A 72,089-nucleotide genomic window follows, 5' to 3' on the forward strand; every position below is an offset into this window, starting at 1 on the left:
ATTGAGAGACAAACCGCCGCAATACGACGAGAGAGTAGATGAATGGATTTTACTGCATGACAATGATCGACTCCATGTTGCGAAAGTCAAGATATACTTGAAAAAGTTGAAATGGGAATTCCTACCCCACCCGACGTATTCTCCAGACGTTGCTTCCTCGGACTATCACTTGTTTCGATCAATAGCACACAGCCTGGCTGACCAGCACTTCCTATCTTATGAAGAATTAAAAACTTGGATCGATTCGTGGTTCGCTTCAAAAGATGACCAGTTTTTTCAATTCGTACGCTGCTCGAAAGAAGTGAGAAAGTAAAGTGACCAGCGATGGGCAATATTTCGAATCATAAATGTATAACCAAATGTATATTTACAATAAAGCCTCAAATTTCGGTAAAAAAATTTGTACGCTTATGTACTTGTTATATTGTAATATATTTATTTACTTATCACGGTTTTATCTATTCAGGTAGAAATTAAAAAAAAATAGTAAATCTATTGTTTCATATGAAAAAAAAAGAAGACAATTGGCAAGTATAACACAACATCAAATTTGGTCTGTGAACCCTTTGAAAACCTTGTAATCACAGCGTCCTCGTCAACATCAATGTCCCTGTATATGTTCAGGAGTACTAAACTGAATCCGATGCCAATATCGAAAAAACCAGAATAACACCATATGAACTACCATTTATTCATTTCGAAAATAAACTTGCCGAATTTTCTGCTGGAATAGCTGTGCGAAAATTATGAGTTTCCATACAGTTTATCTATTAATATGAATTTCCACCAAGTAAAAAACCGATCCCATCAAGAAGATCTGGCATACAGGCAACGTTGCAGATTATTAGATTATTAGACCTAATATTAGGTCTATGCATCTGACAGACGTTACGTATTAAACATGATGGCCGCCGCCATATATAAACAATCGATAAAATCATCGATTTTGACGAAAAAAAGGCATTTTTATTCCAGGGAAAGCTTGAAATGTGATTAATTAATCATTTCTAACGAGAATCAGTTAATAAAATACAAGAAAACTAGCTATTAATGTGGATAACCTCACCTTCATTAGGCCAATTTCACAATTAAAAAAAAAAACTAGCTGAATTAATGAATTTATGACAGCGGATTCGTGATCTAAGACCCAAAATATGTAAGTCTGCGAAATTTCATCACTTTTGAATCATTATTAAAATTAATTCTATATAGTAAACATTGTTTTTCTTTTCAGAAGATGGATTATTTTCGTTTGGATGAATAATTATACAGGATATTTATTTGTCAAATATCAATTTGAAGTATCTAGAGATGTTGGACCAATTCAAGTCTGAAAATTGAGATTAAAGCTTCAAATTATTAACTAATTTGTAAAGAAATACACAATATTTGATCAACAATTATATAGGGTGTATATATATTCGAAGTAGTAATTAGACATTTTGAAATCTGAAATTCTCATTTCTCTAGAAATGGCAATTCCTTTCTTCTTTGAAAAATTTGGGAAAAATGCATAATCAAAATGTGAGAGTTATTATCAGTCAATAGAAATAATACCTGAAAAAGAAACTGCATTCAATGTTTATTTTCAGTTTTGACAAATATTGAATTTACATAATCATTCGATAAGATCTATGAAAAGACCTACAGTGAAATTTTCACTAGATAATTCTGATTCAGTGGAGGACAGCTGAATTAAAGCTTAATCGTGATGGTTCGTTACGTTATAGAGCAAGCTTGTAGCTCTGGGTTTTACTCAGAAGTAAATTGAACAGGGAAATATATATAGTAAATGAAATTTTGACAGATATTAGTTAAAAAAGATCAACAATTGAGCATTGTATTTACATAAAATCAAAAAATAACTTGCTAACTGTTGTTGCATTGTACGTGGATGACTTTTTTGTTTTAACAAATGTTAATTCTGAATGAATATATCTGATAGAAAATTTAAGTGATAATTTCATCATAAAGAATTCAGGGAAAGCTAAAAATGTTTAGGGATGAATATCACTAGAAATTATGAAAAAGGTAGTATGGTAATTGTTTATATTCTTCAAGTATGTATTGCAATAATTCAGCATGTCTAATTGTAAACATATGAAAACTCCTTTGAAAACTTAATTGAAATTTGATTCAACAAAAGAGAGTTGTAATGATGAACCATATAAGAAATTAATAGGTTTATTAACGTCTTTAGCAGTATTAACTAATCCTGATAAAGCATACTCTGTTAATCTCTTGAGTCAATTTAATAATTATCTCATTATTGAACACTGAAAAAGTGCAAAATTCATTTCAAGATGCAAGTATAAAGTATTTTATACCTACATTGAATTGCTGGAAAATTTATACCAATTTCGAAAGTAACTGCCATGTCAAAATTCTTCATATACTGAATGATCCTTCAAATTTTATTTCTGTTGTAACATTTTGACTAGTAATTAAAGTGAAAAATTTGAACTGATTTTATATATAATTACATAATATGAACCCTTACTAAATAAATAGATCCTTTCCTTCAATCCCATAAGAACTACATATTACAATGTATCTAATTGCAGATTCAGCATTTCATCTTTATGAATAGCCCTTTGTTTCACTTGTTATTGAATTGTTATTCACCTAGGAATTTAGATAAGAAAATCTATAAAGGGGACTGAATCTGTGTACTCATTAAGAATTGATTGGTCATTCTTTAAGAATTGATTGTGAACTCACTAAGAACTGTTGTATTCGAAATAAATCGTTTTGTTTTTAAAAACGAGGTTTTCCACCACAAAAACATAATTGGCGACGAGTTGATGGGATTGTGCCGTTCCTATTAAAGAAGAAAATTTGGTGACATTGATTGTGCCATTCTTTCCTGCCAGAAGAAGAAGTTCCTGCAGTGATCCAAGAATCCAACTCAATCAACATCGATCTTCCCAGGACGTCGGTTTCAACCGTTCAGCACAACCGGACAGAGAGTAGAAAACCACCCAGAAGCCCTGATCACCTGAGTAGCGCCCCGTGACGACTTCACAGAATACAATTTGGTGAGCAAAATCCTTTCCAATCCTTTCTTCCCAGTTTACTTATTCTGGACAAAAAGAGTCATCCTTTTTAATAGTTTTGTGTGTAAAACTGTATCATAGTTTTTCCTAGGTTTCTTTAAAAAACCGACATAAGAGTTTTCCCTAGGTTACTCATTTAAAAAACCGATTACTATATTTTACTTTATTGCATTAATAATTAATCAAGATTACGTCAGTAAAGCATTTTAAAGGTAAAAAAGAGCGTAAAGAAAATAAAAATATGGCTCAAGAAAGAATAGATTTAACATTGCCAGAAAAATTTGGAATGTTATTACCTAGATTTTCAGGAAAAGAAAATGAGTTGCATTCGTTCTTACGTAGCGCAGAACAATTTTTATTCATGTTTACAAATGAAGCCCAAATAATTAAAGATTATTGTTTCGCAGTTGTAAAATCGAAACTTACTGATCGTGCATTAGCAGAGGTATCTACTTCTGATATACCTAACAATTGGGACGTTCTTAAACGATTCTTAAATACGAAATTCGGAGATCAAATAAATTTAGATGTATTAATTCATCAATTGCAATTTTTAGCCAAGAAGACATGTTAAATTTCATTGATAAAATAATATCGTTGAAAATTCGAATTAATTATAGAATAGATTCAGATCCTATGCCTGATCCAGAGAAATTAATCTATAAATCGAATATTTTAAAAATATGTAAAACAGTATTGATATCGAATTCCCCAATGGAATTACGAACTTATTTGATTACTAACAATGCATTTAACTTTGATAATACCGTAAACGCTGTAAAAGATTATTTATGTAATATGGCTCAGTATGAATTATTAGACAGAAGTCGAAATAAAAATCCTATACATAAAAATGTATCGAGAAATAATTATTCCGATCATCGCAATAATACAAACAAATACAATCATTTTTCAAATAATAATTACCGAACGCAGCATTATGAAACGCAGCATAGATTCCCTTCGAGACCGATACAATTTACGCAACGTCAAGTAAATACTCATTATCCTACGCAACGTGAAACGTTTGGTGTTCCAAGTACGTCGAGAAATCAAAACGTTTTTAAACCGAATCCAAATCAAAGAATAACTACCCCACCTGAAAGAATGTCAGTACAGACACGAGTTTATCCACAAAAAAGACCTAATTATTCAACCCAATATCAAAATAATCCCCAGAGAAAATTCTATAATAATAATGATAGAAGCCCTGATTTTCTCGTAGAAGAATAAACTAATATTGATATAAATCCTAATAAGAGAAATTCTTTCTCACAACCTTCTACATCGAAAAGTAACTTCTCAAATAAACAAAATTTTCAAGAAACAACCTTAGAAAACGAATTGACTTAAATTCTACTTTAGATAATACTAATCAGTTACCATTTATTGAATTTAAAAACCCTAGATGTAAGTTATTAATTGATAGTGGTTGCTCAGTTTGTTTGATTGATCCTAAATTTGCATACAATTATTTCCCTGAAAATATTTTCAATGAATCAACTACATTAACTGCTTGCATGAGACAAGAAACTTCGAATGAAAAAGTATCGTTACCATTGTTTTCTGAATTTAGACTAAACGATTTTCATCCTTTCATTCTTTATAAATTTCATAAGAATTATGACGGACTTATAGGAGCAGATTTCTTAAATAAGTATGGATTAATGTTAGATTTCAAAAATCAAATTTTAAAAAATGAATTTTGTCAAGTTCCTTTTGAATATCAACAAGTTTGTCAAAATCCTATCAAAATACCAGTGGACCTTAGCCATCTGGAATCCAAAATAAGTAATCAATTAATGAAAATTTTACAAACAAACAAAGATGCAATTCAATTCGGGGTCAACCCTTAAACTTTTCCAATAAAATTAAACATAAAATTCGAACGATAGATGAAGTTCCCGTTCATTGTAAGATTTATCGATACCCTGAAGTACATTGAGAGGAAATTAAGAAACAAATTGATGAGATGTTAGAAAAGAAAATTATTAGACCAAGTATTTCACCATGGTCCTTTCCTGTTGTTGTAGTTCCAAAGAAACAAGATTTATCACAAAAACAAAAATGGCGTATAGCAATTGATTACAGAAAATTAAATGAAAAAACTATTGATGATAAATACCCTTTACCGCAAATCGATGCAATTTTAGATAAGTTAGGAAAAAAGAAATATTTTACAACGCTCGATTTAGCGTCCGGTTTCCATCAAATTGAATTAGATAGTGACTCTATAGAAAAGACCGCCTTTACAATTGAAAATGGTCATTATGAATTTTTACGAATGCCATTCGGATTAAAAAATGCCCCTGCTTCTTTTCAAAGATTAATGAATATAGTATTGAGAAATTATATTGGAAAAAACTGTTATGTTTATATGGATGATGTTGTTATTTTCTCAGATTCAATAGAACAACACTTAGCAGACATCCATAATATTCTTGAAGTATTTAAAGAAGATAATTTGAAAATACAATTGGACAAATGTCATTTTTTCAAAACTGAAATAGAATTTCTAGGTCATATTATAACTCCAGAAGGAATTAAACCTAACCCTAATAAATTAACTGTTGTGAATAAATTCCCAATTCCAAAAACTCAAAAAGAAATCAAATCATTTCTTGGTTTAGTCGGATATTATAGGAAATTTATACCTAACTTTGCAAAAATTACCAAACCCCTTACAAATTGCTTGAAGAAAAATTCTAAAATCAATATAAATGATCCAAAATATGTTGAAGCCTTTGAAGTATGTAAACAAAATTTATTAAACCATCCTATATTGCGATATCCTGATTTCAAAGAACCCTTTGTTTTAACTACAGATGCATCCGGATATGCAGTAGGTTCAGTATTATCTCAAGGTCAACCGCCCAATGATCTTCCGATTGCTTTCGCGAGTAGAACTTTAAATGAAGCGGAATCCCGATACAGTGTGATCGAAAAAGAATTATTATCGATTGTATGGTCGTGTAAACATTTTAGGCCCTATTTGTACGGAAAAAAATTTACAATTTATACAGATCATAAACCTTTAATTTGGCTATTTTCTTTAAAAGAACCTAATTCGAGACTAATGAGATGGCGAATAAAACTTGAAGAATTTGATTATGAAATAAAATATAGAAAAGGCTCACAGAACAATGCAGATGCATTAAGTAGAATTATTATTGATCCAACTAGTGAATTAACATACCAAAATGTTTTAACTTTTAATAAAAATGACAATATCAAAAATTACGTGAATATTAGAGAAAAAGAAGGTAACTTATTTGAATCCCCTGAAAATTGCGCCCTAGCACATTGTGTATCACAAGATTTTAAAATGAATAAAGGAATAGCGTTAGAATTTAAAAATAAATATGGTGGAATAGGAAAACTGAAGAATCAAAATAAATTAGTTGGCGAAGTTGCCACAATCCGAGAAGATAATAGGAATATTTATTATTTAATTACAAAAAAATGTCATTATGAAAAACCTGAATATGAAACAGTTTTTCAGTCACTTTTAAATCTTAGAAAAATATGCGATATTAATGACGATAGATTTTTAGCTTTACCACGAATTGCATGTGGATTAGATCGACTAGAATGGTCAATTATTTTAAAAATGTTAAAATATATCTTTGGTGAATCCAATATAAACGTGATTATTTACCATTTACCAACACATACAAATGAGAATTTAATTGAGTGTAATGGAATAGATGATGATCTTATTTCAATTGCAAATCAGATAACAGACGAAGAGTTAGATGAATGCTTAAATCTTTTAAACTCCGCAGACGAAAATAGTGAACAAGATGAAAATATAATTGACTTTGAAACTCAAAATGTTATTATTCATGACGATATAACTATTCATAGCAATATTGAAAATCCAATTTTCGAAATACCTTATACCGAAAGAAGTATTAACTCATCTAATTTACAAATAATATTCAAAACTGCATCTAATTATAATGTTACAAAAATTAAACTATTCGGAGAAAAACTCAGATTTATTGTTTCCATAAATTCAATCGAAAGCGATTTATACAAATTTATTAAAGAATATATTAAACCAAAAAGGTTCTTATACATTATTTTTTAAGTCACCAGAATTAGAAAAACCGCTTATACGAATTTTGCAAGAGAAATTCGACTATAAGAGTTTTGATTTAAAAATTTCAAGAATCTTGTTAGAAGACGTTGAAGACATAGATGAAAGACAACTTAGAATCACTCAGTATCATGAAACTAAAACGATACATCGAGGATTAAGAGAAAATCTTATTAGTTTGAAACGGAAATTTTATTGGCCGAATATGAATAAAGATGTTCAAAATTATATAAATTCCTGTGAATATTGCCAGAAAAGCAAATATGAAAGAACTCCAATTCAATTACAATATAAATCTAATCCTGTTGGTTCTAAACCCTTTTCTCATCTTTATTGTGATACAATACGATTTGGTCAAACATACTGTTTAAGTATAATAGATTCATTTTCTAGATTTGGACAATGTTATCCATTACTTCAAAAGAACGGATTAGAAATTGTAGACAAATTAATAATTTATTTCAGCCATTATGGTATACCTAATAGAATAACATGTGACAACGGAATTGAATTTAAAAATAATGTTGTACAAGATCTTTGTAAAGTGCATAAAATCGAAATTCATTACATTACAAATTACAACCCAAATTCGAATGCTTTAGTGGAACGATTTCATTCAACACTTATAGAACAATTACGAACTATTGAAGGTAAAAACAGTACTTTTCAAAATAAATTAGCTCAAGCTTTATTAAGCTATAATAATTCAAATCACTCAAGTTTAGAAATGACCCCCATGCAAATTATTAAGGCAGACTTAAATTACTCATTACCTATTGAACGTACGCATAACGAACAAGTTCAAAATTATGTAGAAAATTATATTGAAAATTTGAATGACATCACGAAACAAATAGAAAAACAACGTGATAAACAATTAAATCGATTAGAAAAAACGAATTATAAGAGACGTGCGAAAGAAGATCACCCTCTTAATAAAAACCCGACTTATATCAAAGCCCCAATCACACGAAAACTTGATCCTGCATTCAAAAAGATAGATGCGAAAGAAATTGATTCTCATCGTATTCAAGACGATAAAAATAAACATATTTATCATAAAAAAATATTGAAACAACGAAAAACATAAGTTTTAAATTTTATTTGCAGATTCAAAAATGGACCAAACAAATGGTATACTACTTACTCTAATAATGATAATCCTATGGACAAAAATAAGTATCATAATAAACGCACTCGAAATCATTCCCTTAGAAAATAATATATTACCCGTTTTATTAGGAAAAGCCTATGTTACGAATAAGAATCTACAATTGATTTATCATATTGATTTAAATAGGATAGAGGAAATAATTTTCAAATATCAAAAGGAAATTGAAAATTTGAAAGACCAAAAATTAGGTTTTGCTCAGACAGCAAATTATAAATATTTACAACATTCAAATGATATAAACTTTAAAGCCCTTGAAGAGATTCTTAATAAGAGTATTAAAACTGAAAGAGGATTAGTTAATCTTGGTGGTAAAATTTCAAAAATATTATTCGGAACGTTAGATTCAGACGATGAAGAATTATATCGAAACTATTTTAATAGCATACAGAAAAATGAGAAAACGCTCATGAAAAATCAGAAGCAAATAGCTACTGTTGTAAACGATCTGAAAAATAAGTATATCACTAAATTCAAAAATATGAATGAAAATCTGAAACTATTACAAATTGTTCCAGAGTTACGTGAGGTAGAGCAAATGCATCTCATGACATTTGAAATTAAAGATATTAAAAATACCCTTGATGAAATTCAAACAGCAATAAGTTTTGCAAGATTACACCTTTTACACGAATCTATTTTACCTTATGCTAAATTTGTCGAATTAATCAAGAATGTCACAATAATACCTGTTCATCACCTTAAAGACTATTATCAATTATGTCATACTAAGATTATTTTTCAAAACAAAATATTACTCTTTTTGATTTCAATTCCCACTGTTTATCAGAAAGGCTATGATCTATACAAGTTTTACTTCCTACCTCAGAATAATTTAACCATTTCCCATACCAATCCCTATATGCTCGCTCAAGAAGAATTATTGGAATGGTCAACTTCAACAAATAATTGTCATCCCGTGGAAGAAGATTTCTTATGTGATCAAGAATCATTAAATAAACCCCTAGAATGTCTCAGGAACATATTGAAAAATCATACAGAAAATTGTCCTAGAATTAAAACTACTTCACATTCAGACATCAGATTGTTAGAAGATGGAAGTATTCTATCGATAGACAACGTGAAAGTTCAAGAGAAATGCCCTCAACAAATTAAATATTATTTTACTCCCTCGATGGCACTCCTCCATTCAAAATGTGAAATAAGCAACCTACAGAAAGAGATTTTCCCTCTAACCACCATAAATGAAGAAAAATACATTATTCTACCCAAACAGACCCATTTTATGAAGAATAATTCCAAAGAAGAAAATATCGAGAATGAAGATATTCCAGACATCGTCTTAGAAGACTTAGACCAGTGGAATCTTCAACCCATAGGAATAACTTTTACATTTATTTTAATAATATTTATAATAATAATTATTATTGCTTTTGCTTTTAGATATTTCAAAAGAAATGTATTTTTAAAAGCTACACCTCAGCAAGGTGATACCTTTTTCCAAGAAGGGGAGGAATTACATAATATGAACCCTTACTAAATAAATAGATCCTTTCCTTCAATCCCATAAGAACTACATATTACAATGTATCTAATTGCAGATTCAGCATTTCATCTTTATGAATAGCCCTTTGTTTCACTTGTTATTGAATTGTTATTCACCTAGGAATTTAGATAAGAAAATCTATAAAGGGGACTGAATCTGTGTACTCATTAAGAATTGATTGGTCATTCTTTAAGAATTGATTGTGAACTCACTAAGAACTGTTGTATTCGAAATAAATCGTTTTGTTTTTAAAAACGAGGTTTTCCACCACAAAAACATAATTATATGTATATAGTATAGCTATAAATGAACAACCTGAAAAGAGACAGAATGAATAGACTTGCCTTTCGAATACCCATGGCTTATGTTACCTCATAAGCAAATTTAATATCTAGGTAGAACCTTTTTGAGAAATCAGGTTATAAGTTTGAGAGTCTCTTAATTTCCAAGGTTTCAGTTGAACGACAAATAATATTATGATAATATAACAGGGTATATATGGTTGAAATTATTCGTATGAAAGATTTCACAACGATTTGATTTCTTCATTATAAATTCAACAGCACTGCACTCAAATTCTTCAAAAACTGATAGGTCACTTATATTTTTGCACTCTTCAGTCGTAAAAGTGTATATTTTAGATATTCCAAAAACACATGGAAATTTTTGAATGTCATCTGACTAACTTGGCCCTTTTTCCAGTAATAAAGCCAATTGTGAATTATCTATAAGGAGTTTTTCTATCTGTTTAATACATGATCAGATGAAGCTTCTGTTCTCTTTTGTAGTTCCATCTTCTGTCGCAATAGATTCAAATTCTCACGAAAGAGAATGTAGTTTTATAGTTTGTGGAAAATAAACAAAAAATTCCTGAAATAAAGTAACATTCATATCCAATTGAATGATACAAACACTTAAAACAAACCTGAATTGAGGAAAATGCATTCGATGATATCAATGTTCATTTCCAAATTTTGACAAATATCTATCGAATTTTCGATTCGCCGAAAACTTTGCATTTTATCTGTCGGCATTTATTTAAATATTGAATAACAATTTTGGAAACTGCAAACTTTTTCAAGAACTTTCATATATCGAAATGGAATATTTATTATTAACATGACACTGACAGCCAAATTGTCCACAGATACCACAGAAATATGGGACTTGAAATGTCAAAATGATCCGAAACACCCCGTATACTCGAAAACCGCGGGGAGAATCGAAGGTTTGGGATTTTTCCCGGGATCTCCAGACGATTTTGAGGGGGGTCTTATTCTTGTCATTTTTGCTCTAGATGGTCCCGTTTGGGCTGTGATTTTACGTTTAAAGTTTGACGTATATGTGCAAGCGGTTTTATATATACTTAGATACCCGATGATGATTAAATTAGGAGGTTAGATTCAGAATATCAACGCGCAGTTTGCTCGCTAAATTTAGTTGGTATCGTTTGGTTAGTGACTTCTTAAAAAAATATTTTCAGAAATTTTTCCATATTTTTGTTGAAAAAAAATTGCCATTCTTCAGATTCCAATGAAATACTTTAGGGAACCTAAGCTCCGTATTCTTCAACAGTGAGCTGCATTTCAATTTGATTGGATTTTAAGTTCAGGAGATAAAGGGAAAAACATGTCAAATTTCGCGTTTTTGCGCGCATGTTCTAGGGAAACAGCGTGCTATCGTTTTGTCACGATGTCTGTCTTTTTGAAATTTTTTCGCTAAAATGGTCTCAAACCGCTAGGTTGGATTCACTGATGAAGAATCCGTCTTTAAAATGAATTCTGTCCGGTCAGCCGACCTTCCGTCCGTTGTCACGATTGCGGGAAAACGAAGACATCTATCTAGATTTTCGGAATAGTTTGCGCATCAGAATGCGACGGTTGAGTTCATTAACCAGCCACATGGGTCGAGCGGTTTCGGAGTTTTGAATCATTTGAAATTTTGAGGTTATGTTATTAATATATTAGGAACTAAATGTGCGATCGTATTCAAACGTAGTACGTGAATGGGGAGTACTGACACGCAACTTTTAAAATTTTTCAATGAGATCGTATGTTTGGTAAATTCAAAAAAATTTGTTTTTCGAGAATTTTCGCAATTTTTTTGAAAAAAATTTTTTTTTCAAAAAGGAGTCATCAGATTTCCAATTAGTGTTTGCACATGTTTTGATATCAATATTTTCAACAGTACTCATAATTTTAATTTTATCCGATTTTAATTTTGGGAGACATTGCAAAAAGAATAAGTCGAATTTTGTGATATTTTCCTTAATAAGGTTATTATTTCTGAAATTACTCCAGAAATATGAATCTGAAGGAATTACTAACGTGCATTAGCTCGCAGAAATTCGTCGATATCGTTGTGTTAGTACACCAAAAAAAAATTATGGAAAATTTTCCCAATTTTTGATGTAAAAAATTTTTTTTCGAGAATCTATTCATCAGATTCGAACAATATTCCACACAAACCTTGAGATTAATATTCTCCATCAGTGTGCCAAATTTCAGTCAGATTCGATTCCATTTTCCGGAGATTCACGGCAAAAGTATGTCGAATTTCTTGTTTATTTCTCGATTTCGTTGTTATTTCCGAAATAAATCAAATTATACCAATCCGATGATGACGAAACTTGGACTATAGTTAGCAAATGCTAATACACAATTCTGTTCAAATTTTCCTGATGATCGTGTCATCGAAACAATCACCAAGGAATTCTAACATGCGCGCAAAAGCTCCTGACTTCACGTCAGTTCTTTTATATATTTTTTTTTATATACTGAGAAAACGATACCAACTTGATTTTGTAGGCCATTGTGCGTTCGTATTCTGCAATTAATGAACATGTTGTCATGATTGGATCCGAATTATTCCGTAAATAACAAACAATACCGAGAAAAAAACATGAAATTTTCCCACTTTCTATTAAAACTGAAATCAGATCTAATTTAAATTTGCACCACTGTTGTTGAATATTAACTTCAATGTCCATGCAGATTTTCATCGAAATATGATGTACAGACACCGAAAAAAAATTTTTCAACAAAAGTCAGGAAAATAGTTTTTTCTGAATTTACAAACATTAAGATTCTAACAAATCGTTGCAACAGCAAGTGCGTCGGCATTCTACTAATTGCGCATTTTGGATATTATCGAATCAGTATTTCTTGACTTATTCTGGAAATAAGAACGAAACCTAAGAAAAACGCGACCTTTGACAATTTTGTTCTCAATATCTCCGATAGTTGAAAACGGAACAAACTGAAATTTTGTACACTATTGTGAAATATTGACAATAATGCGTGTGCAAAAATGCACTGAAATCTGATTGGTAGCTTCTGATGAAAAAAAATTATTAAAAATATTTTCGAAAAATATTCTTTTAAGATTTCAGTAACAATACGACCTCAACAAATTTTTGGGCGCCAGTATTCTACAAGTAAGTACAAGTTTAAATTCGATCACATGAGTAGTTTCTGCGATATTGAGGAGGAGCCTTCAAAGATTCAAACTCAAAATCCTATCATGAAAAAACTTAGTTACTAGTTGAAAATTGCTAGTACAGAATTTTGTGCAGAGTTGCGTGATGACCGCTTCTTCAGAACAATCCCACACGAATATTAACATGCGCGCGAAAGTTCCTGACTTCACGTCAATGCTTTTCTAGAATTCTTTACTATATTGACCAGCCTAAATTCAAATATAATATTATTACAACTGATACAGATCTGGATTCCAGAAACTAGATACAGATTGAGCACATTCACTAAATCAATATTTCATCCGAACAGATGTCTTTATGGAAGCGCGAACTATCCCTGAATTGAACAAAATCGCCGCTATCGAGAAAAGTGATGATTCATAACAATCAAAACAGGGGTAACGCTCTACTTGGGAAATATTATGATTAATCACGAGAAACCAGCGTTGCCAGTTTGCCTCGACATCGAGGACGCCCAGAAATCGGTAAGGTGAAAGCAGTATATACTGTGGAGGAATATACAGAAGTTGTAGTGAGCGCCCCAAGCGGCAGACACGCTGAACCATAATATACTAGTTGAATATTGAAATTTACGTCCCACTATCTTCTGAGCGTCCCCAAAAATTTTTGGTTTAAGCAGACTTCCAAGCGTCCATATATGGACGCTTGGTAGGCACCGGACGCTTGGTAGGCGGTAAATTGTCAATGTATGGACGCTCTGAAGATAGCAGGATAAATATATATATATATATATATATATTGTTATGGAATGGTATTATCAACTTATAAAATCAATGAGAATACATTACCAGACTCTATCTTTCGGAAACTACAGCAAATTCATCAGATAGATAATAAAATTTAACTTGATATGATCCAATAATTTTAAAGAAAAGTAGAGTAACTTTATTCATTTATTCCATTCATTTGCACATTATAAAAGTAGCATAAATCCAATATTTCTCAAGTACTATATCAATATTCATTCAAAACATCTCAGGATCTGAAACAAAATGAAAATATTAATAAAATTCAAGTTCAATTTGATAAAATCAACAAAAGATATTCAACTCAAGTATCAGGAACCATTTATATATCATGTAAATAATGTTAAAAGAGTCAAAAGACTGAATATTCAATTTTCATTCAAAATGATAAAAAATAATCATTTATTTTATATTTCCTATGTTAATTTTCATGAAATAGCTTGTGATCTAGTGAATTACATCTAGATACAATCTCAAAAATGTAATATTAGCTAAAATTCCTAATAAAATTGTAAAAAATGGATAGGGATAGGATATCGAATGATAAATCAGGGATTCTAAAGTAATTAATGTCTCAAACATACAAAAATGTATATATTTCTTTAGATTATAGTATAATTTAAAAATATGTAGTAGATTTTAGGAGTTATAGATAGAAATCTTTGAATATTAGGCCAAAGGAAGTGAATATTAGAAAAATTTCCAAATTGTATATAGAATATTTGAAAATTTTGTAACTTCGAATCGACCGAATGCAACATATGTGGTACCAAAAGATGCAGAAAAAAATGAAGAAATTAACTAGATCAAGATTGAAGAAGGAAAACTTACCTCAAAAGAGAAAATTGCGAAAGCATCATATTTGGAAAATTTTTTGACATCCAAGGCAATCTTGATTTCAAGAAAAAATTGAAAATCTATATAAAGCCCAGCCGAATGACAGCTAGTCAGTCAGTAAAAAACCATTGTTGAGAGCACGTCACCTGACTCAAGAAATTTACCTGAAATAATTGATAAACGAAAGAATTTATTTACGAAAATTTGCAAGATATTAAAATTGTTAAATACGTACCTGAAAATCATTGTGAGAAGAAGTGGAAAATTATTTAATCAATTTCAAGAAGAAATTTCCCTGGATTCAAGCAAGTTGAAGCAATATTAAATGGAAAATGGATTCAAAACAATGCAACTGAATTAATACGAATTAAGGTTATAATTCATTCGAGGTTAGGAGCATAGAAGACGATACCATACCATAACATAGAACACTGATGAGGTCGATGAAGATTTAAATACGTAAATATAAGATTAGATTAATATAAATTTATTTATTAGATAAGAATTTCTTTATAGTTAGTGAATTTTGAAAATATTAATTAAATTAAAAAAAAATATAATTGAATTTGAATGAACCCTCCTGAGATATATAGAGTCGGCGCAAAATCATAAAAATACAGTATCAAATTTAGTTATTGGATCGAATCAATTTAAATCAAATCAACAACAACATAATCTCAACTTGAAAATATATACGATCCATAACAATTGTCGCCCAACGCGTGGCTTATATTAATTCAATTACAGCACGATTATATTAATTCAATTACAGCATTATTTTAAAAAAATTCCAAATTAATACATAATTGTTGGAATCATATCATTGATTATATAAAAAAAAAAAAAAAAAAAATGGAAACAAGAAGTAAAATGAAAATTGGAGAAAAAGGGGATGACGAAGAAAATGCAAGAGGAAATATGGAAATAAATGAAGAAAATAGAAAAGAACTGAATTTATTGGATATAATGACTGCAATAAAAAATTTAGAAGAAAATATGAGTAAAAAATTTGAAGATCAGTCGAAAAAATTGGAAGATCAGTCGAAAATACTGAATAAAAATTTTAAAGAAATTAAGGAAGAAATGAAAATTCATTTGGCAGATAAGGTAATTGAAATGGAAAAGAATCTTGGGAATATATTAATGATTTGCAAGGAAAGGTTATATACCAAAAGGAATAAAGTACAAAAAGAATCTTCAGCTGAATTAGATACAGAAAGTAAAATATATGAAGAGAATTTGGAGATTTGTGAAACTGGAGTTCACAATCTAACAGAAGGAAATCTGAGTATTATATATAATGATATCGAAAAACAAAATGAGCAACTAGAAATCAATAAGATTGAGATGTATAAAATTGCAAGAATTCAAAATGAGAAGTCGAATGAAAAATTGAAAATTTTAGGAGAGATCAACATGAATTTCAATAAAAAATTAATAAATCAGTATACAGCACCTTCAATAGAATTTTCAGGAAATAAAAACAAGATTGACCAAAATATATATGAGCTAGGAAATCCACAAAATTCAATAGAAGACAAATATTATGAAAATAAAGAGATAATTCTGAATTATAACAGTATAAGGGATCCTCAAGTGAAACCATCAGAACGATACATTCAAGAAGTAGTGAAATATTCAAGAAAACTTGTCAATAGAGAACAAAACAAATGGGATATACAATTAAACAGAGTGGAATTTTTGTTGAAGACAATGCATAATGCAATTAATGAAGAAACAAATTTATATTCAATGAAACAAGAAAGAAATTGTTACAGAACAAGTCATATAAATAATGAAGACATCATGAAGAAGGTAAAAGTAAGATTGAAAAAGAATAGAAAAAGATACAGAAAGAAAATGGAGAGAATGAATAGAAGGAAATATGTTAAGTTTAAAAAAAAAAAAGAGAGATTTGGTTATTGTACGATTCCACAGGGTAACAGACAAGCGGAATAAGATTTGTGCGAAATTAAAAACTCCATTCGAGGGACCATATATAATAGATAATGAGAATGGTTTGAATAGTTATGTATTAAAAGAATTAGAAACAGAAAGAATAAGAGGAATTTTTCATATTAATGATTTATATGAATTCATCCAGACAACGAATGAAAGTTAATTTAAATTTCAATCAAATTTCAAAATTTTGGAGAAATTTTAATATTTTAAATTTTATATTGAAAATAAAAATTATCAAATATTAAATTTGGGGAATTGTTATGAAATGGTATTATCAACTTATAAAATCAATGAGAATACATTACCAGACTCTATCTTTCGGAAACTACAGCAAATTCATCAGATAGATAATAAAATTTAACTTGATATGATCCAATAATTTTAAAGAAAAGTAGAGTAACTTTATTCATTTATTCCATTCATTTGCACATTATAAAAGTAGCATAAATCCAATATTTCTCAAGTACTATATCAATATTCATTCAAAACATCTCAGGATCTGAAACAAAATGAAAATATTAATAAAATTCAAGTTCAATTTGATAAAATCAACAAAAGATATTCAACTCAAGTATCAGGAACCATTTATATATCATGTAAATAATGTTAAAAGAGTCAAAAGACTGAATATTCAATTTTCATTCAAAATGATAAAAAATAATCATTTATTTTATATTTCCTATGTTAATTTTCATGAAATAGCTTGTGATCTAGTGAATTACATCTAGATACAATCTCAAAAATGTAATATTAGCTAAAATTCCTAATAAAATTGTAAAAAATGGATAGGGATAGGATATCGAATGATAAATCAGGGATTCTAAAGTAATTAATGTCTCAAACATACAAAAATGTATATATTTCTTTAGATTATAGTATAATTTAAAAATATGTAGTAGATTTTAGGAGTTATAGATAGAAATCTTTGAATATTAGGCCAAAGGAAGTGAATATTAGAAAAATTTCCAAATTGTATATAGAATATTTGAAAATTTTGTAACTTCGAATCGACCGAATGCAACATATGTGGTACCAAAAGATGCAGAAAAAAATGAAGAAATTAACTAGATCAAGATTGAAGAAGGAAAACTTACCTCAAAAGAGAAAATTGCGAAAGCATCATATTTGGAAAATTTTTTGACATCCAAGGCAATCTTGATTTCAAGAAAAAATTGAAAATCTATATAAAGCCCAGCCGAATGACAGCTAGTCAGTCAGTAAAAAACCATTGTTGAGAGCACGTCACCTGACTCAAGAAATTTACCTGAAATAATTGATAAACGAAAGAATTTATTTACGAAAATTTGCAAGATATTAAAATTGTTAAATACGTACCTGAAAATCATTGTGAGAAGAAGTGGAAAATTATTTAATCAATTTCAAGAAGAAATTTCCCTGGATTCAAGCAAGTTGAAGCAATATTAAATGGAAAATGGATTCAAAACAATGCAACTGAATTAATACGAATTAAGGTTATAATTCATTCGAGGTTAGGAGCATAGAAGACGATACCATACCATAACATAGAACACTGATGAGGTCGATGAAGATTTAAATACGTAAATATAAGATTAGATTAATATAAATTTATTTATTAGATAAGAATTTCTTTATAGTTAGTGAATTTTGAAAATATTAATTAAATTAAAAAAAATATAATTGAATTTGAATGAACCCTCCTGAGATATATAGAGTCGGCGCAAAATCATAAAAATACAGTATCAAATTTAGTTATTGGATCGAATCAATTTAAATCAAATCAACAACAACATAATCTCAACTTGAAAATATATACGATCCATAACAATATATATATATATATATATATATATATATATATATATATATATATATATATATATATATATATATATATATATATTTTTTTTTTTTGATCATGTTATTTACCTGCTTTTTAATAGTCAATAGTATTTTCTTTATTTGGAAGTGTCAGGTTTTTAATGAAGTCGTTTAGTTCTTATAAAAAAATATAATTATACGTTTCGGAGAACACTCTCCTTCTTCAGTAAAAATAACTCATCTGATAGTTTACAATATGAAATATTAATTAAAATTGAGCCTGTAAAAAAACACAAACACTTAAAATAGTATACACAATAGTTTACTTCACAAGTAAACTATTGTGTATACTATTTTAAATGTTTGTGTTTTCCTTCTTCAGTAGAAATAACTCATCTGATAGTTTACAATATGAAATATTAATTAAAATTGAGCCTGTAAAAAAACACAAACATTTAAAATAGTATACACAATAGTTTACTTCACAAGTAAACTATTGTGTATACTATTTTAAATGTTTGTGTTTTTTTACAGGCTCAATTTTAATTAATATTTCATATTGTAAACTATCAGATGAGTTATTTTTACTGAAGAAGGAGAGTGTTCTCCGAAACGTATAATTATATTTTTTTATATGAACTAAACGACTTCATTAAAAACCTGACACTTCCAAATAAAGAAAATACTATTGACTACAGGCTCAATTTTAATTAATATTTCATATTGTAAACTATCAGATGAGTTATTTTTACTGAAGAAGGAGAGTGTTCTCCGAAACGTATAATTATATTTTTTTATATGAACTAAACGACTTCATTAAAAACCTGACACTTCCAAATAAAGAAAATACTATTGACTATATATATATATATAATAGTTATAAGTTAGATAAGGGGTGTGGGAAAATTGATAAGTGTTATAATGTCACTCTTCTTTATTTCATTTAGTCGACGTTTCGATCCCGATGGGGACCTTCTTCAGGACTCTACAATAGCAATAAAAAACAGTCAAAATAAGGCAATCACAAAACATGTAAAAATAGTACATACCGAAATACAGAGTTGTAAAGATCTTATTTGAACACAAATCAATAGCTCTCAAGAAAGCAACTAACAAGAACATCAACAACTTCAGCGAAAAAAAGATCTGATACTTCGTTAGTAAAGGAGTAGAAATCAATTATAATAAGTAAATAAGGTAAACAGAATAATCAACAAAATGAGAGGTTGTCAAAAATGTTGTCAACCAGACTTGCCACAGAATACACGCACATGACAGATGAAACATAGAGTAGCATTAAATCACATCGGTCGCAGTAATTCACTCTCACCGAACTCAGAACAAATGCGATTTTTTTTGAAAGATTCCATGAACCGAAACCAATCCCCTCTCACAGAAATGGCCTAGAACACAGAATTCATTTTCACGTTATCCCTACCACCATTGTTTAAACAATGCTACGACTGCTGAACTTGTTGAAATTCTTTCTGTATGTGATCCATCCAATTCTCTCCCACCGAACTGGTCATAATGAATCAAATAAGAATAGATGGAGCTGATATTATTTACATCCCTTCTGTAATTCATCGAACAGGTTTGGCGTTTAATATGATACATCTCTAAGAAACATCTTTTTCTTCCACTAACTTCAATTTCTAGGATTTTGGTGGAGTCATAATTCATTGGATGATCTTTGTCCCGGGTATGGTCTGCTAGGGCACAAATCTTACTTGAATTCTTGATGTCGCTTTTGTGTTGAGCAATCCTTCTCTTCAGAAGCTGAGACGTCTGACCAATGTACACCTCACTGCATATTGAACAAGGAATACAATATACCACACCACTCATGTTATCAACAGTCATCCTATCCTTCACTCGACTGTATAATCTGTCAATTTTAAAATAAGATTTCTGAATCAACATAATTTCTGTGGTCTTTAAGAGGTTAATTAATGCGTTTGTCATACCATTAATTAGGGGAATAGACAAGTAAAGAATTCTACCCGTGTTTTCAGTGTCCACAGTGGTGGATGCGCTCCTCTCTCCATTCATTTGCCGTGTCGAAGGAGTGGTATTGTAAATCAATCTGGACAATAACCTTTTTGGGTATCCATTCTCTAGCATCAACTGCATCAACAACCTCAGATTCTGCCGCCTTAGACTTGGATGGGCAACCTTTTCTATGCGATTCTTCAATCCTAAAATCATGTTCACCTTTTGTCCATGTGAATGATTAGAAAAATAGTGTATGTATCTCCCTGAACTTGTTGGTTTTCGGTACCAATCCAGAATCAGCCTATTTTTCAGTGTTCGAATCACCCTTGTATCCAGGAATGGGACTCCATTCGCTGTTTCTTCCTCCAAAGTAAACTGTATACTTTCATGTTCACTGTTAAACTTGTCTAGAACGAAAGCAACCTGGTCTTTAGGTACAGCACATATTAGATCATCAACATATTTCTTGATGAAAGGAATGTGAAAAGGAATACTAACAAGAATGCCGTCCAGAAGGAAATCCATTACTAATTCAGCAATGGATGGACTGAAGTTGGAACCCATAGGGGAACCGAGCACCTGCTTGAAGAACCTACCATTAAAAAGAAAATAGTTTGAAGAAAACAGGAACTTGATGGCATGGATGAATTCTTCTTTTGGTAGACTTGTGTGGTTTCTGATAGTATCCCACTTGTTCTCAACAGCTGAAACTGCCAACTCGACAGGAATGTTGGTGAAAAGAGATACAACGTCCAGGCTGATCAGGACATAATCAACAGGTAACTGGAAATCATTCACATACTGGGCAAAAGCAAAGGAATCTTCAATAAAATATCTACTTCTGGTAGAAGAAAGACATTTAGACAGGATGTCTGAAACAAAAACTGACAGTTTGGATGTGGGGGTGTTAACAGATGATATTATTGGTCTCAAGGCAAGAATGGGTTTGTGGATTTTTGGTAAACCGTAGAATCTAGCTGGAACTGAATTGTAAATGTACAGTGATTTACCTTGTATTTGTGTTATGTGGCCCTCACTGACCCATCGTTTAATCAATGCATTACATTTACCTTGTATTGTAACGGTTGGATCTCTGTTAGTAAGAAGTTGGTAATATTGTTCATTAAGTAAAATTTCGTTGGAGAGCTCTATGTACTGATCCTTATCCATCAAAACCGTAGCATTGCCTTTATCAGCCCGTAACACAAGCAATTCTTGATGTTCACTTAGGTATCTCTTACAGTGGTAAAATTCTCTCTGGAAAACATTATTAGTCCTTTTTCCAGGTTTGATGTAATTTGTGATAATATTAACAGCTTGGGAACGTTTGATGTTCTTTCCCTCATCTGACAGTCTATCGTTAAGATCAATAATGCCCTCCACATCTGACAACAGCCTCGACATGGACACCTCCCTTAAAAGAATATCAATGCCGAATTTGGGGCCCAGTGCTAGAAATTTCAATATTCTATCTGGTACAATAACAGTACTAACATTCTTAATCCACCTTTCCTGTGGTTCTACTCTCTTTAAAAGTTCATCCGATAGAGCTCTCACCTTCATCAGATTTCTCTCCCTAATAGCAGCAAATTCTCTTCTGTACCTTCTGGACTGGTAAGTTTCAAAACGACTTAGCATCTCTGGTGGAAGCAACCCCTCCAAGATCTGCCACAACCTGGAAGAATCACACTCCATTCTTCCTATCCTGCTCACAGTCACAGTGATCTCAAATTGAAGAACGAGACGTCTTGATTTCTCCAACATAGCCTGAACCTGTCGGGACGAACCTGAATCACTTGCTGAGCTGAACAAATAATTCATATTGTTGGAAATATGTTTGGGAAGTAAACCCTGTCTTTTGCATTCCAAAAGGAACACTCTTCGGTTTCTATAAGATGCCAGTTTCATATTATATGACGACCATGACTTCAACGCTTCATATGCTACTCTTCCATAGTTGTTTCTCACTTCTGCATAAAACCCCATGCTTAAATATCAACAATTTTAATTCCCAATATACAACAATAGTTATAAGTTAGATAAGGGGTGTGGGAAAATTGATAAGTGTTATAATGTCACTCTTCTTTATTTCATTTAGTCGACGTTTCGATCCCGATGGGGACCTTCTTCAGGACTCTACAATAGCAATAAAAAACAGTCAAAACAAGGCAATCACAAAACATGTAAAAATAGTACATACCGAAATACAGAGTTGTAAAGATCTTATTTGAACACAAATCAATAGCTCTCAAGAAAGCAACTAACAAGAACATCAACAACTTCAGCGCAAAAAAGATCTGATACTTCGTTAGTAAAGGAGTAGAAATCAATTATAATAAGTAAATAAGGTAAACAGAATAATCAACAAAATGAGAGGTTGTCAAAAATGTTGTCAACCAGACTTGCCACAGAATACACGCACATGACAGATGAAACATAGAGTAGCATTAAATCACATCGGTCGCAGTAATTCACTCTCACCGAACTCAGAACAAATGCGATTTTTTTTGAAAGATTCCATGAACCGAAACCAATCCCCTCTCACAGAAATGGCCTAGAAAACAGAATTCATTTTCACGTTATCCCTACGACTGCTGAACTTGTTGAAATTCTTTCTGTATGTGATCCATCCAATTCTCTCCCACCGAACTGGTCATAATGAATCAAATAAGAATAGATGGAGCTGATATTATTTACATCCCTTCTGTAATTCATCGAACAGGTTTGGCGTTTAATATGATACATCTCTAAGAAACATCTTTTTCTTCCACTAACTTCAATTTCTAGGATTTTGGTGGAGTCATAATTCATTGGATGATCTTTGTCCCGGGTATGGTCTGCTAGGGCACAAATCTTACTTGAATTCTTGATGTCGCTTTTGTGTTGAGCAATCCTTCTCTTCAGAAGCTGAGACGTCTGACCAATGTACACCTCACTGCATATTGAACAAGGAATACAATATACCACACCACTCATGTTATCAACAGTCATCCTATCCTTCACTCGACTGTATAATCTGTCAATTTTAAAATAAGATTTCTGAATCAACATAATTTCTGTGGTCTTTAAGAGGTTAATTAATGCGTTTGTCATACCATTAATTAGGGGAATAGACAAGTAAAGAATTCTACCCGTGTTTTCAGTGTCCACAGTGGTGGATGCGCTCCTCTCTCCATTCATTTGCCGTGTCGAAGGAGTGGTATTGTAAATCAATCTGGACAATAACCTTTTTGGGTATCCATTCTCTAGCATCAACTGCATCAACAACCTCAGATTCTGCCGCCTTAGACTTGGATGGGCATCCTTTTCTATGCGATTCTTCAATCATGGACCTTTTGTCCATGTGAATGATTAGAAAAATAGTGTATGTATCTCCCTGAACTTGTTGGTTTTCGGTACCAATCCAGAATCAGCCTATTTTTCAGTGTTCGAATCACCCTTGTATCCAGGAATGGGACTCCATTCGCTGTTTCTTCCTCCAAAGTAAACTGTATACTTTCATGTTCACTGTTAAACTTGTCTAGAACGAAAGCAACCTGGTCTTTAGGTACAGCACATATTAGATCATCAACATATTTCTTGATGAAAGGAATGTGAAAAGGAATACTAACAAGAATGCCGTCCAGAAGGAAATCCATTACTAATTCAGCAATGGATGGACTGAAGTTGGAAACCATAGGGGAACCGAGCACCTGCTTGAAGAACCTACCATTAAAAAGAAAATAGTTTGAAGAAAACAGGAACTTGATGACATGGATGAATTCTTCTTTTGGTAGACTTGTGTGGTTTCTGATAGTATCCCACTTGTTCTCAACAGCTGAAACTGCCAACTCGACAGGAATGTTGGTGAAAAGAGATACAACGTCCAGGCTGATCAGGACATAATCAACAGGTAACTGGAAATCATTCACATACTGGGCAAAAGCAAAGGACTCTTCAATAAAATATCTACTTCTGGTAGAAGAAAGACATTTAGACAGGATGTCTGAAACAAAAACTGACAGTTTGGATGTGGGGGTGTTAACAGATGATATTATTGGTCTCAAGGCAAGAATGGGTTTGTGGATTTTTGGTAAACCGTAGAATCTAGCTGGAACTGAATTGTAAATGTACAGTGATTTACCTTGTATTTGTGTTATGTGGCCCTCACTGACCCATCGTTTAATCAATGCATTACATTTACCTTGTATTGTAACGGTTGGATCTCTGTTAGTAAGAAGTTGGTAATATTGTTCATTAAGTAAAATTTCGTTGGAGAGCTCTATGTACTGATCCTTATCCATCAAAACCGTAACATTGCCTTTATCAGCCCGTAACACAAGCAATTCTTGATGTTCACTTAGGTATCTCTTACAGTGGTAAAATTCTCTCTGGAAAACATTATTAGTCCTTTTTCCAGGTTTGATGTAATTTGTGATAATATTAACAGCTTGGGAACGTTTGATGTTCTTTCCCTCATCTGACAGTCTATCGTTAAGATCAATAATGCCCTCCACATCTGACAACAGCCTCGACATGGACACCTCCCTTAAAGGAATATCAATGCCGAATTTGGGGCACAGTGCTAGAAATTTCAATATTCTATCTGGTACAATAACAGTACTAACATTCTTAATCCACCTTTCCTGTGGTTCTACTCTCTTTAGAAGTTCATCCGATAGAGCTCTCACCTTCATCAGATTTCTCTCCCTAATAGCAGCAAATTCTCTTCTGTACCTTCTGGACTGGTAAGTTTCAAAACGACTTAGCATCTCTGGTGGAAGCAACCCCTCCAAGATCTGCCACAACCTGGAAGAATCACACTCCATTCTTCCTATCCTGCTCACAGTCACAGTGATCTCAAATTGAAGAACGAGACGTCTTGATTTCTCCAACATAGCCTGAACCTGTATGGACGAACCTGAATCACTTGCTGAGCTGAACAAATAATTCATATTGTTGGAAATATGTTTGGGAAGTAAACCCTGTCTTTTGCATTCCAAAAGGAACACTCTTCGGTTTCTATAAGATGCCAGTTTCATATTATATGACGACCATGACTTCAACGCTTCATATGCTACTCTTCCATAGTTGTTTCTCACTTCTGCATAAAACCCCATGCTTAAATATCAACAATTTTAATTCCCAATATACAACAATAGTTATAAGTTAGATAAGGGGTGTGGGAAAATTGATAAGTGTTATAATGTCTTTCTTCTTTATTTCATTTAGTCGACGTTTCGATCCCGATGGGGACCTTCTTCAGGACTCTACAATAGCAATAAAAAACAGTCAAAATAAGGCAATCACAAAACATGTAAAAATAGTACATACCGAAATACAGAGTTGTAAAGATCTTATTTGAACACAAATCAATAACTCTCAAGAAAGCAACTAACAAAAACATCAACAACTTCAGCGAAAAAAAGATCTGATACTTCGTTAGTAAAGGAGTAGAAATCAATTATAATAAGTAAATAAGGTAAACAGAATAATCAACAAAATGAGAGGTTGTCAAAAATGTTGTCAACCAGACTTGCCACAGAATACACGCACATGACAGATGAAACATAGAGTAGCATTAAATCACATCGGTCGCAGTAATTCACTCTCACCGAACTCAGAACAAATGCGATTTTTTTTGAAAGAGTCCATGAACCGAAACCAATCCCCTCTCACAGAAATGGCCTAGAACACAGAATTCATTTTCACGTTATCCCTACGACTGCTGAACTTGTTGAAATTCTTTCTGTATGTGATCCATCCAATTCTCTCCCACCGAACTGGTCATAATGAATCAAATAAGAATAGATGGAGCTGATATTATTTACATCCCTTCTGTAATTCATCGAACAGGTTTGGCGTTTAATATGATACATCTCTAAGAAATATCTTTTTCTTCCACTAACTTCAATTTCTAGGATTTTGGTGGAGTCATAATTCATTGGATGATCTTTGTCCCGGGTATGGTCTGCTAGGGCACAAATCTTACTTGAATTCTTGATGTCGCTTTTGTGTTGAGCAATCCTTCTCTTCAGAAGCTGAGACGTCTGACCAATGTACACCTCACTGCATATTGAACAAGGAATACAATATACCACACCACTCATGTTATCAACAGTCATCCTATCCTTCACTCGACTGTATAATCTGTCAATTTTAAAATAAGATTTCTGAATCAACATAATTTCTGTGGTCTTTAAGAGGTTAATTAATGCGTTTGTCATACCATTAATTAGGGGAATAGACAAGTAAAGAATTCTACCCGTGTTCTCAGTGTCCACAGTGGTGGATGCGCTCCTCTCTCCATTCGTTGGCCGTGTCGAAGGAATGGTTTTGTAAATCAATCTGGACAATAACCTTTTTGGGTATCCATTCTCTAGCATCAACTGCATCAACAACCTCAGATTCTGCCGCCTTAGACTTGGATGGGCAACCTTTTCTATGCGATTCTTCAATCCTAAAATCATGTTTACCTTTTGTCCATGTGAATGATTAGAAAAATAGTGTGTGTATCTCCCTGAACTTGTTGGTTTTCGGTACCAATCCAGAATCAGCCTATTTTCCAGTGTTCGAATCACCCTTGTATCCAGGAATGGGACTCCATTCGCTGTTTCTTCCTCCAAAGTAAACTGTATACTTTCATGTTCACTGTTAAACTTGTCTAGAACGAAAGCAACCTGGTCTTTAGGTACAGCACATATTAGATCATCAACATATTTCTTGATGAAAGGAATGTGAAAAGGAATACTAACAAGAATGCCGTCCAGAAGGAAATCCATTACTAATTCAGCAATGGATGGACTGAAGTTGGAACCCATAGGGGAACCGAGCACCTGCTTGAAGAACCTACCATTAAAAAGAAAATAGTTTGAAGAAAACAGGAACTTGATGGCATGGATGAATTCTTCTTTTGGTAGACTTGTGTGGTTTCTGATAGTATCCCACTTGTTCTCAACAGCTGAAACTGCCAACTCGACAGGAATGTTGGTGAAAAGAGATACAACGTCCAGGCTGATCAGGACATCATCAACAGGTAACTGGAAATCATTCACATACTGGGCAAAAGCAAAGGAATCTTCAATAAAATATCTACTTCTGGTAGAAGAAAGACATTTAGACAGGATGTCTGAAACAAAAACTGACAGTTTGGATGTGGGGGTGTTAACAGATGATATTATTGGTCTCAAGGCAAGAATGGGTTTGTGGATTTTTGGTAAACCGTAGAATCTAGCTGGAACTGAATTGTAAATGTACAGTGATTTACCTTGTATTTGTGTTATGTGGCCCTCACTGACCCATCGTTTAATCAATGCATTACATTTACCTTGTATTGTAACGGTTGGATCTCTGTTAGTAAGAAGTTGGTAATATTGTTCATTAAGTAAAATTTCGTTGGAGAGCTCTATGTACTGATCCTTATCCATCAAAACCGTAACATTGCCTTTATCAGCCCGTAACACAAGCAATTCTTGATGTTCACTTAGGTATCTCTTACAGTGGTAAAATTCTCTCTGGAAAACATTATTAGTCCTTTTTCCAGGTTTGATGTAATTTGTGATAATATTAACAGCTTGGGAACGTTTGATGTTCTTTCCCTCATCTGACAGTCTATCGTTAAGATCAATAATGCCCTCCACATCTGACAACAGCCTCGACATGGACACCTCCCTTAAAGGAATATCAATGCCGAATTTGGGGCTCAGTGCTAGAAATTTCAATATTCTATCTGGTACAATAACAGTACTAACATTCTTAATCCACCTTTCCTGTGGTTCTACTCTCTTTAGAAGTTCATCCGATAGAGCTCTCACCTTCATCAGATTTCTCTCCCTAATAGCAGCAAATTCTCTTCTGTACCTTCTGGACTGATAAGTTTCAAAACGACTTAGCATCTCTGGTGGAAGCAACCCCTCCAAGATCTGCCACAACCTGGAAGAATCACACTCCATTCTTCCTATCCTGCTCACAGTCACAGTGATCTCAAATTGAAGAACGAGACGTCTTGATTTCTCCAACATAGCCTGAACCTGTCTGGACGAACCTGAATCACTTGCTGAGCTGAACAAATAATTCATATTGTTGGAAATATGTTTGGGAAGTAAACCCTGTCTTTTGCATTCCAAAAGGAACACTCTTCGTTTTCTATAAGATGCCAGTTTCATATTATATGACGACCATGACTTCAACGCTTCATATGCTACTCTTCCATAGTTGTTTCTCACTTCTGCATAAAACCCCATGCTTAAATATCAACAATTTTAATTCCCAATATACAACAATAGTTATAAGTTAGATAAGGGGTGTGGGAAAATTGATAAGTGTTATAATGTCACTCTTCTTTATTTCATTTAGTCGACGTTTCGTTCCCGATGGGGACCTTCTTCAGGACTCTACAATAGCAATAAAAAACAGTCAAAATAAGGCAATCACAAAACATGTAAAAATAGTACATACCGAAATACAGAGTTGTAAAGATCTTATTTGAACAAAAATCAATAGCTCTCAAGAAAGCAACTAACAAGAACATCAACAACTTCAGCGAAAAAAAAGATCTGATACTTCGTTAGTAAAGGAGTAGAAATCAATTATAATAAGTAAATAAGGTAAACAGAATAATAAAAAAAATGAGAGGTTGTCAAAAATGTTGTCAACCAGACTTGCCACAGAATACAAGCACATGACAGATGAAACATAGAGTAGCATTAAATCACATCGGTCGCAGTAATTCACTCTCACCGAACTCAGAACAAATGCGATTTTTTTTGAAAGATTCCATGAACCGAAACCAATCCCCTCTCACAGAAATGGCCTAGAACACAGAATTCATTTTCACGTTATCCCTACGACTGCTGAACTTGTTGAAATTCTTTCTGTATGTGATCCATCCAATTCTCTCCCACCCAACTTCCGTCCATCCATTGCTGAATTAGTAATGGATTTCCTTCTGGACGGCATTCTTGTTAGTATTCCTTTTCACATTCCTTTCATCAAGAAATATGTTGATGATCTAATATGTGATGTACCTAAAGACCAGGTTGCTTTCGTTCTAGACAAGTTTAACAGTGAACATGAAAGTATACAGTTTACTTTGGAGGAAGAAACAGCGAATGGAGTCCCATTCCTGGATACAAGGGTGATTCGAACACTGGAAAATAGGCTGATTCTGGATTGGTACCGAAAACCAACAAGTCCAGGGAGATACATACACTATTTTTCTAATCATTCACATGGACAAAAGGTAAACATGATTTTAGGATTGAAGAATCGCATAGAAAAGGTTGCCCATCCAAGTCTAAGGCGGCAGAATCTGAGGTTGTTGATGCAGTTGATGCTAGAGAATGGATACCCAAAAAGGTTATTGTCCAGATTGATTTACAATACCACTCCTTCGACACGGCCAACGAATGGAGAGAGGAGCGCATCCACCACTGTGGACACTGAGAACACGGGTAGAATTCTTTACTTGTCTATTCCCCTAATTAATGGTATGACAAACGCATTAATTAACCTCTTAAAGACCACAGAAATTATGTTGATTCAGAAATCTTATTTTAAAATTGACAGATTATACAGTCGAGTGAAGGATAGGATGACTGTTGATAACATGAGTGGTGTGGTATATTTTATTCCTTGTTCAATATGCAGTGAGGTGTACATTGGTCAGACGTCTCAGCTTCTGAAGAGAAGGATTGCTCAACACAAAAGCGACATCAAGAATTCAAGTAAGATTTGTGCCCTAGCAGACCATACCCGGGACAAAGATCATCCAATGAATTATGACTCCACCAAAATCCTAGAAATTGAAGTTAGTGGAAGAAAAAGATGTTTCTTAGAGATGTATCATATTAAACGCCAAACCTGTTCGATGAATTACAGAAGGGATGTAAATAATATCAGCTCCATCTATTCTTATTTGATTCATTATGACCAGTTCGGTGGGAGAGAATTGGATGGATCACATACAGAAAGAATTTCAACAAGTTCAGCAGTCGTAGGGATAACGTGAAAATGAATTCTGTGTTCTAGGCCATTTCTGTGAGAGGGGATTGGTTTCGGTTCATGGAATCTTTCAAAAAAAAATCGCATTTGTTCTGAGTTCGGTGAGAGTGAATTACTGCGACCGATGTGATTTAATGCTACTCTATGTTTCATCTGTCATGTGCGTGTATTCTGTGGCAAGTCTGGTTGACAACATTTTTGACAACCTCTCATTTTGTTGATTATTCTGTTTACCTTATTTACTTATTATAATTGATTTCTACTCCTTTACTAACGAAGTATCAGATCTTTTTTTCGCTGAAGTTGTTGATGTTCTTGTTAGTTGCTTTCGTGAGAGCTATTGATTTGTGTTCAAATAAGATCTTTACAACTCTGTATTTCGGTATGTACTATTTTTACATGTTTTGTGATTGCCTTATTTTGACTGTTTTTTATTGCTATTGTAGAGTCCTGAAGAAGGTCCCCATCGGGAACGAAACGTCGACTAAATGAAATAAAGAAGAGTGACATTATAACACTTATCAATTTTCCCACACCCCTTATCTAACTTATAACTATTGTTGTATATTGGGAATTAAAATTGTTGATATTTAAGCATGGGGTTTTATGCAGAAGTGAGAAACAACTATGGAAGAGTAGCATATGAAGCGTTGAAGTCATGGTCGTCATATAATATGAAACTGGCATCTTATAGAAACCGAAGAGTGTTCCTTTTGGAATGCAAAAGACAGGGTTTACTTCCCAAACATATTTCCAACAATATGAATTATTTGTTCAGCTCAGCAAGTGATTCAGGTTCGTCCAGACAGGTTCAGGCTATGTTGGAGAAATCAAGACGTCTCGTTCTTCAATTTGAGATCACTGTGACTGTGAGCAGGATAGGAAGAATGGAGTGTGATTCTTCCAGGTTGTGGCAGATCTTGGAGGGGTTGCTTCCACCAGAGATGCTAAGTCGTTTTGAAACTTATCAGTCCAGAAGGTACAGAAGAGAATTTGCTGCTATTAGGGAGAGAAATCTGATGAAGGTGAGAGCTCTATCGGATGAACTTCTAAAGAGAGTAGAACCACAGGAAAGGTGGATTAAGAATGTTAGTACTGTTATTGTACCAGATAGAATATTGAAATTTCTAGCACTGGGCCCCAAATTCGGCATTGATATTCCTTTAAGGGAGGTGTCCATGTCGAGGCTGTTGTCAGATGTGGAGGGCATTATTGATCTTAACGATAGACTGTCAGATGAGGGAAAGAACATCAAACGTTCCCAAGCTGTTAATATTATCACAAATTACATCAAACCTGGAAAAAGGACTAATAATGTTTTCCAGAGAGAATTTTACCACTGTAAGAGATACCTAAGTGAACATCAAGAATTGCTTGTGTTACGGGCTGATAAAGGCAATGTTACGGTTTTGATGGATAAGGATCAGTACATAGAGCTCTCCAACGAAATTTTACTTAATGAACAATATTACCAACTTCTTACTAACAGAGATCCAACCGTTACAATACAAGGTAAATGTAATGCATTGATTAAACGATGGGTCAGTGAGGGCCACATAACACAAATATAAGGTAAATCACTGTACATTTACAATTCAGTTCCAGCTAGATTCTACGGTTTACCAAAAATCCACAAACCCATTCTTGCCTTGAGACCAATAATATCATCTGTTAACACCCCCACATCCAAACTGTCAGTTTTTGTTTCAGACATCCTGTCTAAATGTCTTTCTTCTACCAGAAGTAGATATTTTATTGAAGATTCCTTTGCTTTTGCCCAGTATGTGAATGATTTCCAGTTACCTGTTGATGATGTCCTGATCAGCCTGGACGTTGTATCTCTTTTCACCAACATTCCTGTCGAGTTGGCAGTTTCAGCTGTTGAGAACAAGTGGGATACTATCAGAAACCACACAAGTCTACCAGAAGAAGAATTCATCCATGCCATCAAGTTCCTGTTTTCTTCAAACTATTTTCTTTTTAATGGTAGGTTCTTCAAGCAGGTGCTCGGTTCCCCTATGGGTTCCAACTTCAGTCCATCCATTGCTGAATTAGTAATGGATTTCCTTCTGGACGGCATTCTTGTTAGTATTCCTTTTCACATTCCTTTCATCAAGAAATATGTTGATGATCTAATATGTGCTGTACCTAAAGACCAGGTTGCTTTCGTTCTAGACAAGTTTAACAGTGAACATGAAAGTATACAGTTTACTTTGGAGGAAGAAACAGCGAATGGAGTCCCATTCCTGGATACAAGGGTGATTCGAACACTGAAAAATAGGCTGATTCTGGATTGGTACCGAAAACCAACAAGTTCAGGGAGATACATACACTATTTTTCTAATCATTCACATGGACAAAAGGTAAACATGATTTTAGGATTGAAGAATCGCATAGAAAAGGTTGCCCATCCAAGTCTAAGGCGGCAGAATCTGAGGTTGTTGATGCAGTTGATGCTAGAGAATGGATACCCGAAAAGGTTATTGTCCAGATTGATTTACAATACCACTCCTTCGACACGGTCAACGAATGGAGAGAGGAGCGCATCCACCACTGTGGACACTGAGAACACGGGTAGAATTCTTTACTTGTCTATTCCGCTAATTAATGGTATGACAAACGCATTAATTAACCTCTTAAAGACCACAGAAATTATGTTGATTCAGAAATCTTATTTTAAAATTGACAGATTATACAGTCGAGTGAAGGATAGGATGACTGTTGATAACATGAGTGGTGTGGTATATTGTATTCCTTGTTCAATATGCAGTGAGGTGTACATTGGTCAGACGTCTCAGCTTCTGAAGAGAAGGATTGCTCAACACAAAAGCGACATCAAGAATTCAAGTAAGATTTGTGCCCTAGCAGACCATACCCGGGACAAAGATCATCCAATGAATTATGACTCCACCAAAATCCTATAAATTGAAGTTAGTGGAAGAAAAAGATGTTTCTTAGAGATGTATCATATTAAACGCCAAACCTGTTCGATGAATTACAGAAGGGATGTAAATAATATCAGCTCCATCTATTCTTATTTGATTCATTATGACCAGTTCGGTGGGAGAGAATTGGATGGATCACATACAGAAAGAATTTCAACAAGTTCAGCAGTCGTAGGGATAACGTGAAAATGAATTCTGTGTTCTAGGCCATTTCTGTGAGAGGGGATTGGTTTCGGTTCATGGAATCTTTCAAAAAAAAATCGCATTTGTTCTGAGTTCGGTGAGAGTGAATTACTGCGACCGATGTGATTTAATGGTACTCTATGTTTCATCTGTCATGTGCGTGTATTCTGTGGCAAGTCTGGTTGACAACATTTTTGACAACCTCTCATTTTGTTGATTATTCTGTTTACCTTATTTACTTATTATAATTGATTTCTACTCCTTTACTAACGAAGTATCAGATCTTTTTTTCGCTGAAGTTGTTGATGTTCTTGTTAGTTGCTTTCTTGAGAGCTATTGATTTGTGTTCAAATAAGATCTTTACAACTCTGTATTTCGGTATGTACTATTTTTACATGTTTTGTGATTGCCTTATTTTGACTGTTTTTTATTGCTATTGTAGAGTCCTGAAGAAGGTCCCTATCGGGATCGAAACGTCGACTAAATGAAATAAAGAAGAGTGACATTATAACACTTATCATTTTTCCCACACCCCTTATCTAACTTATAACTATTGTTGTATATTGGGAATTAAAATTGTTGATATATATATATATATATATATATATATATATATATATATATATATATATATATATATAAGTCGGTTTAGAACGTCTTTCGACGTTGTCCGACGCCTAATCGCCACTTCTCTCTGTCTCTACAATCTTCGCTGTTCAAGTGTCTTTCACTCATGGACTTATCCACTGTCTTCTGCCATTCTTGTTTGGGACGTCCCCTTTTCCTTCTTGCAGTGGGTTGCATACATATATTTACTGGAATCCCAAAGGATAAAAGAGCGGCCAGAGGAGTATCTGTGCTGATATGCAAAAATCAATTATTATTATTATTACATTGGATACAGAGTTGAGTATAAAACTATAAAACTCTTAACAAAATAAAACCTAATGCGAAAAATTATCACCAAAATAATTCAGGCAAAACAACACATACTGAAACATCCGATATTTGAAAATATATTTGACTTTATTCAAGAAATCTTGTCCACCAGATGTCGAACCCATTCTCGAAAACGTTTACCGACGCATCTCCAAGAAAATCATGCGGTAATTGATTCCAACAGGCGATTCCGACACGATCACAAGCAAGGACAGATGACTCATCGAATTTGGAGTTCAGAGAAGCAAGATTCGTATAAATGAGTGGCAACGTAATCAAGTTAAACTTCAATTTTTGAGGACGGTATTTTGATTATCGAAGGGATTCCCTTTCTGTATTTAATAGTCAGGTCAGTCTCCCCAGAAGAACGTTTTCTTTCAAGCTCCTTGCGAAGGTCCTGAAGCTGCTCAACTTGAAGTGGCTATTTCTATTGAAATCCTCCTGTAGTTCTCAAAGGCAGCAAGGGCCTGTCTATGACGTAGGATATTGGCAGGTACCGCCGGGTTCGAAAACTCTAATTTAACGTTTTCGATTTGATCATGTGTGGGTGAATACACGAATAAATTCGGCTCGATAAATATTGCTGTAAATGGTGAAAAACTTCATATAATTAGATAAAAGTTATACTAAGGTGAAGTTCAAAAATAATCTTGCATCTTAAATAAAAATTTTTGTGCAATATCGGTGAAATTTCAATAATAAAGTGAAAGTACACAACTAAGAAACCGATAATTCTGTGGCAAGTTAAAAAACGGAGATAAATTGACATCATAGACCTAATATCAAATGGACAGGCCTTAGAGAGAAATTCTGGCATGCCGCATATGAAAGAGAGAGATGGAGCTAGATGAGTCAACGTCAAAATCATATGATCAAAACATTGAACTCACATTCAGAAGATCGCTAATTTTTCTCTCATTCTGAATTGAACACATAGTTAATCTGATTGATTCGATTTGTAAAAGTGTTGAACATTCTAATAAAAGGAATTAGCGGTAAGTATTCCGTGAAATCTTTATCGGATTTCAATAAGTTCATGAAACTTATTGAAAGGCCGATTTAATCTTGAAAATTAATCGAAAGCTCATGTTTTTCTAGAATCCATCTGCTGTTGCGAAATTCAAAGCACCAAAAGAACTATTTTTCAAATAAAATGCCTCACACTCGTGCAGCCTTCAATTGTACAGCGAGATTAGAAAAAAGCCAAAAGTTGAAATTTCATTCGTAAGTATTTATTTCTTTTAATACCCTCTGAATTCATACATAAAGGAAATATCAGTTCACAGTTTTCCAAAGGATGACAAATTAAGGGAACAGTGGATGAAAGCTGAAGAATAATTGATTTCAACCCATTTTCCTTGTTGGAAATATGCAGCAACCGTTTTCATCAACATGATTTATTAATATTCATGGTACAAAAATTCTGAAAAAAGATGTTATTCCTTCAGTTTTCAGTTTCTCCAATTATATTCCTGGGAGATTAAATTATGGAGATAAATGTCGTGAAGATAATATAGAAGGTACATTAATATTTTATTTTTTAAGGATGTGAAATATCTACTTATTTTCCGTCCCTTATTTTATTCATTCATATAAATAATTATTGCAAAAGAAATTGAACAGGACCAGACAGAGACAAAACAGCAAGAGATGGGGCAACCAGAGACGGTACAACTGTTTATAATATCAAAATCCTCTGCTGCTGCCATGGAAGATTTTTCCCCCAGATTGAATACTTATATTAGAAATACTAGAAATTAGAAACCTGGGAATGAGGATTTCAAAGAATGGAACACTAGACGAAGTAATATCTGAGAGAAACATCCAAAGAAAACCAATAATCTCAATGTTAAATAGGATATTATCGATTAAAAACATAAATGTGCATAATAAGAAAATAATTCACTCAATAGTTAGGACATAATAACATACAGCTCTGAAGTGAACAGCAGCTGGAAAATCTGAAAGAGACATGATACCAAATGATACAATAAGACATAGAATGGAAATAAGACATGATATTATTGATCTTAAGAACACAACAGTTGGTTTGGTACAGACAAGTCCATAAATACTTGTGATACTAGGTGTGATTTAAACAAGAATAATGTAAGTTTGAATTCAAGAAAAACCAAATTTAAAGCTCAAATAGTTTGAAATTTTCAGTTTTTTAGATTGCCATACTAAATGAGGAACATATTCTGTGCCGTGGCTTAAAAATTCATCTTTAGAGAAGCTCATTCACTGAAAGGCTGAAAATGGGTATCTTGAATTGTTATTTAGTTGAAAATTACTTTCAACGTATGAGAACAACAACTTATAACGTTATGATATGTATTTTTCAGGAAAAATGAATGTATCATAACTGATCCTTGGAGAGATAAGGAGAAGAAGATTAATTTCAAGATTTGGAGGAGTTTAGAACTAAAAATCCTGAAATTTTTCAATATCCTGGATATTAAATGATTGGAAGAGTGAATATCCTCCTTAGTGGAGAGTGAAAAATCCGACTCGAAGATGTTCTTCCACATGCGCTGATAGGCTAAGTCGGACCATTTTTTTAAATCATTTATTGTAATAATGTATTTTGAACAGCAATAAAAACTTAATGAATACAATTCTTCATAGACTTTCTTTTTTTCCATTGCCTGTATTATTTGGAAACAATTTTCTGAAAGATTTTACTATTATCAAATTGATAAGTGACTTGAACTAAACTAGTTGGAAGTAATACAAAATTGAAGAATGAAATGTAATACACATAACTGAATCTATTCAAACGATAAAATTGTTTGTAAAAATGATTTTTCATTCTACCATCAATAATATTTGTACTAAGAATTTTGGTTGTCGAAAGCCAAAGTAATAAAATAGAACAACACAAATAGGCGATTACTAAGCAGTATACTTTCATTTTGAATCTTTAAATGGTTAAATTTAAGAATTAGTCTATATTGAATTGATTATTTCAACCAAACATTTGAAAGAATGATCATCTTCACTCAATAATAACATAATATAACGATTTTCACTTGATAAAAATATATGAAAATTATTCTCATTTTAAGTTGCGATATAATAAAAATATATTTTTTCTACTATCTTAATAGAAAACTTCATTCTCGCACCTAAAGAAGGAAGGAAAAATGTTTTCCTCCCGGCAGGAGTAGAAGTACCATTTTCCTCCCTGACTGATAAAAATGACGACCTTAAAAGTAGTAGAAGAGACTATATACCTACCTAAGGAAAAAAAGCTTTTCTTTCTTGGTATATAAATAATGAAAATATTATTTATTAAAGCTTTTTCCATAAATTCTCAAACAAAAATTAAACTTTTGATAGTCGAAAATAGATTAATATAAGAAAGATTTCAAGCAATTCTAACCCTCGTTTACATTGCTAGAATTCCAATATATCAAAATAACAATGAGTTTCATTCAGAATAAAAGAAAAATTCAAGATTTTCCAAACGTAAGTCCAATGTTTTGGTCATATGATTTTGACATTGACTCATCTAGCTGTATCTCTCTCTTTCATATTCAGCCTGACGCGAACTCATCGTGAAAGTCTCGTTAGGGCCTGTCCATGTGATATTAGGTCTATGATTGACATACATCTGTGATAGTAAACAATCGATTGTGAGGCGAAGGACTGCGGCTTTTCGAATAAATAACACACCGAGGCGAATAATTGAAATGGCTGAAAGTCTTACGTGCATAATATGCAATAGAACTATAGGAAAAAGTGGCTATTAAATCCAATGTTGCGGAGTATGCAAGGGGTGGACCCATCTTAGGTGTACAGATATTACGAAAGAGGATATTGCCGGAAAAGAGAAAATAGACTGGACGTGTAAGAACTGCGAAATGCTAGAAGAGGAAGAGGAATAGGAAGAGGATACGGTGGATGAATCCCTAGAAGACCTAACTGAAAAATTGAAAAGAAAGAGGAAAAGTTTAAATAAAATGAAGAAAGAAGAAGGAGAAGGCAATATAGAAAGAATGCTCAAACAGATCCTGAAAAAGATTGAAACTCTCGAAGTCGGGGTTACCTTCAAAAGCAAGACAATGGATGAAATATTAAACGCTATGGAGGAAATGAAACGAGAAAATAAAGACCTCAGAAAAAAACAACAAAATATGGAAACCACTATAGAAGAAATGGGAAAAGAATTAAATAGCTTGAGAGAGCAGGTCTTACAAAACGCTGCTACATCAGATGCCCAAAATAGAAGAAAAAATATTATAGTTATAGGATTAAAGAAGAGGGAGGAAATAGCTACAGTCTTTAACAAGCTTGAGGTCAAAGTCCCAGAGAATGAAATGAAAATAAGACAGTTACCATCGAAGAATCCGATAAAACCAATTTTGATCTCTTTTGATCAAGAAAAGACCAAGAACATGGTAATACAACAGCGAAAGGTGATGGGAGTTGTGAGTACTAGGAGCATGGGATTGGAAGGAGAAGACAGAAGGATATACATAAATGAAGATTTGCCTAAAGGAATAGAAGACTTACTAAAAAAGGCGAAAGAGCTGAAAAATTCAGGATACAGGTACATTTGGTCGAAGGAAAACAAGGTTTTCTGTAGGAAGGGTGAGTACACGAAAATAATTCATATTCAAAATATCAACCAAGTTGAAGAAATAAAGAAAACAAATTTGAATTAAACATATTCATTAATACCGCATGGATGATTCTGTGAGGGACTATCAATTGAAGCAAACATAACAGAAATTTTCAAATCACGGAAGAACTCAATTTACATATTAATAAAGAAAACCATAGTAATTTTAGAATTTTACATAATAACATAAGGAGTATATGTTGAACATACCCACCTGCTAATTCTATGGTCAACATAGTATATGACATTTTCAATATAATGTCTGTGACTTAACCAAGTTGTATCAGTTGTACAAGTTGTCATAATACGTAATAAAAGAGTTTTATTTTCAAACCAAGTTCTTTACTGAAATTATAACAAAATATTCCGAATCCTAAATATAATTTAACAGGTTATGGGCCCAGACATGCAGATTGATATTTAGGTTTGGAGAAAAACAAGATTTTTTAAGAATAAAAAAATCTACCGGAAAATTGGAGGTTATAACGGAAGAGTAAAAGTAAGAAAAAGGCAAGAAAATGTCGTCAGTATCAATCAATTTTTAATGATTTGAAGTCATCCTTTATTTCTGTTCTGATGGATTTAATTTCTGTATGGTTATCCTGTATTTGCTTGGTCAGTTGCTCAAGAGCATTTTTGAAAAATTCGAAGCTTGTCTGCTCCATTTTCCTTGACTGCGATCTCGTAACTGGCATTCAAAAATATGGCCACAAAAAAAATATTCACACTACTGTCCACAGAAATTTCCACAAAAATGCCCACGAGAATGTCTACTAAAAAAAATGTCCACGATAATGTCCACAAAAAAAATATCCACAGAAATGTTCACGATTTAATTAACTCTCGGTTCGAAAACACACGCGAACCCCACACCTGACACTAATTGTAACGTTTTTCGGTTAATTAAATCAGTCAACTTCCTACTAATACTAATTTATTTATTGATTTACACAAATAGACTCAACTATTCACATATGATTCACTTCAACTACATTAATTTATTTTCACTATTTATCTCTACTGGAGTGTACGGCACTGGAGAGTCAATCCGTCGACTGTGTCCTCCTCTGCATTAGCATTGGTTTAAATACTACCGGCATCTCTCTCTAGAAGACACTCGATCGTTCTAGCTTTGCCTGGACGCTTCGGGTCTGTTCCAGAAGAACGCAGTGGCGTAGGGCTTGCGATCTCGTTACACTGCCTCCTTCCTAGGCTGTTCAGTCCCTGAACATGTTCGGTACGGTGACTGAATCGGCAGGATTCTCCATTTCTGCAGTTTCCTTGATGATGGAAATAGCACCCAACAGTCTTCTCAGGATTAGTGATTCAATTTAAGGTGCATACCAGAATTTGCAGCCCGGTTCCCTGAAAAATGAATTCAAGCATATTACGAACAATTCGCCAATTGAGTTGATCCAAACCACAACCCAACTTTGGAACGGCCAATTTCTTTACATTGTGCTTCATTATCTCTTCCCTTAAACTCAACAAAGTTCTCCATAATTCTTGATAGCTCGGTTTTTCGTGGGAGAGTTCTTTAGTTATTAGATAGAACAGGAACCGTTGACGGTCGAATAGCTTCAACGCCTTCCCAAGTTGAGGTTTCTGTCGGACCAACTCGCTCACACGGCCAAACTTCTTCCTGAAGACTACGGCTATTCCTCTGGACATACGCAGATCTTGTGCTACACAGTGGGCTAGTGAGTAGTCTCCTGGCACTAAAAAAAGATCTCGCTGCTCTTCGATGGTAACCCCAAATCTTGCCTTGCCGGTACCACAATAGTTAGCCATGAAGGTCTCAAAACTCATGTCTTCGTACTCCTCACTTATTGTTCGTCTAACTCGGTTGCCGTCTGGAATAAAGTAGTCAGCCTCGTATTTCGCCAAGCGGTTCACATGGACTACTCTCCTTTTACCCTTGGGTAAACTCTGGATACGATACACAACATCGTTTATCCTCTTGATCACTTTATATGAGCCTTCCCAATCTCTTTGCAACTTTGGTGATAGTCTTCGTTTCCTCTGAGGGTTGTACAACCACACCAAATCACCAATATTGAAACCTCCCTCGGATGCTTTAATGTCGTAGCGGGTCTTCATGCGATCACTTGCTATCTGTAAATTCTCTCTCACTCTTTCATGAATATAATGTAGTATTTTCTTCAGACGGTTGACAAAGGCTTCACCAACTACATCCTCACCAGGTTTGCATCCAAACTCGAGATCGCATGGCAACCGTATCTCTCGACCAAACATTACACATGCTGGAGTTTCTCCTGTTGATTCTTGTACTGATGATCGATAAGCCATTGTAAACAGATGCAGATATTTATCCCAGTCCTTTTGATGGTCAGAGACTACTTTAGTCAGATATTTTCCTACAGTCCTATTCATTCTTTCAACCATTCCATCGGACTGTGGGTGGAGAGCTGTTGTCCTTGTCTTGCGGATCCCTAATAACTCACAAACATTTTTAAATAGGTCGGATTCAAAGTTCCGTCCTTGGTCGGAGTGTAGTTCTAGTGGGACTCCAAACCGACTGAACATCTCTTTGATCAGAACTTCTGCAACTGTGGCGGCTTCTTGGTTTCGGATGGCATAGGCTTCGACCCATTTGGTGAAGTAATCCATCGCTACCAATATGTATTTGTTTCCTTCATCAGTTTCTGGGAATGGGCCCGCAATATCGATCGCCACGCGTTCTAAGGGACTACCTACATTATATTTCCTCATGGGTGCTCTACGTCTTCCCCTCGGTCCATTTGCGGAGGCGCATAACTGGCACTTGCGGCACCATTCCTTTACGTCATTTTTACAGTTTATCCAGTAAAAACGTTCTCTTACTTTTTCCAATGTCTTTTTGATGCCAAAATGGCCACCAGAAGTTCCGTCATGTAACTTCTTTAGTATTTCTGGTACTCGGCTTCTAGGGACTACCAGCTGATGTCTGGTTTCCGTACCATCGATATTCTGTACGGATCTTTTCAGCAGATCGTCATCTAAAACCAAGGAATCCCAGCCCAGTACGACTTGATTTTAGGGTTAAGATGGCACACTCTTTCCCAGCTTGGTCTTTCTCCTTCTCTTTTCCATCCTATAAGAAATTTCAATTCTGGATCAGTTTCTTGGTCTTCCTTCAGCCTTTCTGGTTCCCAGTAGCTATCCATTACCGTCGTCCTCAAGCACTGCACCTTTTCCTCCATCTTGCTGCAATGCTTGCACTCTAAAGGGCATGGTCTCCTTGACATTGCATCAGCATTCGAATGGATTTTTCCTGCACGATGTTCTACAGTGAAATCGTATTCTTGTAGTCTCTCTATCCATCTTGCGACCTGTCCTTCCGGATTCTTGAACTGCAGGAGCCATTTCAAGGCAGCATAGTCTGTCCTCAGTAAGAAGTTACGTCCATACAGATATTTATAAAAATGTTCCATGGACTTAATGGCCGCGAGAAGCTCTCTCCTGGTCACACAATAATTTCGTTCAGGCTTGGATAGCACTTTGCTGAAGTACCCTATGACCTTCTCCTGGCTATCTTGAATTTGCGAAAGCACACCACCTATGGCCATATTACTAGCGTCTGTATCCAGAATGAACATTCCATCTGCCTGAGGATAACTCAAAACGGGAGCTAATGTTAATGCCCGTTTTTAAACAATTGAAAGCAGTCCTACATTCCTCATCCCAGACAAAATCTTTTCCGTCTTCGGTCAACCTAGTTAATGGTTTAGCAATATTTGCAAAGCCTAGGATGAACTTTCGATAATAAGTACATAGTCCAAGAAAGCTTCGCACTTGATGTTTGTCTTGTGGTTCTGGCCACTCCTGCACTACCCGTATCTTATCTGGATCAGCACTGATACCTGTTTGGGACACGACATGTCCCAAGTACTTCACTTCTTTCTTGAAGATGTGACACTTTGCAGGGCTCAATTTGCGGTTGGCCGTTCGTAATCTTTCAAGTACGTCCCTCAAGTTCTTAAGATGTTCATCAAATGACTTCCGAATAATGATTATATCGTCCAAATAAACGAGACATGTTTTCCACGATAATCCTCTTAAAATGGTTTCCATTAGTCGCTCAAAAGTCGCAGGTGCATTACACAGTCCGAATGGCATTACGGTGAACTGCCATAACCCCGTACCGATAGTGAGGGCTGTCTTCTCTTTATCTTTGGGATCCAATTCCACCTGCCAGTATCCGCTTTTCAAGTCCAAAGTGGAAAACCATTTAGAGCCAGAAAGTGTGTCCAATGTGTCATCAATTCTTGGTATAGGGTAGCAGTCCTTCTTAGTGACTTCGTTCAGCTGCCGGTAGTCAACACAGAATCTGGTGCTTCCATCTTTTTTCTTCACTAAGACCACAGGTGAAGCCCAAGGACTATCAGATGGTTCTATTACCCCTTGTTGTTGCATATCTTCAATGATCTTCTCTGCTTCTTCTCGTTTAACAAGCGGAAGTCTTCTTGGATGTTGTCGTATAGGGCGCGCGTTTCCTGTATTGATAGGGTGTTTTACAACATTTGTTCTTCCCATTTGAGCTTTTTCAGTGGCGAACACATCACTAAACTTGTTTATCAGTTCCTTGACTTCCACCAACTGCTCTGATTTCAGATCCGCACATGAGGATGTCAACTTGTCCATCAGTTGCTGGGGACACCTGGCTTCCTTTGATACCTCTTCTTTCGTTTCACAAATAGATCTAGTTGCGTAAGATACCTCGCTGCATTTACCCAGAACTGTATTTCTTTTTAGCGTCACAGGATAACTATTTGCGTTCAGTATTCTTACAGGTAATTCATTTCTTGATTTCACTAGAATTTTTCCTACCAGAAGTCCTTTCCCGAGGCTATTTTCACAGTCAGCTTCGATGAGGCGAATACAACCATTTCGGAGGTCTCCATTCAGATACCCCTTCACTATACTCTCTGCTTGGGCAGGTAAGGTAATGTCTTGGGTTGAAAGGACCTGAATCGTGGCTTCTTCACACGTGCGGAATGGAATCTCTACTTTTCCGATTCTTATGACATCATTCGCCATATCTATCTGGAAACCATATTTCTTTATTACATCCATTCCCAAGATCATTTCTTCTGTAATATCTGCCACTAGCACTTGATGTCCGAATGACATTCCTCCGATTTCCATTATTATTTTACTCATTCCATGTGTTGGAATTACTTCACCTGTTGCTGTTCGTAACCTGACTGTCACAGGTAAGGTCTTCCCAACTCCTTTTAGTATATCAGGCCTCACAATTGTCCTAGTTGCACCTGTATCTATTAGCAATTTTACTGGACGTTCGCTGATTTTGCCGTCTACGTAAATACTGGAGGACTCCATGACAGCTTGGATCGTTACTTCTGGGGCATTGTTGTAATGGGTCGGTTTATGCCCCTTTTTACCAACCCATTTCAGTTTTCCTTATCGGATTTGACTTCTTTGAATGGCTTTTGACATCGTCGGCGAATATGTCCTAACTCACCACAATTCCAGCACCTAGGTCCATTGGGACGTCGTTCTTTGGACCGAAGTTCCTCAAACATTCGGCGAACCACTTCCTCGATACTTTCTGTTGTCTCTGGCTCTTCCACGGTTCGTCGGATCTTGCAGTAATTTTTTCGCGAGGCCTGTTTTGCTGCTTCAAACTCCAATGCATGGGCCAGAGCATCGTCCAAAGTCCTAGGTCGAGCCAAGCGGAGCGTTTGTTGGATATCGGTGTCTCTTAATCCATCAATGAAGGTCTGAACTGCAAGTTGTTCCAGGAAGCTATCCGGTGCTGTAGGATAAGCCAATCTTACCAAACGTGCTATATCGGCCTCGAACTCCTGGATGCTTTCATTTGTGTTTTGTACCCGGCTCTTAATCTGCGCGTGATATACTTGTTGGAGGTGTGCATCACCATACCTCATCTGGAGCCTTGTTGTAAAGGTTTCATAGTTAGCTTGCTGGTTTACCGGCATCGTTTGAAGGACATTCAGGGCTTCTCCTTTCAAGGAAACAATTAAGGCTGTAGCTTTATCTTCCTCATTCCATCTATTCGAATTAGCTGCTGCCTCAAATTGTTTATGATAGGTCGACCACGGTGTCTTTCCATCAAATATGGGTGGTTTAATTTTTATACGTGCCAATTCGCCATCATCATCCATTTTCAAGGGACGATAGGTATTATGTCTGTTCTCAACTTTCTTGTCCATTTCAGCTAGTCTTTCCTCCATAATTTTCCATTTCGCGTCCACTACATCTTCCACATTCTCTATCTTATCTTCTAGCCTCACTATGCTGTCATCCATTTCCTTTTTTATTTTCGTCATATCATCATTCAATTCAATTTTTAATGATTTGAAGTCATCCTTTATTTCTGTTCTGATGGATTTAATTTCTGTATGATTATCCTGTATTTGCTTGGTCAGTTGCTCAAGAGCATTTTTGAAAAATTCGAAGCTTGTCTGCTCCATTTTCCTTGACTGCGATCTCGTAACTGGCATTCAAAAATATGGCCACAAAAAAAATATTCACACTACTGTCCACAGAAATTTCCACAAAAATGCCCACGAGAATGTCTACTAAAAAAAATGTCCACGATAATGTCCACAAAAAAAATATCCACAGAAATGTTCACGATTTAATTAACTCTCGGTTCGAAAACACACGCGAACCTTACACCTGACACCAATTGTAACGTTTTTCGGTTAATTAAATCAGTCAACTTCCTACTAATACTAATTTATTTATTGATTTACACAAATAGACTCAACTATTCACATATGATTCACTTCAACTACATTAATTTATTTTCACTATTTATCTCTACTGGAGTGTACGGCACTGGAGAGTCAATCCGTCGACTGTGTCCTCCTCTGCATTAGCATTGGTTTAAATACTACCGGCATCTCTCTCTAGAAGACACTCGATCGTTCTAGCTTTGCCTGGACGCTTCGGGTCTGTTCCAGAAGAACGCAGTGGCGTAGGGCTTGCGATCTCGTTACAATAAGATAGGTTAATGGACTGCATAAAAGAAGCGTCGGACGACCCCCCAGAAGATGGATGGACGACATTAGAGAGACTGCGGGTCGTAACTGGTATAGAACAGCTAGGGATAGAGAAGAGTGGAAGAAAAGAGGGGAGGCCTATGTCCAGGAGTGGATTCTGAAAGGCTGTTAAAGAAGAAGAAGAATGGTTTTCCAATGTGAATAGATATGATTTTTAAGGTTTCTGCTTTGATGGTGTCCGGTCCGGGTGCTTTGTTGTTTTTTAATTCCTTAATTACTTTTTTCACTTCTGTTTCATCCGTGTCAAAATAAACGATGGAGTTGCAATATTTATGGGTTGTTTGCAGTACGTGATCTTGATGTGAAGTGAACGTTGCGACGAGGCTAGCAGAGAAATTCACTTCACATCAAGATCACGTACTGCAAACAACCCATAAATATTGCAACTCCATTGTTTATTTTGACACGGGTGAAACAGAAGTGAAAAAAGTAAATAAGGAATTAAAAAACAACAAAGCACCCGGACCGGACACCATCAAAGCAGAAACCTTAAAAATCATATCTACTCACATTGAAAAACCATTAACCTATCTTATCAACAATAGTATCAGAAAAGGAATATTCCCCCATATCCTAAAAACCACCGTGGTAATACCACTATATAAGTCGTCAGAACGGACAGAGCCAAAGAATTATAGACCTATATCCTTAATTTCATAAACTGCAAAAATATTCGAAGAAATCTTATACAAACGCACACTTTCTTTTATAGAAAAGTACAAGATGTTGGCCAAGAATCAATTTGGATTCCAAAAAAAAAGATCAACACAAGATGCCATCAATTCTCTAGTAGAGTTGATCACTGAAGCCATGGATAATAATGTACCAGCGATATGCATATTCGTTGATCTCTCGAAGGCCTTTGATACGGTTAATCACGAAATATTGTTGCAGACTTTAGAAAGTATGGGGTGGAGAGGATTATCATTTGATTTGATCAAGAGCTATCTAAAAGGAAGAAAACAGAAAGTCAAAATAGGAAAAGTCTTAAGTACAGAAGAAACATGCGGAGTGCCTCAGGGGACTATTTTGGGCCCAATCCTTTTTCTGCTTTATATAAATGAATTATTTGCCTTGAATCCAGATAATAAAATTGTGAGTTTTGCGGATGACACTGTAGTCTACTTTACCGCGCCGACGTGGAAACAATTGAAGCTAAAAACTGAAAAAAATTTTGCTGAGATAATTGAATTTTTTGAAAGAAGAAAGTTGACAGTTAACATGGATAAAACAAAATTTATGACATTTACGAGTCTTAGATCTGGAAAACCTTCATTTGATACGTTATGCATAAAAACTAAAGGATATTCTTTTCAAGTAAAAAGTACAGAATATATTAAATCTACGATGGAATGAACAAGCGAATCTTGTAATAAAGAAAATAAGATCACTATTAGGTAAATTCAAAAGTTTAAGAGAAATATGTGAGTAAGATGAACTGGCGAGGGTGTATCAAGCACTGGTTGAACCGCATTTGAATTATGCTATACTATCATGGGGAGGGATAGCAAACTCGTATTATAAAGGAATAGAAGTAGCTCAAAAATGGGTGTTGAAAATTATATATCGTAAACCTATTACTGACCCAACAGAAAGTCTATATGAGTTGTCAAACATGTTTACTGTGCGTCAACTATACGCCCGTGTCCTACTTATGAACCAACATCAGCTAAAGGTACCTACAAAAAATCGAAAAGATATGAGAATTCCAAACATCCCTTTACCTATGCCGAAGAAAGCTATTGGTTTAAAATCACATACCTACCTGGCACCTTGACTTTATAATACACTTCCAAAGAACATTAAGGATACTAGGGCAAAATCAGCGTTCAATAATAAAATAAAGAAATGGATTCGAAGCAAGCCTTCATCATTCTGGTATACGTTCACAAACAGAAACAATTTCATTTAATACTCACTGTTCCAAATGTGTAGAAATTGGTTGAGTTGACCATCGTAATTTTTGTTACTTTTTTTCCTCTTTTTGGATATTTGTGTACACGAAATTCTTGTTATAAATTTTTTCTATAGGTACTGCCCACGTACAAGTTTTGAACTTTTGTGGGAAATAAAATGTTTATTTTTAATAGGTTTATACTATATTTACTGATTGTATAGAACTTTTTTTGTTAATTTTGTTTTGGGACAATAAACATTATTCTAATTCTAACCAGTCTGGGCGCCCCCTGTCGCAAATTACCAAGTCTCGATCACATCTCAGGGTGAGCCGTCCCTGATCTTCGAAATAATATCAAGAATTAAAGGTTTATCTGTTGTAACATCTACTGACTCAGGAACATTTCGGACAATGAGATTGTTAGCTCGCTTAACACGATCCAGTAACTCGACTGGATTAAGGTACAATAAAGAGCCATCGGCTCCAGTTGCCGCTGCCGAGATGGAAGAACCAGCGATATCCTTCAAGGACAAACACTTCACTCTTCAATATAAGGCTAGCTTTCTCCAACGCCACAACATCAACCGATCCCAACTGATTCTTCAACCCCGAAACGTCCTGCCTCAAAACTGAATGGGAAGCTTTAAGGACACTGAGCTCACCACTGAATTGCTGCAATGATGATGCATGCTGCTTCAACATTTTGCCATGTGCCTCTACACTTCTTACACAGCTGCTCAGTTTATCTGAAAGCTCTTTCTGTGGCTGCTTAATTTCAGCAATATCTCTAGCGATACCGTCGAGGATAGACAATCTGGACAAAACCATATCCAACTGATTCGATGAACCAGTGGTTTGGGACTCCGCTACACCTGTCTTACTCCGAAGCGGACGGGGATTATTGCTTTGCGGGCTGGACATTATTAGGATGATCGAACTCCGAATAATAAAAAAAAAAGATAAAAACAGAGGATACACGCTTCACTCAGCCGAGGCCGATCGGTGAGACTTAAATAAACGTACAAGGTGGGCCTAGCCTAGGATGAGAATAGGATAAAAAAAAACAGAGGATCGAAAACACAGGTGAAAATAAACAATAAGTCAGATCGGGTATGGCTCCCTTTAGAATGTGCTCGAGATTATCTCAAGCAACATATGCAGAGCGACAGGCCTGAATCAATTAAAAACCGAGGTAACGAGGATTCAAAATAAACAATGTAATTCAAATCAAAGCAATATAAACAGATAATACCTAAAGGAATCAATATAAATTATGTACGATCAAAAATTGTGGAAGTTTGTAAATCACATAGAAGAGAAAATGAAATTATCTTACGATAAAATACTCTGATTAAATCGACTAATCTTAGAGCACCATCGAAACGTGTTATCTCTCACAGGTTTTCACAATAATGAAATTCAATTATTGCCTCCAATTCTGCATCTTCAAAAACCTTCTCTCTTCCACTGGTATTCGCCATTAAAATCACCATTCTTGAAGCATTGAAACCACTCTTGGTACGTTCTTTCACCAATATCGGTCTCACTATAGGTATTTGAAAGCATTCGATGAACCTCAGCCGCAGATTTCTTCATATTTTAGTAGAAAATTAAAACCTCCCGCAAATGACGAGAATTAGGTTCGTAAGCTAACATGGTTAATCGTGAATAACTTTATGAAGCAGACACAAATCGACTAACATGTCGATGGCGTTATGTTCACAAATACCTAAACTTATTGTATGACATCTACGATATATTTATTTCTACTATCACTTACCGTTACAGCCATCTCTTGCAAAACGGCGGAAGCAAAGTTGTACGCCTTATATAAATATTCATATGAATATCTAAATATAAATATTTTTGAGAGGTTAGGCTTGATATCGGTGTAATCTGGGATTTGGTCCCATAGAAAAACTCGAAGCCCATAACGGTGAACCCCCTCAAAATTTAAGGCTAGGACCGCCCTTGATTTGTCGTCATGGAAAGTTATTTGCATCAAATATTTTCATGTGAGCAAGGGCGAAATGGTATGTTCTAGGAAAAAAATCATATAGAATTCCACCCTAGAATCAGCATAGTATACCGAGTGAATCGTCTAAAATCAGCTAACGATACAAGGTTTCCGAAAAAAATCTTTTATTTTCTAGAGGGATACCCAGTGAAGGATCTACCGGCATAGTGACGGGGTCCAAGGGGCGGAGCCCCTTCGGCGAGCAGAGCGAGTTGGAATGACTATAAACCTTACGTAATCTAGTAACTAATACTATCCGACGAGAAAAGACTTACTTTTTCTCCTATACTATGCGCTCTGGTAACTCCTCAGATCTATGGAAACATCTTGATTATTTGAATATTAATAGGAAAAGCAGAACTGATATTCCTGATTCGCTGTCTGATGCTGAGAAATTTAACCATTATCTGAGGGATTGTATACCTGACCCTGATAAGCACTTAACAGAAAACCTTCGCAAGTTTTATTCCGGCTGAAGTTTTCGCCAGTTTCCTGTCAAGGATTCTTTTACATTTGATTGATACTGAAATTGTAGAAAAATACATCAGGGAAATAAAAACAAATTCTGCTGGGGTTGATGGTATGAATATAAAAATGATAAGGTTATGTTGTCCGTTCATTTTGAAATATTTAGTACATATAATAAATTCTTGCATTCTGAGGAGCTATTTTCCATTATCCTGGAAGGTATCATTGGTTCGAGCATTACCTAAAACCGAGCCTAAAACAAAGTGCGTCAGAGAATACAAGGAGTAGCGTCCAATAAGTTTACTGCCTGTGTTGTCTAAAATTTTTGAAAAAATAATCAATGCTCAGATGCTGAAACATTTGGAAAAATTCAATATAATACCAGAATTACAATCTGGTTTTCGCGCAGGTTTCAGTTGCACTACCTCTTTATTGAAAGTTACTGACGACATATTGACTGCAACTGATTACGGATTTGTTACAATGCTAATTCTGCTTGATTATACAAAGGCTTTCGATATGGTGGTACATGATATTTTGATCGAAATTTTGAGATATATTGGTTTTTCAGAAAGTGCGGTTATATTATTGAAAAGTTACCTATCAGACAGAAAACAACATGTAAGAATTGGCAGCAATATGTGTAGTCCTGTAGATATTTCCATTGGTGTACCGCAGGGCTCAATTTTGGGCCCCCTTCTTTTTATTTTATATACACACAATTTCAAAAACTCTTTGGAAAATTGTAAAGTTCATTTCTATGCGGACGATACGCAATTATATTATAGTTTTCATCCTGAAAACATTGACGAGGGTATTGCGAAGATAAATGCAGATCTTGAAAATATTGCAAGGATATCACTCAGCCATAACTTAAAAATCAATGCGAGTAAATCCCAAGCTATATTCTTCGGCGGTGATAAGATCTGTGAATTTCTGCGACAAACGGCTAAGGTGTCCATTGGAGCGGAGGATATACCTATTGTAGAATCTGTTCGCAATCTGGGTCTGAATATGGACAATTCGTTTCGCTTCCGTACATATATATCGAACTGTACTCAGAAAGCCATCTGTGGTCTTCGCATGCTATACCCCCATAGAGGGTGTCTCCCACAGGAACTTAAGATTACACTTTGCAACAGCTTGGTTTTGTCATCGTTTAACTACTGTTCTCAAATATTTTATCCATGTTTGGATCAAATTACTCTTAACAAGATTCAAAAAGTTCAAGACAGTTGCTTGCGTTTCATTTATGGTTTGAGGAAATATGACAGAATAAGTCACAAGTTGAGGGAAGCCGAAGTGGCTAAATATGCAGAATAGATTTAAGTTTGCAGCTTTGATTTTGTACCATAATATTATAAGAAACAAACAGCCTCCATATCTGTTGTGACGGCGACTTTCTTCGGATTGTTGATTGTTTACTATTTCTCTCCTATATTACCTTTTGGAACGAGGTAATGGGCCTATTAGATCCGTGTAGACCGTATGCCATGGTTCGGTGATGTGGTACGGTTGCATTTTCCCTGGGGGTTTCTGTTGGCAAACCTTGTACCTCTGGCATTGCTTGCACCTTCGAACGTATTGGGCTGCTTCACGGAACATCCCAGGCCAATAGTAGCTTTGGGCCACTCGAGATATGGTCTTTGCGATTCCCAAGTGACCAGCTACCGGCTCATCATGGTTCTCCCGCAGTATCAACTGCCGATCCTCTTTCGGGATGCACAGTTTCCACGGTGTTCCCATCTCCGTTTCCGTGAAGTCGTCGGCGCTCCAAAAATGTCGGTATAACCTTCCCTCCTGTATCCGGTAATCTGGAAAATCCGCAGGCTTCTTCGAGACCTCCTGGTATTTCCTAGTATACCACGGGCATCGGGTCGTGTTCTTGACCACACAGACCTGTTCCTCTGACGGCAACGGATCCCTGGACAAGGCATCTGCCACTCGGTTCAGGGCGCCCTTTCTATATTTGATCTCAAAATCATATTGTTGTAGAAAGACACACCACCTTGCAATCCGGCCTGAGGGAGATTTTATCGATCGTAACCAGCGCAAACTCATGTGATCAGTGATCACGGTAAAATGATACCCTTCCAGATACGGCCTCATTTTGTCTATGGCCCATACGATTGCCAAGCATTCCTTTTCGGTCACCGAATAGTTCTTTTCGGCACCATTTAGAGTACGGCTGGCGTAGGCGATAACTCGTTCGCGTCCTTCCTGGATCTGCGTTAAGGCAGCCCCGAGCCCGCTCTCGGATGCATCAGTCTGCAACGTAAACGGCTGGGAGAAATCCGGACAGGCTAACACTGGTGATTCAGTGAGTTTCTCCTTCAGCGTATCGAACGCTCGCTGTTGCTCCATTTCCCACTTCCATCTTTGCTTTTTCTTCAGCAATAACGTGAGTGGCGTAACTATTTTTGTGAAGTCATCCACAAATCTTCGGTACCAGCTCGCCACTCCCAGAAATCGGCGAAGTTCTCGTACGGTCTTCGGCGGCTTCATCGAATTTATGGCAGCAATCTTGTCCGGATCCGTCGCAATCCCTTCTTCGGTTATCACATGACCCAAATATTTCAGAGAACTCCTGACGAACTCACATTTATCTGGATTGATCTTGAGGTTTGCTTCTCTGAGACGGCGAAACACTAACTATAAGTTAGCCAGGTGCTCCTCAAACGTTTCTCCCAAGACCACTATGTCGTCCAGATATGCGAAGGCAATTGGGTCCAACTCAGGACCTATGACACGGTCCAAGAGTCTCTGGAACGTCGCACCGGCGGAATGAAGACCAAACGGCATCACTTTGAACTGAAACAGACCTCTTCCAGACACAGCAAAAGCAGTGATGGGCTTACTCTCCTCCGTGAGAGGAATCTGCCAATATCCTTGTTTCAAATCCAACGTAGAGATGTACTTTGCTCGCCTCAGTTTGTCCAATATCCCAGCAATGTATGGCAAAGGGTATGCGTCCTTGACCGAGACCTCGTTTACTGCTCTGAAGTCGATGCAGAATCTGGGGTTCCCATTAGCCTTCTTTACGATAACGACACAGGAGCTCCACGGTGATTTTGAAGGTTCTATAATGTCCTCTTCCAACATTCGGTCCACTTCCTGGTCTATTATCTCCTGCATTTTGGGGTTACATGGGCGGTATCTCTGCTTGATAGGCTCGGTCCCGGGCTTCACCTTGATCTCGTGTTGGGCCATTTTCGTCGGTCCTCGTATCTGTTCGAAGACTGTAAGTTCTTTCTCCAGGAACTTCTGAAGGACGCTTTCTTCCCGATGGTCTAAAGAACTAATCGACGTGTTGTGTGGCGTAGAGATCGGCGAAACGGCTCTCTTCAGCAACTTGCCCTTGAGGAAGCACTGCGAGGTACGGAAATCAATCTTGAAATCGTGCGAAGCCAGCAGGTCCATTCCCAGAACCAGATCCATCGGTAGATGGGGCACCAAATGAAGTCGAGATTTGATCTCCTCCTCCCCAAACCGTATTATGGGCTCGTACATCTTTTTCACGGTGATTGAACTTCCGTCGGCCACTGTGGCCACCATATCTGCGATCTCCGACGGAAAAACTCTCATCCTCCTGCATGCCTCTGCTGCCTTTTTGCTCAAAAAGGACTTAGACGCACCAGTGTCTAGCAGGGCTGCCACGGACTGTTTTCCGATGTGGACAGCGACTATTGGCCGGTTATCCTGCGTGCACGCTGACTGCTTGATTGGGGATGCCACGGAACGGAACTGTCTCTTCCCCGCGGGGCAGCTCCGCTCTAGTTTTCCGAACATCGGCAATCCCTGGACATCACGCCTTGCTTCCCACATCGGGAACAAGACAGCCTCGGCGTTGATTGACACCCCCTTCTCAAGTGTCCGACCTTACCACAACGCCAGCATTGAAGTTCTCGGAGCCTGGTGTCTTCGAACCGAACGACCTTGGCATCACGAGGTGGTGGGCCTCCAGGTTTGACTCCAACGGATGTAGACTCCCTCTTTGGTGTTTCATTCCGGGCCTTAGGCGTCGACTTTGGTACATTTTCCGATGGCTTCATTTCTTCCGGCCTCTTGGACGGTGGAAACTCGACGGTCAAGGTCTGTGGAGGTTTTCGGCGAGGTCTTTCATATACCAGGTGTGGATCATCGATTAGACCTTTATGGGCTGGAGGTGGAGTGTATTGGTCCGCATACCACTGAACCAACTCAAACACCTTTCCTTTGGACAACAGCTGGGCATAATTGTTGATCTCTTGAAAAGCCAGTGCTTTCTGCAGGGTCGGCAACAGACGCTTCCTGATCATATTCACCTGTTCTTCTTCAGGAGGTCGCTTTGTAGTCAACTTCAAGAACAGGTTCTGCATCCTTGTGACGAACATCAACAGCTTTTCGTCCTCCCCCTGAGTTCGTTTCCTGATTTCCTCTAGAAGCGTTTCCTCGTAGTCGAGGGGGAGGAAAGCCTCACGCAGTTGCTCCTTGAAGTCTTCCCAACCCCTGAATGTACCTCTCCTGGGAATATACCAATCCCTGGCATCCTTCCGTAGTAACTCGAAGATAGATTCGAAGAGATACTGTCGAGTAACCTTGCGAGTTTCGGCTAGATGTTCGACCTCCTGCAGGAATGCGTTAACGCTGGTTGATCCATCGAATTGTATATTCCACTTATAAACAGGTACGGCTGGCTGGTTAAATGATCTATCCATTCCAGTCCTGTTGTCCTGTCCTGTTCTGCCTCGCTCCAAACTATCTGATCTGCCTAGATCAGCTTGACCTCCCGTAGCCGTCGTGTGGGCTACATCCTCCTCGGTATCTCTCGAATCCTCGGGTACCAAAAATGGGAACGAAATTCTCCGAGTCGACTCAGCCACCACCGGCCTATTCCCTCGCATGAGCGGTCCAGAAGTTTCATCTGTTCTCCAGGGACTAGTGAAGTTTAATCGTCGACGGACAGCTTCACAAGCCCTGTTGTGTAACCGCCGGAAGAAATTCAATGAGAAACCTCCCTCGCTATTTTCCTGCTGCAAAATCTGCGTTTGGTCTCCCTTGAAGGTGCCTCCGTTGTCAGCACCGGTGGTTTGTTGGTCTTCCATGGGAGAATCCTCGAAGGAGATAAGACTTACTTCTCTTTCCGGTTGAGATGCTTCACCCAGCTCAGGGTTTTCCGAAACATACCTCAACCCATTCCGGGCAACTTTTGCTTTGGCCAAGACCACGGCATCCACCAGCATCTCGTCTGTTTGTTTCCATAACTCAGACAGCTCGTCGGCCTTGGCCTGTTCCTCCATCGTAGTCGGTCTCACCAGGCTGAGACGGTTCTGTAGGTGTATGAGTCTACTCCTGATACGTGGCTCCTCATTCGCGGTGTTCTCCTCGTCAAAAGCTTGAACATGTTCCACCAAGCTTCTCAGGATTTGACTGGCATCGTTCAGTTCTTCCTCGGTGTCTCTTTCCATTGGACAGAACTGTACATCCTGTGCCAACACCTTCCTCAGTTCCTTCCGGTTTTCTTGTACGGTTCTGCCGGCTCTACGGCCACGAGCCTCCAGCTCCCATCTCAACTCTTCCGCTCTCAATCTGTTCACCTCCATTATCCTCTGAAAAATATTCTACACAAAAAATACTCTAAAGGGCTCTTCTGTCAGTCCTATAGCAAAAAAAATCAGGTCCCTGCTCGGGCGCCAATTTGTGACGGCGACTTTCTTCGGATTGTTGATTGTTTACTATTTCTCTCCTATATTACCTCGGGCGCCAATTGCGATAGGTTTTATAAGGTCGCAATTCCTTACGTCGCTCACTATTTTCGACCCTGGGTAGCTTTTAAACAGTTGGAGAAGGGTTCGATTCAATCTGAGGTAAGAGCGATTGACCAGTGGTGATTTATTTCGCTAAATGTCAGTAAATGTCTATGAGATAAATAAAAGACACCCTGACGAAACACACTATATTTAACAATATCCGTTCCCTTATGTACAACACCAAATTATATACAATACTATCCTATATATACAATAATGCAAAAGGCTACTAAACACCAAAAGCAAATATTTACAATGCAACACGGTACGGAACGAGAACTAAGCGAGGTGAGCAGGTGGCGTATATCAAGCAGCAGAAATGAGTAAGCAGTGAGCAAGCAAATTGAGCGATGATAAAAACGGTTAAGTGCGGACAAGCGTGGAAAGCAGGCAGATTGGCGTGTGAAATGCAGTCTAATAAGTCAGATGTGACTACCTATCCTGTGTTCCGTACGGTCCGGTTCGATACCTCTTTATTAGAAACAGCAAGCCTGAACAATATCTTCGAATCAGGTCTTGTATCGGCGCATCCACCAAAAATAAATCAAAGAGATAAATTTCGTTCGGGGTATACTCTGGCGCATCCACCAATTCCAGACTCGAGTCAGACCGGACAGGGTAATTCGCCGAAAAGGCTGCTGTGATCCGGAGATCGGAATTAAGCGACCCCTCTCCCCAAGATAAGGAGATATGCCTGGTAGTTCCAAATAAGAGTTGCTCGCAATAAGGAACCGGACAGACAAACTCCACTTGAGAAAGAAAGATCTAAGAAATAAATTTCACTCAGGGTATACTTCGGCGCATCCACCAATTCACGACTCGAGTCAGACCGGACAGGGTAATTAGCCCAAAACACCGCGGTGATCCGGAGATCGGAAATTAGCGACCCCTCTCCTCAAGATAAGGAGTTCTGCCTGGTAGTTCCAAATAAGAGTTGCTCGCAATAAGGAACCGGACAGACAAACTCCACTTGAGAAAGAAAGATCTAAGAAATAAATTTCGTTCAGGGTATACTGTGGCGCATCCACCAATTCACGACTCGAGTCAGACCGGACAGGGTAATTAGCCCAAAACACTGCTGTGATCCGGAGATCGGAAATTAGCGACCCCTCTCCTCAAGATAAGGAGTTCTGCCTGGTAGTTCCAAATAAGAGTTGCTCGCAATAAGGAACCGGACAGACAAACTCCACTTGAGAAAGAAAGATCTAAGAAATGAATTTCGTTCAGGGTATACTCTGGCGCATCCACCAATTCTAGACTCGAGTCAGACCGGACAGGGTAATTAGCCCCAAAACACTGCCGTGATCCGGAGATCGGAAATTAGCGACCCCTCTCCTCAAGATAAGGAGTTCTGCCTGGTAGTTCCAAATAAGAGTTGCTCGCAATAAGGAACCGGACAGACAGACTCCACTTGAGAAAGAAAGACCTAAGAAATGAATTTCGTTCAGGGTATACTTTGGCGCATCCACCAATTCACGACTCGAGTCAGATGGGACAGGGTAATTAGCCCAAAACACCGCGGTGATCCGGAGATCGGAAATGAGCGACCCCTCTCCTCAAGATAAGGAGTTCTGCCTGGTAGTTCCAAATAAGAGTTGCTCGCAATAAGGAACCGGACAGACAAACTCCACTTGAGAAAGAAAGACCTAAGAAATAAATTTCGCTCAGGGTTTACTCCGGCGCATCCACCAATTCACGACTCGAGTCAGACCGGACAGGGTAATTAGCCCAAAAGACCACGGTGATCCAGAGATCGGAAATTAGCGACCCCTCTCCTCAAGATAAGGAGTTTTGCCTGGTAGTTCCAAATAAGAGTTGCTCGCAATAAGGAACCGAACAGACAAACTCCACTTGAGAAAGAAAGATCAAAGAAATAAATTTCACTTACGGTATACCTCGGCGCATCCACCAATTAACGACTCGAGTCGGACCGGACAGGATAATTAACCTTAAAGACCGCAGTGATCCGGAGATCGGAAATAAACGACCCCTCTCCCCAAGATAAGGAGTTTTGCCTGGTAGTTCCAAATAAGAGTTGCTCGCAATAAGGAACCGAACAGACAAACTCCACTTGAGAAAGAAAGATCTTAGAAATAAAATAAATTACAAATAAATCACACTCGGAAAGTATCGATGGAACACAGGAAAGTCACCGATAATACAGACAGGAATAAAACGGTTCTTACCAATCCTAAGAATTTCCCACTTCACTACACGAACTCAAATTCTTTTCGTGTACGGGCTAAGTGTCAAATTCACGAATATAAAATACGGCACTAAAACGTCCAACGTTCAAAAGAAAAATTACAAACTAAAAATTAAACTCTAAATTGTTACTCAAGAAAATCCGCTCAATAACTATGAAAATATATAGCTCGAAGACGCCGACAGGAGTAAATCGGAAAATATCTTGATACTTCGAAGACACCGGCAAGAATCATCCTCCTTTTCCGAAATACTTCACTTGTAATCTCGGTTGGAAGGGGAAAATTTCGAGTCTCGAAATCGGCGGTATACCTATGAAAAACGAACGACAACATGTAAAAAAGAACATATTTAAGAGATAACGTCTATCGCGTTGTCGCTCGAAAGTTTTTATACATAGGCTGATATTTTAAATTGCATCGTTATATTTTCATGAAATAAATAAATCAAAAATTATTCCAAATGAAAATTTTTGAATTGGACGAAAAATACCTTCACTGCTCTCAATTAAAATTTTATTTTCACCTACTCAGATGACTGGTAGAATAATGATGGAATTCTAAACCTGGGGCAAATTATACTGGGTGATTTTAATAAAATAATTATTGAATTCTAAACCTGGGTAAATTACTAGGTGATTCTAATAAAACAATTTTTGAATTCTTAACCTGGGCTAAATTATACCGGGTGGTTCTAGTAACGAATTTCACTTCGTTACACACCCCCCTTACTTCCCCAAAAAAAAACGAAAGTTTTTTTTTTGTCACCACCTGCTACCTCTTTGTTCAGAAATCTATTGGCAGACGGCCAATATAACCCCTGGATGAATCTTCAATGACCAGCGATGGAGGTTCGTCGCGGGTCGCAGCAGCTCGCATTGGATTTCAATGGACTCGGGGTTGGGCTGGTCTGATCTCGCTTGCTGATTGCGGTTTCCTTCAGCTCGCGATGGCTCCTCTTGTCGCCTCGTTTGGACTCGACTATCTTGGGGGAACTCTTTCGGGACAAGTATTCCCTGGACATTACCCCCTCGCAGTCTTGGCCAGTAGTCGAATGCTTCTACCACCAGCTCGTCCAAGCGCGCTAACATGGAATCCACCAACCTGACATTGAATAGGTCCTACTACTTTCTAGACATGTCTATTCTGAAACATAAAAGGATTAGCGACCATTCGTATGGATCCCCCACGACCAACGACTACCCACTTCGGACTCCAACATAAGGACATCTTGATGGACGTCCTCACACTCTGGGAGTCTAAATTCGCATTGTGGTCACATCTACAGAAGAGGCGCATGATGTGACCACCAAAGATCGGGGCTTCTCAGAAAAAAAACAGGTAACACGGTTACACCTTATTGGCATGCTCTCCACCTAGCTCATCCTCGTGGAACGGTTTCAAATCTTTCACGTGGATATGACGGAAGCATTTACCCGACTTGCTTTTCAAGTTGTAAACCACTGGAGATATGACCTTGGTAACGGTATATGGACCAGAATATTTGGGCGCTAATTTAGATGCAAAGCCTTCTGCCGCCGACGACAACGGATGTTCTCGGCGCAAAACTTTGTCACCTACCCGGCACGACCACGCTCTCCTTCGGAGATTATAATACCGACTCTGTCGGTTGAATGCACGAGCCAGCTGGAGTCTAACAAACTCCCGGGTCTCTTGGAGTCGCTTGATGCGATTTGCGTATTGGTCTACCCCTTGGACCTGTGGTTCTTCCGTTGATTTCTCTGCATCACCTTTGGTTCCTGACGTCCGACGGTTCGTTTCTGGGGAGTGAACCTCCCGACCGAAATTCAGGAACGCCGGTGTGAATCCGGTGGACTCATGTTTGGCAGAATTCAACGCGAAAGTCAGTTCTCCCACTCGCTCATCCCAGGAACGATGATCCTGCTCGCAGAATTGTGCTATCATGGTTTTGATGGTCCGGTTAGCTCTTTCCACGGGATTGCACTGCGGCGAATAGACCGGAGCAAATCTATGTTGGATACCCAAACTCTTCAGGTTTTCCCTAAATAGACGTCCATCGTATTGAGAACCATTGTCGCTAATTACGGTCTTTGGGCATCCAAATTTCAGCAACACTAGATCGTAAAACGCCTGGAACACACCTTTACCCGTGGCTGCCCGGAGTGGTTTGCATTCGATCCACTTCGAGAAACGGTCCTGGAACATCACGAGGAAAGTATTACCCCTTTTGGAACGAGGTAATGGGCCTATTAGATCCGTGTAGACCGTATGCCATGGTTCGGTGATGTGGTACGGTTGCATTTTCCCTGGGGGTTTCTGTTGGCAAACCTTGTACCTCTGGCATTGCTTGCACCTTCGAACGTATTGGGCTGCTTCACGGAACATCCCAGGCCAATAGTAGCTTTGGGCCACTCGAGATATGGTCTTTGCGATTCCCAAGTGACCAGCTACCGGCTCATCATGGTTCTCCCGCAGTATCAACTGCCGATCCTCTTTCGGGATGCACAGTTTCCACGGTGTTCCCATCTCCGTTTCCGTGAAGTCGTCGGCGCTCCAAAAATGTCGGTATAACCTTCCCTCCTGTATCCGGTAATCTGGAAAATCCGCAGGCTTCTTCGAGACCTCCTGGTATTTCCTAGTATACCACGGGCATCGGGTCGTGTTCTTGACCACACAGACCTGTTCCTCTGACGGCAACGGATCCCTGGACAAGGCATCTGCCACTCGGTTCAGGGCGCCCTTTCTATATTTGATCTCAAAATCATATTGTTGTAGAAAGACACACCACCTTGCAATCCGGCCTGAGGGAGATTTTATCGATCGTAACCAGCGCAAACTCATGTGATCAGTGATCACGGTAAAATGATACCCTTCCAGATACGGCCTCATTTTGTCTATGGCCCATACGATTGCCAAGCATTCCTTTTCGGTCACCGAATAGTTCTTTTCGGCACCATTTAGAGTACGGCTGGCGTAGGCGATAACTCGTTCGCGTCCTTCCTGGATCTGCGTTAAGGCAGCCCCGAGCCCGCTCTCGGATGCATCAGTCTGCAACGTAAACGGCTGGGAGAAATCCGGACAGGCTAACACTGGTGATTCAGTGAGTTTCTCCTTCAGCGTATCGAACGCTCGCTGTTGCTCCATTTCCCACTTCCATCTTTGCTTTTTCTTCAGCAATAACGTGAGTGGCGTAACTATTTTTGTGAAGTCATCCACAAATCTTCGGTACCAGCTCGCCACTCCCAGAAATCGGCGAAGTTCTCGTACGGTCTTCGGCGGCTTCATCGAATTTATGGCAGCAATCTTGTCCGGATCCGTCGCAATCCCTTCTTCGGTTATCACATGACCCAAATATTTCAGAGAACTCCTGACGAACTCACATTTATCTGGATTGATCTTGAGGTTTGCTTCTCTGAGACGGCGAAACACTAACTATAAGTTAGCCAGGTGCTCCTCAAACGTTTCTCCCAAGACCACTATGTCGTCCAGATATGCGAAGGCAATTGGGTCCAACTCAGGACCTATGACACGGTCCAAGAGTCTCTGGAACGTCGCACCGGCGGAATGAAGACCAAACGGCATCACTTTGAACTGAAACAGACCTCTTCCAGACACAGCAAAAGCAGTGATGGGCTTACTCTCCTCCGTGAGAGGAATCTGCCAATATCCTTGTTTCAAATCCAACGTAGAGATGTACTTTGCTCGCCTCAGTTTGTCCAATATCCCAGCAATGTATGGCAAAGGGTATGCGTCCTTGACCGAGACCTCGTTTACTGCTCTGAAGTCGATGCAGAATCTGGGGTTCCCATTAGCCTTCTTTACGATAACGACACAGGAGCTCCACGGTGATTTTGAAGGTTCTATAATGTCCTCTTCCAACATTCGGTCCACTTCCTGGTCTATTATCTCCTGCATTTTGGGGTTACATGGGCGGTATCTCTGCTTGATAGGCTCGGTCCCGGGCTTCACCTTGATCTCGTGTTGGGCCATTTTCGTCGGTCCTCGTATCTGTTCGAAGACTGTAAGTTCTTTCTCCAGGAACTTCTGAAGGACGCTTTCTTCCCGATGGTCTAAAGAACTAATCGACGTGTTGTGTGGCGTAGAGATCGGCGAAACGGCTCTCTTCAGCAACTTGCCCTTGAGGAAGCACTGCGAGGTACGGAAATCAATCTTGAAATCGTGCGAAGCCAGCAGGTCCATTCCCAGAACCAGATCCATCGGTAGATGGGGCACCAAATGAAGTCGAGATTTGATCTCCTCCTCCCCAAACCGTATTATGGGCTCGTACATCTTTTTCACGGTGATTGAACTTCCGTCGGCCACTGTGGCCACCATATCTGCGATCTCCGACGGAAAAACTCTCATCCTCCTGCATGCCTCTGCTGCCTTTTTGCTCAAAAAGGACTTAGACGCACCAGTGTCTAGCAGGGCTGCCACGGACTGTTTTCCGATGTGGACAGCGACTATTGGCCGGTTATCCTGCGTGCACGCTGACTGCTTGATTGGGGATGCCACGGAACGGAACTGTCTCTTCCCCGCGGGGCAGCTCCGCTCTAGTTTTCCGAACATCGGCAATCCCTGGACATCACGCCTTGCTTCCCACATCGGGAACAAGACAGCCTCGGCGTTGATTGACACCCCCTTCTCAAGTGTCCGACCTTACCACAACGCCAGCATTGAAGTTCTCGGAGCCTGGTGTCTTCGAACCGAACGACCTTGGCATCACGAGGTGGTGGGCCTCCAGGTTTGACTCCAACGGATGTAGACTCCCTCTTTGGTGTTTCATTCCGGGCCTTAGGCGTCGACTTTGGTACATTTTCCGATGGCTTCATTTCTTCCGGCCTCTTGGACGGTGGAAACTCGACGGTCAAGGTCTGTGGAGGTTTTCGGCGAGGTCTTTCATATACCAGGTGTGGATCATCGATTAGACCTTTATGGGCTGGAGGTGGAGTGTATTGGTCCGCATACCACTGAACCAACTCAAACACCTTTCCTTTGGACAACAGCTGGGCATAATTGTTGATCTCTTGAAAAGCCAGTGCTTTCTGCAGGGTCGGCAACAGACGCTTCCTGATCATATTCACCTGTTCTTCTTCAGGAGGTCGCTTTGTAGTCAACTTCAAGAACAGGTTCTGCATCCTTGTGACGAACATCAACAGCTTTTCGTCCTCCCCCTGAGTTCGTTTCCTGATTTCCTCTAGAAGCGTTTCCTCGTAGTCGAGGGGGAGGAAAGCCTCACGCAGTTGCTCCTTGAAGTCTTCCCAACCCCTGAATGTACCTCTCCTGGGAATATACCAATCCCTGGCATCCTTCCGTAGTAACTCGAAGATAGATTCGAAGAGATACTGTCGAGTAACCTTGCGAGTTTCGGCTAGATGTTCGACCTCCTGCAGGAATGCGTTAACGCTGGTTGATCCATCGAATTGTATATTCCACTTATAAACAGGTACGGCTGGCTGGTTAAATGATCTATCCATTCCAGTCCTGTTGTCCTGTCCTGTTCTGCCTCGCTCCAAACTATCTGATCTGCCTAGATCAGCTTGACCTCCCGTAGCCGTCGTGTGGGCTACATCCTCCTCGGTATCTCTCGAATCCTCGGGTACCAAAAATGGGAACGAAATTCTCCGAGTCGACTCAGCCACCACCGGCCTATTCCCTCGCATGAGCGGTCCAGAAGTTTCATCTGTTCTCCAGGGACTAGTGAAGTTTAATCGTCGACGGACAGCTTCACAAGCCCTGTTGTGTAACCGCCGGAAGAAATTCAATGAGAAACCTCCCTCGCTATTTTCCTGCTGCAAAATCTGCGTTTGGTCTCCCTTGAAGGTGCCTCCGTTGTCAGCACCGGTGGTTTGTTGGTCTTCCATGGGAGAATCCTCGAAGGAGATAAGACTTACTTCTCTTTCCGGTTGAGATGCTTCACCCAGCTCAGGGTTTTCCGAAACATACCTCAACCCATTCCGGGCAACTTTTGCTTTGGCCAAGACCACGGCATCCACCAGCATCTCGTCTGTTTGTTTCCATAACTCAGACAGCTCGTCGGCCTTGGCCTGTTCCTCCATCGTAGTCGGTCTCACCAGGCTGAGACGGTTCTGTAGGTGTATGAGTCTACTCCTGATACGTGGCTCCTCATTCGCGGTGTTCTCCTCGTCAAAAGCTTGAACATGTTCCACCAAGCTTCTCAGGATTTGACTGGCATCGTTCAGTTCTTCCTCGGTGTCTCTTTCCATTGGACAGAACTGTACATCCTGTGCCAACACCTTCCTCAGTTCCTTCCGGTTTTCTTGTACGGTTCTGCCGGCTCTACGGCCACGAGCCTCCAGCTCCCATCTCAACTCTTCCGCTCTCAATCTGTTCACCTCCATTATCCTCTGAAAAATATTCTACACAAAAAATACTCTAAAGGGCTCTTCTGTCAGTCCTATAGCAAAAAAAATCAGGTCCCTGCTCGGGCGCCAATTTGTGACGGCGACTTTCTTCGGATTGTTGATTGTTTACTATTTCTCTCCTATATTACCTCGGGCGCCAATTGCGATAGGTTTTATAAGGTCGCAATTCCTTACGTCGCTCACTATTTTCGACCCTGGGTAGCTTTTAAACAGTTGGAGAAGGGTTCGATTCAATCTGAGGTAAGAGCGATTGACCAGTGGTGATTTATTTCGCTAAATGTCAGTAAATGTCTATGAGATAAATAAAAGACACCCTGACGAAACACACTATATTTAACAATATCCGTTCCCTTATGTACAACACCAAATTATATACAATACTATCCTATATATACAATAATGCAAAAGGCTACTAAACACCAAAAGCAAATATTTACAATGCAACACGGTACGGAACGAGAACTAAGCGAGGTGAGCAGGTGGCGTATATCAAGCAGCAGAAATGAGTAAGCAGTGAGCAAGCAAATTGAGCGATGATAAAAACGGTTAAGTGCGGACAAGCGTGGAAAGCAGGCAGATTGGCGTGTGAAATGCAGTCTAATAAGTCAGATGTGACTACCTATCCTGTGTTCCGTACGGTCCGGTTCGATACCTCTTTATTAGAAACAGCAAGCCTGAACAATATCTTCGAATCAGGTCTTGTATCGGCGCATCCACCAAAAATAAATCAAAGAGATAAATTTCGTTCGGGGTATACTCTGGCGCATCCACCAATTCCAGACTCGAGTCAGACCGGACAGGGTAATTCGCCGAAAAGGCTGCTGTGATCCGGAGATCGGAATTAAGCGACCCCTCTCCCCAAGATAAGGAGATATGCCTGGTAGTTCCAAATAAGAGTTGCTCGCAATAAGGAACCGGACAGACAAACTCCACTTGAGAAAGAAAGATCTAAGAAATAAATTTCACTCAGGGTATACTTCGGCGCATCCACCAATTCACGACTCGAGTCAGACCGGACAGGGTAATTAGCCCAAAACACCGCGGTGATCCGGAGATCGGAAATTAGCGACCCCTCTCCTCAAGATAAGGAGTTCTGCCTGGTAGTTCCAAATAAGAGTTGCTCGCAATAAGGAACCGGACAGACAAACTCCACTTGAGAAAGAAAGATCTAAGAAATAAATTTCGTTCAGGGTATACTGTGGCGCATCCACCAATTCACGACTCGAGTCAGACCGGACAGGGTAATTAGCCCAAAACACTGCTGTGATCCGGAGATCGGAAATTAGCGACCCCTCTCCTCAAGATAAGGAGTTCTGCCTGGTAGTTCCAAATAAGAGTTGCTCGCAATAAGGAACCGGACAGACAAACTCCACTTGAGAAAGAAAGATCTAAGAAATGAATTTCGTTCAGGGTATACTCTGGCGCATCCACCAATTCTAGACTCGAGTCAGACCGGACAGGGTAATTAGCCCCAAAACACTGCCGTGATCCGGAGATCGGAAATTAGCGACCCCTCTCCTCAAGATAAGGAGTTCTGCCTGGTAGTTCCAAATAAGAGTTGCTCGCAATAAGGAACCGGACAGACAGACTCCACTTGAGAAAGAAAGACCTAAGAAATGAATTTCGTTCAGGGTATACTTTGGCGCATCCACCAATTCACGACTCGAGTCAGATGGGACAGGGTAATTAGCCCAAAACACCGCGGTGATCCGGAGATCGGAAATGAGCGACCCCTCTCCTCAAGATAAGGAGTTCTGCCTGGTAGTTCCAAATAAGAGTTGCTCGCAATAAGGAACCGGACAGACAAACTCCACTTGAGAAAGAAAGACCTAAGAAATAAATTTCGCTCAGGGTTTACTCCGGCGCATCCACCAATTCACGACTCGAGTCAGACCGGACAGGGTAATTAGCCCAAAAGACCACGGTGATCCAGAGATCGGAAATTAGCGACCCCTCTCCTCAAGATAAGGAGTTTTGCCTGGTAGTTCCAAATAAGAGTTGCTCGCAATAAGGAACCGAACAGACAAACTCCACTTGAGAAAGAAAGATCAAAGAAATAAATTTCACTTACGGTATACCTCGGCGCATCCACCAATTAACGACTCGAGTCGGACCGGACAGGATAATTAACCTTAAAGACCGCAGTGATCCGGAGATCGGAAATAAACGACCCCTCTCCCCAAGATAAGGAGTTTTGCCTGGTAGTTCCAAATAAGAGTTGCTCGCAATAAGGAACCGAACAGACAAACTCCACTTGAGAAAGAAAGATCTTAGAAATAAAATAAATTACAAATAAATCACACTCGGAAAGTATCGATGGAACACAGGAAAGTCACCGATAATACAGACAGGAATAAAACGGTTCTTACCAATCCTAAGAATTTCCCACTTCACTACACGAACTCAAATTCTTTTCGTGTACGGGCTAAGTGTCAAATTCACGAATATAAAATACGGCACTAAAACGTCCAACGTTCAAAAGAAAAATTACAAACTAAAAATTAAACTCTAAATTGTTACTCAAGAAAATCCGCTCAATAACTATGAAAATATATAGCTCGAAGACGCCGACAGGAGTAAATCGGAAAATATCTTGATACTTCGAAGACACCGGCAAGAATCATCCTCCTTTTCCGAAATACTTCACTTGTAATCTCGGTTGGAAGGGGAAAATTTCGAGTCTCGAAATCGGCGGTATACCTATGAAAAACGAACGACAACATGTAAAAAAGAACATATTTAAGAGATAACGTCTATCGCGTTGTCGCTCGAAAGTTTTTATACATAGGCTGATATTTTAAATTGCATCGTTATATTTTCATGAAATAAATAAATCAAAAATTATTCCAAATGAAAATTTTTGAATTGGACGAAAAATACCTTCACTGCTCTCAATTAAAATTTTATTTTCACCTACTCAGATGACTGGTAGAATAATGATGGAATTCTAAACCTGGGGCAAATTATACTGGGTGATTTTAATAAAATAATTATTGAATTCTAAACCTGGGTAAATTACTAGGTGATTCTAATAAAACAATTTTTGAATTCTTAACCTGGGCTAAATTATACCGGGTGGTTCTAGTAACGAATTTCACTTCGTTACACTGTACAGGAAAATTAGATTTAGAACTGACGTGCATACTTTGAACACTAGGAATAAGGGACTCATATCAACTCCTCCTCATCGTTTGGCCATTTTTGAAAGATCATTCACCTATTCCATCTTCAAATATTATAATACATTTATATCGTTATCTTACCAAACATTAAATGCATTTGCATTCAAAAGGAAAATTTGGCAGTGTCTTTTTGAAGGTCAGTAAACTGTATGATGACCATACCTCAATATTGTTTTTTTTAATCAATTATAATCATGATTATTGTGTTATCATCGATGGCTCTGTTGAATTGTTCATGTTTTGCTCAATTTCGCTTTTTTTTTCTTCCATATTATAAGGCTTTTTGGATATTTTTTTATTTTTTGGATGTATCAATTTTATGTTTAAGTTATTAAATCAGGGTTTGAGTGGCAGAACAGAGGCATCATCGAATGCCATCTGAACTTCGCCCTGGGGTTGTTTTGCTTTTCTGTTCATTTGTACCGAATTCAAATCAATCAAGTCTTATTTACTATTATTATTTGCCGTTTTCACGTACTGACGGAATTGGATGAATGTAGTAGTAGAACTCATGAAATCTCGGTAATCTGAGGAGCAAGCAAAAAATTCCGGAATAAGGTAATTAATTAGTTTGAATAGAGCCTAAAATTATGCATCATAATTTTCCACATATTCATATGAGATTTGCATTTTTCACGTACTGCCGAAATGGGATGAATGCAGTAGGTACTCATGAGTTCTCGGTAATCTGAGGAGCAAAAAATTCGGGAATGGGGTGATTAATTAGTTTGAATAGAGCCTAAAATTATTATGATAATCAAATTATTCTGAGGTGTTTATTTACGATTGGGTTCTGCTAGCTTAACCGTAAAGCTAGCAGAACCCAGGGTTTTTTAAAAAACGTAAGTTCAGAAATTTGGTAATGGGTTCAAACATGAGCCTAAAAAGAGCCTAAAATGATGGTGTAATCAGATTTTCCATAAGATATCGATTAGCTTGGTGGTTCTGCTAGCTTAACGTTAAGCTAGCAGAACCCGCGATTTCTCCGACAATTCAGGAGCAAAAAATTTTTGAATAGGGTAGTAAATTAGCCTAAAATGCTAAAATTATGGCCAAAAAAAAATCGAATATTCGAAAGTGGTTCTGCTAGCTTAGAGGGGTATTTTTTTCCTTTCAGGTAGCAAATTTTAGTAACTTTGAAAAGTTGTCTCCTGAATGACATAATAAATTATAGGGTGTACCAGTTGAAATAGCCCGATATTAACTTTTGAATGAGTTATCAATGAATTCTATCATTTTAACATCCAGTAGAGTTCTCAATGTTTTTTTTTTCGAAATCTCATTCAAATAAATTCATTTACATTCACCATGGAAGAATCCTAATGGATTTTTTTTTCACTTATCAATTTTTCGACCCATAAACATGTTTATTATTAACATTCAAATTTTCGCCGTCACTTACCCTAACTGTAATTGTAAATAATACTATATTTGTTTTATGGACTATTGGAAAACGTGATACTAAAATAATCAAATTTTGAGATTTTATTCTTCAAGACCTCTATACCTGTTTCCGCCAGAGCATGCAATCGCTGGCAAAAATGTACAAGATACCGAATAAAAGATAACCAAATACAAAATTTTTTGAACATGATTGTTCGAGTTACTAGATACGAGATACCTTTCGACATTGAATCTGAAATACTAATAAAAAAATACGTTTTAGGAAATTTTTCAAACATTTTATTTAATGTTAATGTAATGTAAGCTGCCGAATAAGAAAGCAATAATTTCAAGATAATTTTTTTCTTAAACGTTCTCATACTTTACCTCCCTCGCCCGGAACTTTCAATTGCCTTTAAGGAAATTCTTAATTAAACACTGAATCAGGGCCCGCTCTGGAGGTTGGCTAATTGGCATTTTGCCGGGGCAGCAAATATCGGGGGCGGCATTTTCAATTTTTTTTTCAGAAATCCGAATTCCAAAAAGAATGTGTTGAATATTTCTTTGTAATTTCAAAGAATTTCAGACATGATTTTTTATCGAAATAACTATTTTTGGGGGTGGGCGCATTCGAATTTGAAATAATGGTTCATCCGTATCCTCCGATTGTTACACACTATCATCTTAAAGATAAAAAAAAACAAAATGTTCAAGCGCTTAATGAAGTCGGAACTCAGCAGAATAACCTGAAACCGCAGAGCCTATTCTAGAGAGGCGGAAATATAGGAGGAAGGTATTTTCTACTTTTTCCGAGAAATCTACTGAATTACTAAAAGAATGTATTGAATAGATTTTTTTTTACTTCAACCTTGATTTTTTCGGATTAATAACTTGATTTTTTTCATGCTGATTGGAAATTAGAATATTATTTCAAATTTTATAAATAATAAATATTTTGAAATAAAGTTGACAAAGCCGTCAAACTTACTTTATAAGAGTATCTAGATACAAAATAAGATACTTTTTTTGCAAAGGTATCTTAAGATACTTATAAAAAAAAAATCAAATAAGTATCTGAAGATACTTTTTCAGATACTCGATAAGGTACTTTGTCAGGTGTTAAAATGTTAGGTACAATTTTGAAAGCCGGAAGGTCTTGCAATTTTTTTTTCGGTAGTAGGCATAAGAGCGATATTAAGAGCGAACTGAAATAGTTATCATTCGAACATTTGCAATAGATTCCATTTACACATTTCAAACATCTTGAAAACATTACGGGCCGGGACGTGTCTTTAAAAGAAATCCTCCTTGCTTCTTTTCATAACTAGCAATTGGTTTTTATTCACAGTTTTATCACTTTATTGCCTCTTATCCCTCTGTCGAAGATCGGTTTTGTTTACGTTATACCAGCTGCTGAAATCAAGGGTAGATTTTTGTGACCTAATACGGGTTTACGAACAATTCATGGAAAAAACCAAATATATTCAAGAAATGGAATTTTTATCTTTTCTGTCCAACAATTTTTATTAATTTCTTTAGTAGTTTATCAATTAATAATCTTTTCTGATTAAATTTGAATTCATAAGAAATAATTAAACTCAATACATTTTCCGTCCATAAAACCTTTTTAACTTTTTATAAAAAAAGCGGGTCCTTATTGAATATTATTATGAAATATGAAAGGTATTAGTAGCGAACTCCATCTTTTTGAGTCCTTACAATTCACGGCATAATTTGATGAAAACTTAGAAATGTCGGCAAAAAAACGTATCGAATTCGTTATATAGTAATAATGTACAACTTCGATCATTTATTCGAATGATCGGAAAGTTAATTTCTAAATAATTTGCTGAATATTTTTCCGGACAGATACTTTCATTTTTTGTTCTAGTCATTCATGTGTTCCTATTATTGTTACTCACCAATCCTAAAATGATTTTTATTTTTTGTATAAGTTTGAACTTGTTGGTTTTGTTTATATTTTTTCTATGTTATCATTAAAAAATTAAAATTTTACAAACAGTCCCCTTCAAATTTCCATATTTCGGTAGACCCCGATAACCCAAAATAATTTTTTTGCATTCTGCAGAGTTGACTGTTAGGGCGGCAAATTTGGTATTTGCCTAGGGAGGCAATTTGGCTAGCCACGGCCCTGAAAAAAGTAGATTTCTACTGAATCTGGTCAAACTGCACAGAATCCTATAATCATCAAGTCGTTCATAATTTGAGTAAGTTTGATGGTTCAAAATGAAATTTTATTCAGGTTAACTATCTTTATTAACAGATGTTGGTAATGTCATCATGTGGGATAAATATTTTCTCCGAATACTGCATTATTTGCGGGTTGGGTAGGTCATAAAAAGTCATAAGACCTGTTTG

General features: G+C 37.1%; 1 protein-coding gene and 1 long non-coding RNA gene across 6 annotated transcripts; one reads left to right on the top strand and one right to left on the bottom strand.

Moving 5' to 3' along the window:
* Window positions 1–35,210: 35,210 nt before the first annotated feature.
* LOC123681090 lies at window positions 35,211–37,459 on the top strand. 5 transcript variants are annotated; one of them, XR_006747615.1, is made up of 4 exons: window positions 35,211–35,718; window positions 35,822–36,832; window positions 36,890–36,985; window positions 37,069–37,459. It is a non-coding gene; the product is annotated as an uncharacterized LOC123681090 (long non-coding RNA). The 5 variants fall into 5 exon arrangements; XR_006747614.1 differs by having other exon boundaries at window positions 35,822–36,243; window positions 36,336–36,832; window positions 36,890–37,459; XR_006747616.1 differs by having other exon boundaries at window positions 35,822–35,947; window positions 36,003–36,832; window positions 36,890–37,459.
* Window positions 37,460–52,224: 14,765 nt separating this feature from the next.
* Window positions 52,225–56,366, bottom strand: LOC123680870. Its single transcript, XM_045618988.1, is given in 2 exon segments — window positions 52,225–54,599; window positions 54,668–56,366. Coding segments are annotated over 2 exon segments (4,074 nt in total).
* Between the last annotated feature and the right edge of the window lie 15,723 nt (window positions 56,367–72,089).

This window comes from Harmonia axyridis, chromosome 5 (genome assembly GCF_914767665.1).
Source record: "Harmonia axyridis chromosome 5, icHarAxyr1.1, whole genome shotgun sequence".
Classification (NCBI taxonomy): domain Eukaryota; kingdom Metazoa; phylum Arthropoda; class Insecta; order Coleoptera; family Coccinellidae; genus Harmonia; species Harmonia axyridis.